This window comes from Scleropages formosus, chromosome 24, assembly GCF_900964775.1.
Source record: "Scleropages formosus chromosome 24, fSclFor1.1, whole genome shotgun sequence".
Classification (NCBI taxonomy): domain Eukaryota; kingdom Metazoa; phylum Chordata; class Actinopteri; order Osteoglossiformes; family Osteoglossidae; genus Scleropages; species Scleropages formosus.
The window spans coordinates 4,891,113-4,946,643 of record NC_041829.1 but is presented as its reverse complement, the minus strand read 5'-3'; the positions used below and the strand labels follow the sequence as shown (position 1 = coordinate 4,946,643).

Sequence of the window (55,531 nt, the reverse complement as noted above, 5' to 3'; positions counted from 1 at the left end):
TAGATAAAGTGATGCAGGGTTCCAGCATTACTTTACACTTACATTTACATACATATGAGTGGCACAGTGAGTAGCTCTGCTGTCTCACAGCATGTGGGTGGTGTGAGAGAACGTGGGTTTGAGCCCCACTCAGTCTGTGTGAAGTTTGCATGTTCTCCCTGTGTCTGTGTGGGATTCCTGTGGGTGCTCTGGTTTCCTCCCACAGTCCAAAGATATGCTGTTCAGGTTCACCCAGAGCGTGTGTGTTCCACTGATGTACGGATGAGTGACCCAGTGTAAGTAGTGTATCCAGCAGTGTAAGTCACCACGGTGAATAAGGTGTGTGGGCTGATAACGCTACATAGAGTTCATTGGAAGTTGCTTTGGAGAAAAGCATCTCCTAAACAAATGTAATGCACATTTATTCATGTAGCTGAATTCTTCACTCATTTGGACATTGTCATACTTTACACAGATCAGAAACTGGATCATTTCAGAACATAGAACATTGATTGCCATTCACTGTGCTTTTGGTTCTCTCCCTATTCAATAGTTTGGAAATTTTTCTATCTTTTAATCACAACATTCAGACAAAAGCCAAGTATTCCATTCAAAGGCTGCCTGTAGGGGACCTTGAAGTGCACATACTTTAGACTGTCGTCGTATGTCACGTTTCCCAACACCTCTCACCTTTTGTGTTACAAATCACTCCGCGCAACTTCTGTGGAAACATTCAGTTAAAATGCAGAACGCCGGTTAGTCCAAGAACTACCTCAATTACACAAAAGAGGAAACACAGTCGATGAATGGGAAAGGCAGTGGGAGGCAATTGATTAAGCGTTTCTTTCAGGCCATGTGAATAGAGGCCTGGCCTTGGTGACTGTGAGCGCCGCGGCTCACATGCCAACACAAGGTCGACCGCATCGTCGAGAGGGTACCGTCTCTTCGACGGTCCTCCTTTGACCATTCCGCAGAGCTTCGAACACAACAAACAACCATTTGGAAAATAAATTCTAATTAGCCCAAGCTTCAACCACCTTCAAGGTTTCATCTCACCGTGTCTCAAAATCTGCACGGCTTAATGAAGTAGGAATGACTGTTTAAAGCACGCTGCTGAACGAGAGTACTTGTGTGATCAACATCGGGAAACAAACTAACCATACTTGAGAATCACATCTGCGGCTACGTCTCTTTCTCCTAATGTACTGGACAAGATGTTTTTTCTACGAGATGTACGTCGCTTTGGAGAAAAGCATCTGCTGGATGAATACATGTGAATGTGATGTAAAATGAGTACATTGTGAACTCCAGTGACAACATCCATTCCATCTCCTCGAATCTGCCTGCCTCTCCACATCAGTTGCCCACTGTGCAATCAAGAAGATCTTTGAAAGGAGAAGTGGGGAAGGTACCCCCCACAGAATCTTGTTCAGAGTTTATGTACTTGCTAAGCACTGATTTTGAATTGCCGAGTTTGTCATTCTTGTCTCATTCTTTGTCATATCTTGTAGTTTCCTTGACTATGTTCACTGCAGGCAACTTCATGTTACAGTGAAAGGTCCATCCATCCATCCCTCCATTCATTTTCTTGCTCACTTCTCCTACAACAAAAGGTGTTCACTGTAAATAAATTTCACAACAGGGCTCTTTGTCATTCAATGCTTCTGTGCTTGTTATAATGTGTACTCTCCGAAATGTCTGGGACTTGTTTACAGACAACCCATAGCTGGGAGTGTTACGGTAAGATTTTGTGCATGAATTTGCCACAGTGGTTGGATAGTCAGCTAAACACTGGCCTGTGTAGAACTTTGTGCTGTTGACCGTTTGGCTGCAGGATATGTGCTTGGAAGTTCATGCACTACCAGCTTGTTTATCTGTGACTCCCACTTCTTGTTATAATGAGCCACATTTAGATATGAGGAGTAATATGAGCCTGCATCAGCATTTCTCACAGCTGATTTAAAAGTATGATTTGCAGGTCATCAGCATCCCTTTTTTTCTAAAAAAACATTTACACTACATACTGGAGAGCTCTGCATGTACAATTAAAGGCCATCGTGGTCTTTCATATCAGTCATGTGTCATCTTTATTGCATTTACATATTTAACAGATGGAGGGTCGCGGTGGCAGTGGGTTGGACCGGGTCCTGCTCTCTGGCGGGTCTGGGGTTCGAGTCCCGCTTGGGGTGCCTCGTGACAGACTGGCATCCTGTCCTGGGTGTGTCCCCTCCCCCTCCAGCCTTACACCCTGCGTTGCTGTGTTAGGCTCCGGCTCCGGCTCCCCACGACCCCGTATGGGACAAGCGGTTCAGACATGTATTTAACAGATGCTTTTCTCCAAAGTTACTTCCAGTGAACTCTATGTAGTGTTATGAGCCCACACACCTTATTCACTGTGGTAACTTACATTGCTAGATACACTACTTATAATGGGTCACTCATCCATACATCAGCGGAACACACTCTCTCTCTCTCTCTCTCACTTACTACGGGTGAACCTCAACAGTGTCTTTGGACTGTGGGAGGAAACCAGAGCACCCAGAGGAAACCCACGCAGACTCCACACAGACCGAAGGGTGCGCAAACCCACATCCTCTCGCACCATCCAGGTGCTGTGAGACAGCAGCGCTACTTGCTGTGCCACCCAGAGGGGCTGCTGGACAGGTAAGCAATCTGCACTTGCTGGCCCTGAATGAACAGCATGCAAGCAGCTGGGGGCTGCAAACACACACATCGAGCCTGCTCTGTCCCAGGGGGGTTAAGTTGCAGGCCAGTGCTGAAGAAAGTATTGATTTGATTTTCAATTTCCCCAAAAACATCTCGAAGCCGAGGCACAATACAACAAATTAGTCCATCTAACAGGCTCATGAAATTATCTGACAATATTGCATTGATTAAAATGAAGAGAACAATTCTCTTAACAAGAATTTTGGGAGTTAATGTCAAAGTTCTTATCAAATCAAATTTTTAAATTAACTGAAGAACAGCTATGCATAATTTTTAAAGAATGGAAACACACACACATTTTCAGAACCGCTTGTCCCATACAGGGTCACGGGGAACCAGAGCCTACCCGGTAACACAGGGCATAAGGCCGGAGGGGGAGGGGACACACCCAGGACAGGACGCCAGTCCATCACAAGGCACCCCAAGCAGGACTTGAACCCCAGACCCACTGGAGAGCAGGACTGTGGTCCAACCCACTGCGCCACCGCACCCCCCGGAATGGAAACAGCGATACTGTAACTATTTAATATAAAATAGTTGTTTAAAGAAGGGGGGGGGCTGGTGGCGCAGTGTGTTGCCTTACGCCCTGTGTTGCGGGGTTAGGCTCCGGCTCCCCGCGACCCCGCATGGGACAAGTGGTTTCAGACAGTGTGTGTGTGTGTGTGTGTGTGTTTAAAGAATAGAGCCAGATGTAGAATGTTATGTTTTTATGTATTTCTTGAGATGTGCTATTTTTCATTAATTAGTATTAGTTTAGATTTAGTGTTATATACATTTTCATGTTGTGTTACTTATGGATAATATATTGTCCATGTGTATGTAAGCAGTTCAATATTCTAAAAGAACTTTGACGCAGCACCTTAACAAGTCGTAGCCTTTTCCGGGGCACAGTGTCATCTTGCCGCACAAAATATTTGAATGCCATCAACTGAAAAAAATAGATCCTTTAACACATACTGTCTGTCAGAGGTCTCTTTCTTGTTCACCTTAGTTTATACATGAGTTTAATTTAGGTTTGGTGATATCAGCAAACCATCAGTCCTACCTGCATTTGTAATGGCACTGACTTTTTTTATTTGGCTTTATGGCGACAGAAGGTGCTATAAACAGTTTAATCTTGATAACGCTTAACACCATAGGCTGACTTGGTTTGCCCTAGTAAATTCCCTTGACCTGCCTGCACAGCTCCACTCCATCCATGCACTCATCTCATCCAAGGATTTTCTGCAGAAAGTATATTATACACTAGAATTCAAGCACTGCATTAAAGTATACCTTGGGTCTCAAAAATTATCTAAAAATGTGAAATAACCTGAAAAATGTAAAGCATCTGTACTATTTGGCCTAAATATAAATACATCTGCAAATGTATCTTCTGTTCTGCCTTAAGATGGTCAGACTATTTTTTGAGCTCTGTGGTGTCGAGGCAAAAAAAGATGAGACAGAGGAAGCTCAACCCAAGTGCAGGACCTTTCATTGAACTTTGGAAGGCTAGGCAGGTTTTCATAGTTGGGGATGGGCGTATGGTCAGACGATGGGCAAAACGGGGCTAAGGCGAAGGTTCGAGGACGAGATCGTCGGCTAGGCAGGCGGTCATATCCAAGAGGCAACGAGAAGCAGGACAAGAGGAAGAAGAGGCGAAGGGTTTAGGAGCAGGGAGTAACAAGGAGAGATTTGCAAGCACAGAAGGAGCAGTTGTCTCAGGGCGAATGCAATTCCACAACTGGAGGTTGGTGGTTCAGTGCCTTAAATGTTGCTGGTCTTGAGTGTCCTCAGGTGACCTCGTTCCCTGTGTTAATCTCTGCAATAAAATGTTTGTCATCCTTTTTGACTTAATGACTTTCTTTAAGGTATTGCAAGAATTAACCCAATTCCACATATAAGGCTTTCAAGAAGAGTTCCTGGCAATGTTACATTAGCATTTTTCGGTGTCCAAACTCATGTCCAAACATTTTTTGTATCAACACGAGTAGCCTAGTATGGCATGTATTTGTATAGTGTAACTGAAAGCATCATAACAGCCCCTGGCCAGAGCAGTAATAATAACCAACCACAAACAGGCATGTCAAACCATACATCCTGTTTGGTTCACTGTAAAAAAAAAAAAACAGTGTTTGCCAAAATAACATGTTTTTTAAAGTCTGACTGCTTTGGATTCACTCTCATTATGAAATCACCCGAGTGAAAAACTCCCAGTGCATGCCTGATACAACGTTTAGTCGAAGGAGGCACACTCCTCTATCACTACATTGGTATTAACTACCAGTTTGTGGAACAAAATCAAAAAAAAAAAACAAAAAATTATGAGAAAACATATAACAAAAATTACTATATGGAAAACAATATTTCTATAGTTATCATTGTTTCTACAAATATAAGGCTGGATTACTTGTGATGTTGAGGAATGCCATAGTTCCTTTAAGTTTAAGTGGAAAAATGAAAAGGGGCAATGAAATAGTTCAATGCTATGTTCCTCTCCTCTACCATTGTACTGTAAGTCTTATGAAATCAAACATAGGTTGGGCTATGAATAGAAAAGAAATGAATTTTTTTATGTCGAGTTCGGAATTATTGACGGCTTTAGTTACCAGTGAACATATTGTGATTTGTCTGGACCCACAGAAATAACATCAGTATTAGTTTTGTTGATCCTGTAATTGTTCTCTGGTGTCTCTAAATTGCCTTCAGTGATTGATTTGGTGAGTGACTGCGTGTGCCGAGGCTGCAATGGACTGGTGCTCCATCCAGGGTATAGCATCCCCCGGCCTTACGCCCAATGTTGCCGGGATAGGCTCTGGATCACCGTGACTCTGTTCAGGACAAAGCGGTTACTGAAACTGGATGGATGTGTGATTTTTTTTTTCTACAAGGAAAGCAGTTGTGTTTTGTATGTATTTTGTCTTACAGCTGGTTTTGCAATACTGATTTCACTTTTTCTGTGCACTTTGCACTACTTCCAAACATTGGCCTGCATTCATCTCCAGCCTGATATGTGCACCACTCCGAAAATGTGATATAATACTGTCAAAGAAACACAACCTATGCAAATGTTACTGTACCAGAATAATCACAAGTCGGAACTAAAGCGGAAAATTAACAATTCTGAGCAAAGAGTGCAATCTAAAAACAATAACACGGGTCTTAGGGCACAGCCCAGCGAAACTGAGTCTATTATTGATCAGACGATCGATTCTATGACACACTTCCTTTAATTGCTAACATATTGCCGCCCCTCCCCTCCCCTCCCCTCCCCTCCCCTCCCCTCACCCGACGACGATGACGTAATTCTGAAGGCCCGGGAAACGCAACACGGCTATCTCGCGATGTTTCGCAGCGCAAACGTACCCGCCAACCGAAACGCACGTTCGCACGTTCGTACACCCCTGCGATAGCCCCGCCTCCCGTTTTGTTTCCCACGCCCGGTGGGTTGTGGGATAGCGGCGGTATAAAGTGTATCCTGCTCACAGAGGGCGATAAGAAGCGGAGGGTGGCGCGGGGATGAAGATGGCGGACGCCAAGCAGAAGCGAAACGAGCAATTGAAGCGCTGGCTGGGCTCGGAGACGGATCGGGAGCCTCCCGTGCTGAAGAAGAAGAAGACGAAGGTGAAATTCGACGACAGCGCCGTGTTCCTGGCCGCCTGCTCGAGCGGAGACACCGAGGAGGTGCTGCGGATGCTGGAGCGGGGAGCCGACATCGACTGCGCCAATGTGGACGGACTGACCGCCTTGCACCAGGTCGGTACAAGTCTGTCTGTCTCTCTCTCTCTCTCTCTCTGTGTGTGTGTGTGTGTGTGTGTGGAGGAGGACCGCGTCTGTCGCCTCAGGTGGGTCTCAGTCTGTGTGGGTCTGTCTCTCTGTCATGGAGGGCTGTGTGTGTCACTCTGTTTTTACTGTGTTTTTGTGTGTAAATACTTTACCAGGCTGTGGAGGGAATGTGTCCCAAGTGGGCTAGTCTAGTAGTTAGCTGACGTCATCATGTGTCAGGTAGCGAGAGCGGCGCTGAGAAGATGCTCATGGGGGGGCAGGGGGGATGAGTGAAACTATTTATTTATGTCAGTGTGTTTGTCCTTTGTGTACATTTACTGTATCAACAGGGTACATACCTTGATTAATGGTAATACAAAATTAGTGGGTTAGGGACTTGTTCTGATAACCTAGTAACAGGCCATATTTATTATCTTTAGCCCCCCCAGTCATGATCTTGTGCACCTACTTTTCCAAACCTGTGTTTTTCTGGAAATGGAGAAAAGTGTGTGATTCATATTACTAATCAAAGCAATAACGTTGTCATGTTGCAGGCCAGCCGGTAGTGTCCCGTTGGCCTGTTGTAATCTGAGGGTTTTGGGTTTGAATCCCCCTCCCATTCGCTGAAGCTCGCTTGGTCAAGGTAGCAGTGAATTGATCTGGTAGGAATACCCTGTTGCTTAAATGGGTAAATCACTGTAAAGGTGATTAACATTTAAAAAAATGTTTTGACCAAAGGGATCAGGTACGTAAAGAATAATTTTAAACGAGCCCCCTAGTTAGAGGTAGATTGTTGGTGATGCATCAGAAATTATGAAGTAATATCAATAAGATGAATATGAAGTAATCGATATGATCACTGGAAAAAGAAGTAACTGCTGGATCCTCCCAAAGCAAGAATAATTCAGTAGGGCAGCACTTATAGCTATATATAGATGTATGTATTGTAAGGGATGTGTTTAGTGCCATTTATGAGCCCCGGTGACCAACTGTGTGTCGTCATGATGTAGTGAAATCTTTTCCAATCACGTGTCTTTATTTGTAAGGTTTTGTCCGGTGCTGTTCTTTGACACATTAGTCATATGATATTGTCTGTTCCTTATTTTTACATTTTCTCTGTGTCTGTACACATGCCGAGGAAGGCTTTTGTCTGAAATGTCTGTTGTTAATTTCATATTGCAGCAAACATCTACAGCGGAGTGCTCTCCTACTTGCACTTCGTTCCACTGGTGATGGATCAGACAATAACTGTGTGTCCAGGTTTTTGTAAACATGTTAGGGGATACCAGAATGGGTCATGCTGCAGTGAGCAGGCTGACTTCCCTTCCCAACATCCACATTTTATACAATCGCGCTGGAGGCCTCGCCAACGTGACAGTCGTGCTTGCGTGTTCTGTATGGAGCAAAGTTGAGCAAGGTTGGTTATATCTGCAGAAGAATGTGTTGTAATGCTGCAGGGCTTCTCTTCGAATGATTGTGTATTCTGGCTGAGCCCATGTGCTGACATGCATAACCCTAACCTCATGCATTTGTGCTTCCAGTGAGTGTTCTGGTTCTCTTTAATCAAAATCCATGTTTGCTGCCGTCGTTATTGTCGTTGATGATATGTTGTTGGTGTCCTTAAGTCTCCTCCAGCACAGCAGTTTTTTTTTATTCAGCTGATTCTCCCCCAAGGCAACTCAGAATGAGTTTTACTGGCCAAGTGTGCTGATGCATTTGCTGTATTAGATATCCAATTGATCTACCAACAATCATTTCCCCATTTGTACAACAGAGCAATGTAATGCACGTATACTGAAGCACTTAAGGACATGCAAATCGGGAAAATCATGATTTCACCTGTACCCCGTGCCTTTGGGCGGACATCGCAACACCTGGAGTAAGCTCATGCAAACGCAGGAAGAACATTCAAATTCCACACGGCGAGGTGTATTTAAACCTGTGTCCAGACTCAGAGCTCAGGCACTGTGAGGCACCGGCATTACCTGTAGTGTCACCATGACGACAGTTTAAAGCAGGTTATGCATTTCCTGTCCTATTTGTCATTAATGCTCTGCTTTTTCAAGTACCAAGTGCTTTATGCTAGTTTATTATGAATAAAAGGTCATGATTCTGACACAGTAATTTTTTCTTGCTCATTCAGAATGTATGAAATTGACCAAAATTATGATAGCCACAGGATGAGCAAAAAGTTAAAATGATCAGTCATAGCAGCTTCCTTTTTTTTGGTTTGTCGGGAGCCTTCGTAGCTGGTTGTATTAGTCATACCATGAAATACCCCTGTTTTTGTGTTCTTACTGTAACCTGTGGTGGGATGCTAATGTTTGGATTTAAATCTTGGTGCAAAGTTTACCTCTTTATGGTGAACAGCAATGCTTAGTATAACTGAGTTTTAGCTATGCCGTTTTAGAATTAGATTATGGCAGAAGTCGTGAAGAGACACCTATGTGGGTTTGTACACATCTACTTTTCATGGGTGCCCTTGGCAGAGGTGTGCATTGCACTTTATGCTCTTTGCACCAAAACAAAGTAGCCAGAAGGTGATTCTGTACATGCATTGTGGTTTTCTTGCTCATCAGGCAGATTTGAGCTTGTGCAGCAGTGGCTTAGCATTGCGCAGTCATGTCTTCGATGCAGTGCCCTCCATGCTTGAACTGAACATTTATTCGTTCAGCTGATGCTTTTTTCCCCAAAGTGATTTAGTGTTAAGGTTACAATTATTTACCCATTTATACAGCTGCATAATTCTACTGGAGCAATTCATGGTGAGTACCTTGCTCAAGGGTACTATAGCCGGAGGTGGGGATCAAACCTGCGACCTTTGGATCCAAAGGCAGTAGCTTTAACCACAATGCTACTGGCTGTCCACTGCGCTGCTGGTGCTCAGTCTGGATGTTCATGATGTCAGTATTTCTGCTAGGTTTGCTGAATGGGACCACTTGGTGTTGTGATGCTCTTTGGAAATGGACTCACGTGGGCATGTGAACCTGCAGCACTGCCTCCAACTCTTTCCTGTTGTGGGGGGACAGTGGGACACAAGGTTTGGCCTGTAAATGTGCCGCTTAAGATGTTATGGGGAGTCCTGCCTTGGGGCTGTCTGCTCAATATGACCTCAGTGGCTGGAAGCACTGATGTGTTTTGGGATCTACCCTGGCGATTGAGCGAGACAGATTGATCACTGCTGTTAGCAGAACTTTTACTAGCATGCCAAATGCAGGATTTGTCCCCATATATGGACTTAACTAGTGACTGGCTCAGATTAGTGCAGCAACTTGCTCATTGTGAACCAGAAGATCACTCGGTATCATGGGTTTAATCTTGTGGATAATTAGGCAGACTTCTTAAAGCTGCATGACATAAACCAGAGCTATTAATAAAGCTGCTCTTTCTACCTCTCCTTTTTGGACCCTCACAGCAGCAGAGTGGTTGTGTCCACGGCGCTGACCTGCATGGTATATAAATAATCTGTCCGGAGGTACTGTAGCCCTAGGCGGTTGCAGGAGGTGAGTCTCTGCCCAGTACAATGTGACACCCTCCCTCATGTGTGCAGCTCTGTGGTGGAGTGCTGGACCGTGACCAAGGCTAGCATCCGCTTGCCGTTTGCTTCAGCTCGCCTCCCTGATGTAGGAGGCACGCTGTCAGCCAAAGAGATCAGTGAGGACACAGTCCTGCTGTGTAATTGCACAGGGTATGAAGCACCTGCTGTTTCCTCCCCCTGTGTTTTTAATGTCTTGCCATGGTCCATTAAAGATATGCCCCAGAATTCACTTGATTAAAAATTTCAATATTTTTTGCATGTCATGGAAATGAAGTAGAGAAAAGCTGAATTGTTTTGGAGAACAATTTCCAGGCCTTTTTGATCTAGGTATACATATCGGCTGTATGGCAGTTGCGAGAAATTCATGTAAAGTTGATAGGGAAAGAGATCCTGTTTTACTCATTTTGTCTTGGTAAGTTGAAGTGTCATCATGGAAGAGAGCTTTTGCATTTTTCACGCTGATATAGTGAACGTGTCGTTAAAAGGAGACATAGATGTCCTTGTGTTTGAAACTGTGCAGAGAGGCCATATGATCTGGCAACAACTGTAAATAGTGAAGCCTGTCACTCATTGTAGAGAAGCTGCTACTTCTGGTCTGATAAAGCTAGATGTTGCTGAGGGAAGGTTAAGGAATTCTGCCTGCAAGAGGGAGTTGGACCTTGATTGACATGATGGCAGGGTTAGATATTTTTTATTTTGAGCATTTCCTGAAAACGTGCCAGCACACAGGAAGTTCAGCAGTTTCGTTTGTCAGGGCAGGGTTCCATTGTGCACCGAACGCTGATCGACCAACCAGACATCGACACCGGAATTATGCGCTTCCTTCTATGATGAGCTCGTGTGAAATGAAATGAATGAAACTTTACTCACGGGGCTGCTTGGGTCCTTTCGGTTAGTGATTCGTTCTCCCAGTGTGGGGTGTGGCGCCTAGGAGAGTATAGATCCAACTGTGATACGAGTTGCCCGGTTGACTGGTTTGGGTTGGGAGAAAAGGTCCATCATATTGTCGTTTACCTTTCTGCTGTGGGGGAAGAAGTAATCATATTTCTTTCACTCAGCTGTGGATAAATGGTTTTGACTTGATGAATTTGGTACTGTTCCCATGTTTCACGTTACAGGAGGCACAGTTGGAGTGGAAACGCGAGCATGTCTTCCACTGCGTAACTAATTGAAATGTATAATGATGATGATTTGCTTGAGACTTTCATGTCTGCAGCTATGTCTCCTTCTCTTAATGTAATGCGTAAATTGTACTTTTGCTGAGATGTACGTCGCTTTGGACAAAAGCGTCTGCTAAATGAATAAATGTATATGATGACAATGACTCGCAATTACGCAGCCTTATGTGTCATTGCTGACAGGCAGTGAAATCTCATACACTTTCTGTAGACATACTTGTGTGAAATGTGATGCTTTCTGGTTGCGTTACCTGCAGCCATATTGCCGTTGATGGAAATGTGCAGAAAGGAAATGCATGGGGGGGGGGGCAGTCTTTGTTACAGGTTGGAACTGGTTCATGTGGGCTTTGCTTGCTCTTTGGTGTCTTGAACACTCAAGGTAAAGTCCACCAAGTTTGGAAACTTGGGGAAAGGCAAATGTGATGGCTCCCCCAAAGTTTCTCCAGTCCGTTTACTGTTCCTGGAGCAGATGTTCTTGTGAGAAGGAGAAGATTGAAAACACTTAAGTCAGTCATGCTTGCTCACTAACTGCTTGTCTAAGTCAGGATCATTGTGGTCTGGAGCTTATCGCAGAAGAACGGGGCACAGGGCAAGTCAGTGTTCATCTAAAGTGAAACAATGTGATTCTGTGGAACTCGCATCATCTACTTGTGTTTATGGGCGGGGGCAGCTGGTAGTTAAACAGTTGTTGCCTTGTAGTAGAAGGTCCCAGGTTCATATCCCTTGTTCCTGCAGCATTTCCGTTGGTCATAGGACTTACAATGTATTGCTCCCGTCAAAATTACCCAAAGGTATAATGGCAAAGTAATTTTAATTAATATATTTTTAAAAAATTGCAATGGGCTGTCCCAACCGTGTTCATGTAACGTGCTTATGAGTAGATGCAGGCTGAATTTTTTTTTTTTTTTCCTTCTCTCTTGTTTGTGTTTTCTAAACTAACCTCAAGAAAGTAGAGTTGCTTCCTGGCCTCTTCACACAGTTGATGCGCAGTCTGTCAGCTCTCCACCCCCCCCCATCACCCAAATTAGGGTTAATGGAATCCCGTTCTGCATGTTTAGATGGTGCTGCCAGAGTTTGTTCAGCATACTTCCTCGCCCCTCAATCCCATGGGAGAGATCTTTATTTGATCAGCTGGACAGTGCAAGCGGAATCAATCCGAATAGAAAACAAATGGGTGGATACTATTTTCTCCATGCTCTGCTAAAACGCTTTCACAGGTGAGGGCATCTGTTACAAATGACAAACTTGTCCTGTAACTGCTCAGTTTCCTCTTAGCCTTTTATGGAAGCAAACGGTATGGACTTCTTGACCTCTGAATTTGTCCGCAGTATCCTAATTAACTTGTTTCTGAACACCATGCTGCTTCTGCTGTAGAAAAAGTACATTAAAGATATCGCTTGAATGGTTACATTGCATTTTTTAATTCATCTGTTTTTCCTCAAAGCGACCCAATGTTGAGCTACTTATTATTTATCCATCTATACACCTGGGTAATTTTTATTGCAGCAGTTCAGGGCAAGTACCTTGCAGGAGATGGGATTTGAACCTGCAACCTTTGGTCCAGCTGCAGCAGTTGTAACCCATTTATTTATCATTTTTTAATAGAGGGGGGTGCGGTGGCACAGTGGGTTGGACCAGGTCCTGCTCTGTGGTGGGTCTGGGGTTCCAATCCCACTTGGGGTGCCTTGCGCTGGACTGGCATCCCCTCCTGGGTGTGTCCCCTCCCCCTCCAGCCTTACGCCCTGTGTTGCCAGGTTAGGCTCCGGTTCCCCACGGCCCCGTATGGGGCAAGCAGTTCAGAAAGTGTGTGTGTGTATTTTTTAATAGTATATGAGTGTGCAGCACTTGAGTGGAAGCACTGATTTCCAGACCCCCTCCACAGTTACTTCCTCAAACCGCTTTGGCTAAAGCAATTAAGCTGTCTGGTTATGGTTGTGGTGTGGAAGCGTGTCTGACCTGTGCCACTGCTCTGTGTGTGTGATGATGAATGAGAGCGCTCAGGATTAGACGGCGATTCCAGCTGGGCGGCTACACGCTGACGCTGTGCCCGGCGGCACACAGCCACTCGCTCCGCTGCCACGGGGGGCCATGTGACAGCGGTGATGTAATGGTTGCGCAGCTGGAGCCTGCAATTATAACGTGCGTGCATGCTTTCCTGCGTCGAAGAATGCCCCGAACAGGTAATACGAGATACACCTGCAAACCAGCTGCACGGCAGATGAATTTGGACACGGTTCAGTCCAGCGTTATGCCTGGGAATAACGCTCATCGTACCACATAGGGACGTACGTAAACACTTTTGTTAGGTCTGTCTTCATGCGGAGACCAAAGAGTCAGACGGAGACCCTTCTGTGTTTCGCAGATTTTGCTTTTATCAGCTTGACTGTTTTTGGTGTGAATTGCAGAGAAACCAGTGGCTTTTGGTTTAACTACTCTGCAGAATGTCTTAACTACAAAGGCTTTTTTTTTTTTTAAAGATCTGTTTTTAAGGTGTTTGCTTTTATTGGAAAATGAGGCGTGTCTCATTGGGTGAATAAAGCTGTTATTTAATATTAGGAGTTGAATTGGGGGACGGAAGGATTTTCAGGCAAAGACAAGCAGGAAGCGTGTGTTTATTTTCCCTCATTTCCTTGCGAAGGCTGCGCCAGCGAGCTGCGCTTCGTCTGTTCCTCGAACTGCCCTTTATCTGCCTGTCCTCTCTGGACCCCACCCAGCGGCCCGTTTCATTTTCAGGCACTACCTTAAAAGCCCACAGTTTAAAAACCTAAAAACGAACAGGCGCGGTGTCTTTCTTCCAAGCGGCCCGGCAGGCAGCTGGAGAAGAATCCATGGTGGCCCAATGCTGATGGCGAAAAAGTTGCCATTGGTTGGGACCTCGACACGGTTGTGCGTGTGCGTGCCCAGTTCACAGTAAGCACATACATGTGGCTAAAATTCTATGTAGTTGGGAGCAGGTTCAACATGCCAGGTTTCCATACCTCCAGATGACTGCAGGGTCTCTGCTCATCACATGTAATATGTTAATTTGTTTCATCATCCACTGTCAAGTAGGAGACGGCGTATCTGCTCTTCAGCCCTTCGGAGGCTGGATGAAAATAACGTTAGGTGTCGTCCCCCTCCCTTCAACTGCTGCATCTTTTTCTGTTGCTGAGCAGGAGGCGTGTCCGTGTGGTCTTCCTGTGTGCAGGGAGGACATGCGACGATGCTGAGTAACTGTTTGACCTCTGTTTGTGTATGTGCTCATAGCACCTGCTTTCCTTCAACCCTAGGGGGTAAGCTTTGCATGTAAACTCTGCCAGCTCTGCACTGCTGGAGGTGTTCTGGCTGTTGAGGGTAATCCAAACAGAAATGTATAGTTGTCCAAGCTGCTCGGTCCCCATCCTTCCGCCCAGTCCTGGTTTTTCCATGGGAATCCTAGCGCCATATATGGACAGAACTTGCAACATGTTGACACTGGGGGCTCCATGTGGGGCCCTTTCTACACAAGGCCACCTAGTGGGAGGATCTCCTGATGATGGTACCCGCTGAACCACCTTAACGCTAACCAACCCAGCAGCACAAATTCGTGCCCTCCGAGCCTGTCGAAAGGAATTCCTTTTCTGGAAACACTTGTGCGGTGCTGCATGGCTGATACTGGGCTGCGACTTGTGGGTTGTTTCTGTGCGTTGACCCAAAACTGTGCCTGAAGGATTACTTATCTGGGAACTTGTCCCCTGGCATGCCGGATGAGGGTCGCGCAGTCTGCCGGCTGAGGCTGGGAGCTAGAGGAGGGGCCACGGGTGGTCTTGGAGTCTTCCCCCCCATCAGCCACGCTTGATCTGGCAGAAATTTGCCTTCCAACTACAGATGTGAAGCTCCTGTTACTGAGCACACGGTGCGCTGGTGTGCTCAGTCATACAGTTACACTTACTGCTGACTCACAACCATTAGCAATATCCTTTTCATATTACTTTTCAATGCCAGGCCTGTGATAAGTTCTGTTTGGGTTTCTCTGCCAGCTGTTAGGATTCTGAAACCATGATTACCCTTCCCTTTTGTGTTGACAGTGCTTTTAGTTTAGTGAGACCAATAGACAGGTGCATTGTGACTTTTAGTGAAATGCTTGGTTTACCCACAGTTCTTAAGTCTTGCAGCAGAACAGATTCCCTGGATCTTGCAGCGGTTGCATCGTGCTGCTGCTGCAAGCGCCTTGTTGGCAAACCAATCTTGTATATATTTGTGAGCATTTCCTTGTTTAACGGTGGGCTGAGTGTGTTCAGCATCTCTCTGTGGTTGTTTTTCTGTTCGGCAAGGAAGATGGTAAAATGGAAAGCGAGACTCTCCCGATTTTTGCATTTCAGAGACGAAGCGGGCTGCCCCTCACCCCGCCCCATCTGTACCATGTTCATGGGCAAAGTTGTTTGCAACTCGGCACATAAATGCAAGTCGTGCTACGCCCAGGCCCCCCCCCGCAACGCCTGCGGAAAAGGAAATGAATGGAACAAGTGCTCTGGTTAGCAGTCTGCTCACAGCGATGGCGTCAGATGAGGAGATGCACGCTGCTCTCTCCGTGCTGTAATGGGATCTGGCTTGTCGTCTTTGCAGTGCGATCTGTGCTGGTTTGAAACGCAGCAAGCGGAGGTTGTCATTTAGAGTGTGTTTCGTCGTGTTTGCGGTCCTCTTTGTCCGCAGCATTGACTGCTCCTTCCTTGATCTTTGAACAGAATAAGGCTTTCTGGTTCCCTTTAGTTCATGATGCCATAGATTATGGTTTTGATTAGATTTTGTTTTGTTTATCGTCTGATGCTTATCAAGTTTTACTTCACATGATTTTAAAAATCACGTGGAGCTGGATAGTTTGTGCTTTGCTGTAAAACTACAGACTTTAATCACTGTTATACCTGCTGCCCTATGGTAATCTTGTCCAATTCTTGTGAATTACCTTCTGACAACACCGCAAAACCTAAACTTAGGCCCTAACTTGGGACTAATTATTTCCTCTGTAGTAAACGGATTACTGTTGGCTTGTTACAAACTGACATAAATTACGTCCTTTCTCTCATACTACTCTTTAGAAATCTTTAATGCTCTCACTGTGCCCTTCATTGGAAAAAAATTCCCCCCCCCTCCATATTTTATGTGGTTAAGGATCTGGGATTTTGACCAGAAGCCTACATGTCTTGAGATGCTTTTAACTACATAAAATTAGTAGTAATACTCAACTGCACCCCCCCCCCCTCCCCCCTTTTTTTTTTTTTTCTCTTTGTTTCTAGTGGGAAGGTTACTAAGTGTTGTATCTCAATGTAGAATCTTCATTAAAAAGCTGTCACTGCACTTTAGGTCTTTGAAGCCTGCTGCTGGCAATAGCTGTCACAGAGGGCAGCTCTGTGTGGGCATCCGTTCCTTTTTAAGGTGTGATTTTTTTTTTTTTTTTTTTGGTAGACTGTACGGGACACGTAGTCATTCGGTAACAGAGGTGTTTCCAGAAAGCTGCAGGTCCTCGGAGATCGCCCATCGTGATGAGTTTTGCTGAACTTGGACAGGAATGTGGCTTGATGCTATGGAGGATAATGCGTTGAGGGCAGAGCTTTTACCAGCTTCCTCGCTCTTCTTTCAAAGATGGTTCGGTGCCTTTTAAAGAATGGAAAAGCGTTCAGCCCCTTTTCTAGCTACATGCTGGGATTTTAAACATGCCAGAGCAACTGCTTCTTTATGCAGTTTGCAGTCTTTTTTTTTTTTTTTTTTTTTTTGATGTGCGCTGTCCGTCACATGAGCGGAGTTGTAATGATCTTTATAATTAATGTAAGCTGTCTCCGTGCCCTTGTTTCCATGTGTGGTGGTGATTCAGAATGCAGCATGGCCTCGCTCATGTGTCATCCCTGTTGACTCATTCCACCGATTAGTGGGAGGGTGGAAGTGAGATGCTTCAGGTTGCTCTGTTGTGGCCAGACCTCCTTCGTACAGTTGTTTCTGACACTTCTTCATATACCCAAGCTTGTGTATGGTGTTGAGCTGTACTGCTGAAGGTACCGTAGCAGCATTAAAGTGTGCAGTCAGACCACAATGCAGGCTCTCCTCAGAGGTGCAACCCCTCTTTGCTCACACCATCGAGGTGTATCAAGAGTAGCTCGTAGTTATTGTACGTACTCTCTGAGTAGAGCACTAAGCTGTATAAATGTAGATTTATTTTTGACTGTGCATGTGTATTCGTCCCCCCATGGCTCATTTGACAGCTGATCCTCTTCTGTATGCTCAGGGGAACATCGGAATGGCACCGCTGTGATGACAGATGTGTTGTCCAAGCAGTGCCCCTTTTCTCTTGTCACTCACTCGTTCTCTTGTTGAATGTGTTCAGCCTTTCATATCGCATTTTGGGGCTGGTTTCGTGTTCCTGTTGGGAGTAATCCCAGAGACCTCCCCTCTCCTAGGTGTTGAGCGAAGACTCCCTGCCCCAACCCCACTGGGGATCTGTTCTGCTCATGGATGTTCGTCGTTCGATGATTCTCCTCTCGCAGACATTTGGATGACCTCACTCCTTACTAGAAAGTCTCCTTTTATTAGGTTGGGTTCCTCACAAAGCCCTCACCAGCCTGCACAATGGTCCAGTTTTTTTTTTTTTTTTTTTTTAAAGCTGTTTTTAACAGGGATGCTCTGGTCGTAACTTCTTTTTTTGGGTGTGCTCTGAGCAAAGATTTAGACGCTGGCTTAAATGTTTCTTCCCCCCTTCTGTCCTCACTTCTCTTTGGTAGACACTTCATGGCTGTGACTAAAGGAGGGAGACGTTGAATGGAATAAAATGATTTTGTCGTTCTGAGTCTGTTCGGTATTTCTCGATTCCAGTGGAGCCCTCATTTGAATGCGTTTGCATGGCCCAGAACTTTTCTTTTAAAATGTGGTCTCAGTTTTACTCGTTGGATCCTCTTTGTTGTACTGTCCAAGATAGCGTTTTACGCATGGCTAGTAAGATGTTTTGGTGATGGCATACAGGACAGGAACTGTTGGAATGAATCTGTTTTGCGTGGGTGGTGTTCCTGCTGATGTTCAGGAATGTGGCTTTCATTCCCATTCCTTCCTATGACCTGAATGCGAGCTCCTCTGCGGCACGCATCCGTGCTTTACCAACCAAGCCGAATGCATGGCTTGAGTCAGTGCTCAAGTCATCGGAGGTTGGCGGTTTGCTGTGGATACAGGTCATCTGCGCTGTTGGCCCCATGGGCTGTCGGGGCACATTTTGCTTCCTGTGGTGCTCACGGTGACTTTGGAAGGCTTTCGGGGCAGTTCCTGCTATGTTCATTCCAGCATCATGCTGACCAGTTGGCCCCCAGTCTCCTGCTACACTTGTTTTGTTGACTGCATGTCCTTTTTATTGACTTGTGCACATACTTTGACTGCGCTGCTGCTTTCCAGATGGTGGGATGATATACAGCTGGGTAACTTAGAGCAATTTAGAGTAAGTACCCTGATCAAGTGGATGACAGAGTAGCAGGAGGTGAGATTCAAACCTGGGTCTGTCAAATGGAAGGTGGCATCTTGAAAAAGTAGTCTCCATGCTGCCCATAATATTAACATTGTACAAATCAAAAACAATGCGAGTAAAGTCTTACTGGTAACATCTTAGCCATCACTGGGAGGTACTAGGGTAAGGCTGATGCCAGCAGATGCATTTGGCACTTTGCAAAATGAATGGGCTCCAGTGCAGTTGTCTGTAAGAGTCAAGATCTCTGCACAGCTGAGCTGGAGGTGTTCGCCAAAGTGGAGAGAAGAGTTTCTGCATGCTAAAGCTGTGATAGTTCTCGTAGTTTGCAGTGGGAGGTTTTGGGAACTGAGCTGCTGTGAAGCGTATGAGCGCACAAATATCGTTTAATGTTCGTTAAATTGATTTTCAATGGTTAGCATTAATCAGTTATGATTCAGGACCCATTACTAAACACCTACGGTGAATGATGAAGAAAGCAGGTTATCCGTTTTGTGCCGAGCTTGTTTTCCTAGCACGCTTCCACAAAAGGCTCCTTCCTCTCACCTCTGTGCATTGGGCCCCCCAGGGTGTGCTTGAGGGCTGCTTGCAGACCCATGTTTAGTTGGCCTCACTGCATCCCCCCCCCCCTCCATGTGGTGGCTGTCTAGGATGTAGGTCCTGCTGTCAGCACTGTTCTCTGCACTCATTAAGGTTGCACCAGGCCATATAGGAATTCCTCACCTACCTCTGGGACTCGTCATAACTAGCTGGCGTGGAATTTTACAGGGCAAATTGCACGTGTGAGTTTACGTCACATGTTATGTCTGCCTTTCAATCGAGGCTTGAGGTCAGTCATTTTAAAGGATACACTTGTACTCTGAGATGTATGTTGCTTTGGAGGAAAGCATCTGCTGAATGAATAAATGCTATGTAAATGTTATGGTGGCAGAAGTGCAACTGTGTAGACTGAGTGCTAGTGTTTTAAATGTTCAAGTTCCGAGTTTTTTTTTTTTTTTTTTTTTTGAAGATCCAAGCATTTTCCCCTTCATTTTTGATTGTATTTTCTTGTCTGTTTTCACAAATTAGTTTGTTGCCAAGCAAACGTGACCTGTGTTTGAGACCAGCTAATAGCTGGCAGTAAAAAGCACCCAAATAGTCTGGCATTAAACTGCTTTCCAAAGTGTTTACAGATAACATAAGGTGGTCCTTACTGTTGGTAACATTGCATGTGTTTCATGCATGAATCGGCAATGCAGATGTTCCCCACTGTGTCGAATCATTTTAAATTGGTTTTAAGGTTTTTTTTTTTTTTTTTTTTTTTTTTTTTTTTTTTTAATTCAATTCTATGTTTTCATGTTTCCAGGTATGCTAACTAGGTTTAGAAGACAATAGAAAGTCAGAACACAGTAAACACTATGGAGTAATATAGTACTGCATCCAGGGGGAATGTTCTTTTCAGTTGTGCAGCTGAAATAATCTTTCAGTTTATTGTTTCTCTCTTAAGAATTCTTTTAATGTTCTCTACATTTACCGCAGTTTCGTGTAGAGTATTGCGACCTGACCGTTTACGATGAAAAGACGGTGACGTAGTATTCCACAAGAGTTGTGTTTCAGAGTTGATCACAGTTGTTCCTGGAAAGCTCTGAGGGAAAACCTGCTTTTACCCTGTAAGGGTTTTTTATTTTACATGGAATACTTAGTGGACTTAATTGTTTATGTCTAGTCTCCAACCCATATCCTGGAGATGGACAGGGTATACAGCCTTTTGTTCACTGGTTGGTCATATATGAATGGTGCTTTTTAGCAGTTACAGTATTATGCTCATGAAAAAATAAGGATTGTTATTTACTTTCTGCTGAATAAGTTCAGAGGGGGTGCGGTGGCGCAGCGGGTTTGGCCGGGTCCTGCTCTCCGACAGGTCTGGGGTTTGAGTCCTGCTTGGGGTGCCTTGCGACGGACTGACGTCCCGTCCCGGGTGTGTCCCCTCCCCCTTCAGCCTTGCGCCCTGTGTTGCCGGGTTAGGCTCCAGCTCTCCGTGACCCCGCTCGGGACAGGTGGCTTCAGCAAGTGTGAGTCCGAATAAGTTCGTGTTCAGATGTCTAACAAATTTATAAAAAAAAAAAAAAAACTTGGACAAAAGCCTGATTCCTGTCTATTCAGCGTAGGGTAGATGACCATTAATCTAAATGAGAGAGAGAGAGAGAGAGAGAGAGAGAGGCACATTTCTTTGACGGCTCCTCAGGACTGGACAAACAGGTTTACACGAAATGCGTCATTGGCCTCTGAGGTATCGCTACCCCTCCCCCCAATACATTCATACTGTTCTTTTTAATCAGAGGCATGTCTGTAAAATTGCGGGAGTCCAACACATTCCCGTGTGTCCCCGTGTCAGGGCTGGGATATGTCCCCTGTTCTTCACGTGCTGCTGGTCTTATGTTTCAGCGGCATCACCAAAGCCTGCAAGATGCAAGTGTGGCAAGATCACCCGACTCGCTGCCTTGTGTGCGGTTCCTCTCTGCCCCATCGCTACATTACCAGCTAAGGCCCTTGATGTGGCCAGCAGCTCTTATACTTGTCAGTCATCAGCGATGAAGGCTGTGAACAGATGACTGTAGTTAGGTGCTTTTAAAATGGAGCTGCGGCCCTTGATTTCACACCAAAGATGTCACGGTGTTTCTGCTCTGTTCCCTTGCTTCTGCACACTAATAATGTTATATTGACTTTCTTTCGTTTAGCAGACGCCTTTCTCCAAAGTTACCTACAGCATAGGAAGAGTAAAGTGCATTTCACCACAGAGCTTCAGATGCTGATGTGTGATTATTGAAGGGCAGTCAACTTGTCTGATACCACTTTTAGGTGTAGGATTAATAGGAAATTCATAGCTGTTTGTGGTAGATGGTGTGATGGAAGTCAATGGAGCAGAAGGGAGCTCGTGAGAGAAGTGGGTGTTAAAGACGTTTTGAGACTTCTCGAATGTAGAAGGGATTTAGCAACTCTGAGGGACACTGGGGGCGGGTCATTCCACCATGTTTTAGCCCAAAAAAATGAGAATTGAATTTCAGTTTTGGACCTTGTGTATGTGACCAGCAAGCAGCCAGAGTTGGAGGCGAGCTTTTACCCATTTGCAAGTGGCTTGGTAAGACCTTGCATCCTGCAGCTGTGTGAGATCTTGAGGTCCAGATGCACCTTTAGTATCTGGCAAGCTTCTGCATATAGAATTATAGCTGCACTTTATCACAGCATTTCTCTGAATCACATCTGCTACTCTTGTGGTTGTTGCCTCCAAGAACTTGGTGCAGCTTTCATCCACCTTGTGAAAAGGTGTGCCTTCCTGAAGTTCTGTAGGTACTAGAATCTCTGACTATAGCCTCTGGCAGAAGATCTGCAAGTGTTGATCCAAATCGCTTTCTGTCACGTTTGTGTGCCTGGATTACTTCTCCCAGTCTGATCTATGGTGGGGTGCCTCTAGTCAGCCTATTCCTCGAGCTGTCACAGCATTCATTTGTTCTTCTCTCTTGCTTGTGGATGCTGGTCTCTCATTTGTTATTAAAATGAAGACTGTTAGCGTTACTTGGGTTTAGTTCATTTGCAGCTATGTAGTTTCAGGTTTAGTTTTTTTTGCCAATTTTAAACATTCATAATGACTTATGAATTGCATCATTAAATATTTAATCAACAATGATATCAAAATATTTTTCTTTGGAATTCCAGAGCTGTAATACACACTGAACTCATTTTCTTGAAGGAACTTTTTTTTTTTCTTTTAACAGCTCCAAAATTACATAGATCTTCTTAGACTGCTGACTGCTCAAGTTATATAAGTAATGAATGACATTAGCAAGTGTTAATTAAATTGGGCTGAGATACTTGACCCATCTGTGTTTTCCAAGCTGAAAGGTATCTACTTGCGCGATTATCGGATGATCCTTTTCGAGGTGAGCTGCGGTGAAAATGCAGTGACCTCTAGGATAACAGCTGAATGCACTGCATTGTCTGACTACTGTACTTTGCTCACGGTGAAAAGTGTTCTTTCAGGAATCCTCTTCCCGCTAAGGGAGCGGGAGCAATCAGTCAGGTCGTAGCTCGCCCTTCGTGTGCTGGCCGCCGCTCAGAGCACATCTGCTTGCTTGCATAGCCATGACTCGAAGAGGGGGGAGCGGGGTTCAATGAGTTCACTTGTATGTAAGACTAGACCTGAAAAACAGACCACTGAGAATGTCATCACATCATAGTGTCTGACCAGCTTTTCTCCTTTCCGTTCTTGCAGGCATGCATAGATGATAACCTGGACATGGTGATCTTCCTGGTGGAGCACGGGGCCTGCGTCAACCAGCCTGACAATGAGGGCTGGATCCCCCTTCATGCTGCTGCCTCTTGTGGCTACTTAGACATTGCTGAGTAAGTGTGTGGGGGTTTCTCTGTGTCTTTAGATCTTGTTGAGTTGCCTACAAGCTTTTTGCTGCCATTTCTTATACACATCTTACAGTACACCTGTATACGCCATCTGTGATGTAACCTGAGCTCACCGGGTGTTTCGGGTATTTCAACATCACGCTTTCCCAGGTGACATAATGAGGTTTCGTCAGACCCCGGAGTGCACCCAGGTTGCACTGCTTTGAACCTACAGCTCAGCTCTTCTGATTTACACGTTACCGAGGCTGTGGAGAGCAGTCTTTATGGACTTCCTGCAATGACTCCCAGTGATATCCAGCACACGACTTGCATGTTTTCATTTCTTAAAAGCCACCTAGTGTTAAGTTACCTTGAACTATTTTATCTAATTATACAGCTGGGTAATTTGGGGTGAGTTCCTTTCTCAAGGGTATTTCAACTAGATGTGGTTATTTAAACCCCTGCTCTCTGGGTCCAAAGACAGCAGGCCTAACTGATGGATACACATCTTTCCTTCCAACCTTTCGAGTGGAACAGCTTCACATGTTCCTCATACTTCATCTTCCTCTCATTGGCCTCTTCTATATGTTTTTCCTCATGGGACTGTAAGCGCAAACAACATGACTTCTCTAGAAACTTCAGTCTACAGAATGCTATCTAGGTTTTGTTACGGCTCTATGATGGGGAGCGGAAATCATCTAGTTTTTCTCTCCAAATTGACTGTTGACCATCACCTGCCAGTCAGGAACCCTGAACTGTTTTTGGGTGCTGATTCTATTCTTTTGTCCTCCCTAAGTTCTTGGCCTTTCTTGCCACAGATAGCTAGTTTTTCATGGAGGGTGTGGCTGTTAATCCTCATAGGACACATGGCATTTCCTTGATGTTCCTCTCAGAAGAAACCCAGACTGAGCTCTTTAAGGCTAACTATTTTCCTGAAGCTGTTTCCACTTATTCTTCTTCTTTGTACAAGCGCTTTAAAGACAAATGCATACAAAGTCAAGTCATCCTCTGGATCTTGGGTCAAAGAGCCACAATGTCACATTCCGGACAGTGTCAGGTGCTAGTTAGGAGCGCTTCTGCTTTGGTTCTGGACCACAGAGTTGCTGGTGAGAATTTAAGATCTGTGTTCCAGCTGGGATTGTTTGGCACTTTTTGTAACATGTGAATTTGAGGTATATATCTGCACCAGGAGGGATTCCTGAAGAATAAGCAGTGTGTTTAACTTTTGTCAGATGCTGGTCCAGAATTGAAATCTGATTTGTTCAGATTGTGACTACCCAAAATCTTAGTGACACAGTCCTTTGAGTTTCAGGTTGTGACTGATGATATAGGTATTGCATTAAGTCTTGTAGGTATTTTGTACTGGTAAGTATTCCTCCAACCTTGCATTTTTATATTTTTTGAGCATAATTGTGACATCACAGTGGTGTAAGATAGGTGGTGCTGGTGCTTCACAGCTCCTGGGCTGTGGGTTTGAATCCAGCTCAGTCTTTGTGAACTTTACATGTGCTCCTTGTGTTCATGTAGGTTTCTTCCATATATGTTAGTGTAAATAAATCATCTGCATTTCAGTGTGAAATGAGAAGAATGTACACACAAGCATCTTGAGCTAAATGGCTTGTGTGTTGTTGCCAGGAATAGCAGAACCAAGTGCATGTTGAGGCTTGGGGAACCACATCTTGTACTGAGGAAGGAGAGGCCTGACCGCCCTTTACCCCCCCCCCCCGCCATAGCAGTTCAATGTAGAAAATGCCATCAAGGCACAGAAATGTCACTTCCTGTCTGTTTCCTTTTCCTTGTTTTCATTGTGATAAAGTATACATAAAAGTATGGTATATGAATAGAACAAGGGAAGAAATGTGTGAATATGTAGTTCAAAGGAGAAAAAGAATAGATTGTTTGTTTGGTCCTCCAGCCTTATGAGAGCTTTGTTTGGCCCTCACTACTATGTTGGTCCTTGGTGACTTCAGTAGTTGCTCACTTGTCTGGGGGTCAGTGGGACCCCTGGTCCTCGCTGGCGAGTGAGGTTTGAGTGTGTTGCTCTGGAGTCTGGGCTGCATGATGTACACCTAACTTGTGGGCCATTCTGAAATCTCTACATCTTTTGTAGACAGCCAGGGTGGCATGCTGGGAAGAACCCTTGACGCTGCAGCCACGGGCTCAATTCCCATGTCGGTGCCTTGTGTTTTTAAATGTACTTTTGCTTAATCCAGTTTAAGTACAGCTAGGCTCGGTTACACGGCTACCTGGTTTGGCTTCATAACCCCGTATGCGCCCTATCTGAGATTTTGCTCTGTCAGGCCTCCTGTGCTTTTCGCCTCCTGTGCTTTTCACCTCCTCAAGTTCCTTCTGCATGGTTGGACAGTGGCCTCCTGGTTGGGTTCCAGGAACCTATGGCAGTCAGTGTTTTTGCAGCTGAAATTGGCACGTTGATATGAAGTTATGTCCTTTTGGTGTTCTTTGTTTAACCTTATGAGGCACAATGGAAAGAGTATTTATAGAAAAGGGCATACAGACATCAGAGACCCTCGCTGCTGACGTTTATATCGAGACAGCTTTGAGCAGCTCCCCGCTCTCATTGTTCCACTTACCAAAGTGGGCTGTGCCCTTGTTTCCAGCATCACGTTGTTTTTTTGAGCTGATAATCTCAACTTCGAATCTTTGTCTGCTGGGGCCATTGCAACGCTGTCAAAAGTCATGTATTCATTTATTACACGCAGTTGTGTCATTGGTATCTGACTACACAGTGTGAAATTATGCAATCCTGAATGACTTGCTTTGTCCCTATTACCAGTCAGTGTTTGTGTCCAAGAAGCAACACCTTCAAGGCGCATTCGGTGGTTTGCCATGCGTTGAACAGGGGGTGGTGGACGGGCTGATCTCGTATTTCTCTAGGCGGCACAGTCCTAGGGTCACAGGCCTGGCATTAGAAAGTAATATGAAAAGGATATTGCTAATGGTTTTGTGAGTCAGCAGTCAGTGCAGCTGTATGACGGAGCACACCATCGCACCGTGCGCTCGGTAACAGGAGCTTCACATCTGCAGTAAGAAGGAGAGATTTTGCCAGATCAAGTGTGGGCAGCACGGTGGCACAGCGAGTAGCGCTGCTGTCTGACAACGCCTAGGTGGTGCAAGAGGATGTGGGTTCGATCCCCGCTCGGTCTGTGCGGAGTTTGCATGTTCTCCCCGTTTCTCCATGGGTTTCCTCCCACAGTCCAAAGATGTGCTGTTAAGGTTCCCCCATAATATGAGTAACGCAGCGAGAGTGTGTTCCGCTGATGTATGGATGAGTGACCCAGTGTAAATAGTGTATCCAGCAGTGTAAGTTACCTTGGTGAATAAGGTGTGTGTGCGTGTGTGTGGGGCTAATAACGCTACAGAGTTCATTTACATACATTTAGCAGATGCTCTTCTCCAGGAAGAGCATCTGCTAAATGTATGTAAATGTAATGTATATTTGTTTTTTGGTTTATTTAGCTGACACTTTTCTCTAAAGTGACTTACCCAATTATACAGCTGGATGTTGACTGTATCAATTCAGTGCGAGTACTTCGATTAAGCTGGAGGTGGGATCCAAACCCGGGTTCTTTGTGTGTAAGGCGGTGGCTCTAACCATTGCACCCCCTGTTGCCTCAATATTAAAGTAACAAAAGGCTTATTTTATTATGTTTATTTCTCTTGGATTTTTAGCACAGTTCATGGTTTTATAAGTATCACATTTAAACATCTGGACTTTCACTTGGGTAATTGTGTGAATCTGGAAGATGTGACTTCAGACACTTAAGCTGGCTTGTTTGGGGGGGGGGGGGTGTCCCCCCCCCCCCTTTTTTTTTTTTTTTTTTTTTTTTTTTTTTTTAAAGGTCAGTTAAATGGAAAGGTTGGTTGCTCTTGTATGCAAACAGATTACACTTGACAGTTTATGCGGGGCAATGTGGTTGACAGTATTTTATTTGTGGGACATCTTTCCACCCTTCCATTTTTCAGTTTGACTGATAAAGCAATAAAATTGTGTACAAAATATTTTTACTACCGGCTTCCTCCAAAAAAAAAAAAAAAAAAAAAGTTGTAGCTATGTGTGTAAGCCTTATTGATTTAAATAGGCCTGTGTAAGAATGAGTCAAATGTGACAGCAACCTCCCTTACCTCTAACAGTTAATTACGAAATAAGTTGGGCCAGCACAGTGGTGCAGTGGGTAGCACTGGTACCCTTACAGTACCTTGACTGTGATTGGACCTGAGTTTGGTCACATCTCAGTTTTGTGTGGGTTTTCTTCAGGTGCTCCTGTTTTTCCCCCCCCCCCCCCACAGTCCAACTTGTGTTTCAGGAGAATTGGTGACTCTAAATTCCTGCGTGTGTGTATGAGAGTGACTATTACGTTGTTCTTCTGTATTATTGGGTTAATGATTTAGTGTAATGAAGTGTATCTAATATTATAAGCTATTTCGGACAGAGGTGTCGGCTAAGTACAATTTTTAATGTAATCTACTAAGCCGAGCGCACAGCCATGGTCCTTCCCTTGGATAGTCCGTGTGGTGTGTGTCATGGAACAGTCCTCCTTGTTCTGTGAGAATGGCTGTTGGCAGTTTGCTCTTGGAGGGATGTGGCACTCAGGAAACTGGCAAGTGATGGAGGTAACGTAATGGAGAAAGAGCTCAGTGAAGCAGCCAGCTAGTTAATTGCAAGCTGGTTAGTTCTTGATCGTCTGCTTCTAGCCAGATGTCATCCGAGAACATGGCTCTGAGTTTGTTTTTTATATCCCTTTCGGTAGTTTGAGATGCTGTACTCCTTTAATGAGCCGATTAGACTTAATAGGCACTTCATAGTGTTAGGGTTGTTAAGTGTGAAGAAAATCATTTAGTTTCTCTACCTCGACATATAGGGCCAGAAACAATGTACTGATTTGGGCCATCACTATTTAACAGGAAGATCCTGGGTTCAAATCCCACTTCTTGCTATACTGTCCTTGATCAAGGTACCCTGAATTACTTTGCTAGGCATTCCCTGCTGTGGAAGTGGGTAACTTATGTGAACAGAATGGTGGCACAGCAAGTAGCGCTGCTGTCTCACAGCACCTGGGTGGTGTGAGAGGATGTGGGTTCAATCCCCACTTGGTTTGTGTGGAGTTCGCACGTTCTCACCGTGTCCGTACGGGTTTCCTCCCACAGTTCAGACGTGCTGAGTGACACAGTGCGTTTCACAGATATACGGATGAGTGACCCATTGTAAGTAGTGTATCTAGCAGTGCGAGTCCCCTTGGTGAATAATGTGTGTGGGCTGATCCACTGAACACTATGCAGAGTTATCAGTTAAGTCACTTTGGAGAAATGCATCTGCTAAATGAAGTAATGTAAACTTAAATGTAAATCACTCTAAAGCTGCTTGTTACACAAACCTAGAATTTTATGTTGGACTAGGCAAAGGTGTTAACTACGTAACTGTTAATGTTTTGTCCCTTGGTTACATTGTGGTAATGGCTTCCGAAATAAGTGCCCCAGGGATAAGTGGTATTTGACACAGCAGACGGGGATGGTTTTAACTTGTGAATTGTGCCATCAATGTCGGCCTTTTTCCAAGCGTGCTGCTAAGTATGTTGTGTACTCCTGCAGGTACTTGATCAGCCAAGGTGCCAACGTGGGGGTGGTTAACAGTGAGGGGGAGACACCTTTGGACATCGCAGAGGAAGAGGCGATGGAAGAACTCCTGCAGAACGAGATCAATCGCCAAGGTGCAGAGAAACGGCTCCTGGTCCCAACTGCGCAACCAGTACTAAAGTCTGTCAAGCGCTTTGTCCGAAATCAGTGATGCCACTGTTATGTAATGATTAACTGCTTGCATATTTATGAATTTCTGCTCCTGAAGGATTTATTATATTTTAATGGAAAATACAAGAACAGAATATCCACGATTTTTGATGAAGAAACAAGTGTGGAGTCTTTGCGATGAAGGCTCATAGACGGAACAAAGGGTTCTGCATTTGACAATACGTGCACCTCTCCCATTGCTGTGGAGAAGACCTGCTTTGACATATCTTGCTTCATCTGTAGTGTTCTCTGGCATAAGATCTCTTTACACACACACACACACACACACACACACACACTCCTTAGCAGCATATACTTCGGAGCTCTGCTCCAGCACAGGGATGATGCTTACTTGGTGTCTCCCTGCGAATCTGTTATCATGGACAGAACCAGGTTCATAGTGAGACCGCTGTCTTTGTGCTTCCTCCGTACCCTGCAAAACGGCTGCGGGCACTGGACCTGGTAGGGGCGACCCACACCTGATCTCATACAGTACCTCAGTCCCAAAGGGCCTCATTCACAAAATGAATTTAGCTGTCATAATCTGTAGGCTGGTGTTAACAGCTTATACTTCTTTAATGCTCTTTAGAGAACTCCAACGCTTAGCTTGTCCTCAGAGATGCCAGACCTCATCTGTAAGTTTTCTAACTCCGCACTGTCACTGTTATAAAGTTACCTTTGTCTTGTGCCGTATGATACATCAGTGGGGAGTACCATGGCCAGATAGAGCTACATTTACCTGATGGATGAAAATATACATTAAAAAATGAAGGCTGTGGTATGACGGCTGTTAAGTCAAGTACAAGTTCTGGGTTGTACTACTTCTAGATTTGTTTATATTTGTACAGTGGTGCAGCAGGTAACCCTGCTCCCATATAGATTCTTGCTGTGTGTTTGGGCACCAGTTTGAATCCATCTCAGGCTGTCTGGAGTTTGCCTGAGTTCCTTTCAGGTTCTCTGGTTTCCTATCATTGTTGAACAACGTGTTCCAAGTATATTGGTGATCCTGAGTTTCCTGTAGCGTATGAGTGAATGTATGTGTGATAGCTTTTCAGTGGAATTGCGTTTCATTCAGTGCGTACCCCAGAGTAGTCCCCTTTTACCCTGTGTTTCAAGGATTGTCTCTGGAGCACCATGGCCAAGCAATAACAGTGAGCAAATTGTTAGGAAAAGCAGAATCAGGATGTGAAATGTATGATTTCTGTAACACTGTGTCGTAATTTCTCAGTTACCGATCCTTCATATTGTACCTCGAACTGATTGGCCGAAAGGAGGACACGCGGTGGATTCGGAAGGTCTGCTTTCCATGCTCTCTCTCCCCACTGCAGCTTTGTGTCCTGCGAAGACCCTGTGAGCGTGAAGGTTTGCCTTGTCACGCTAATGTCATGGGTCACTTGAGTGTTTGTCAGCCAGTGGTTTCTGGCAGCTGCGATAAGACGCGTCCCTCCTGTCTCTCATTAAAAGCCTCTGATGTATTCCAGTTGAGGTTTGGACCATGCTGTAGGTCCGCTTGTGTACTTGATCAGACTGTTATGTAATGCCATACATATAATTGGTTAAGAATGTCTTTATTGTACTGATGTATTTTGAAAACGAGGAGTCTTTCACTTTGTAAAGATGTAAAGTGTTTTGTTTTTTTTCCTCCTCCTCCCCTTCCCCCTTTGAAATCCTGCCACACTTTCTTCCAGGCTGCTGTTATGGACTCTTAGAGAGGTCTTGAGCAATTTGTCTTTCTGCTTTTTATTGCTTGAACACACTGTCCAAACCTTGGTAGGGCACTTCTGTTAAGCTTGTTTACTTTGCTCACCTTACTTTGAGGCTTTTCTTTGCACAGGCAAAGTTACGGGAATCTTTAATGTGTGGGAATTAAAGAACCCATTTTTATGCCGCTTTTCCTTCTTTTGCAGGTTGGGTTTTTGTTAATTGATCTTGGTGCATATGGAAACATATTAAATTCTTTTTACCATTTACACCGGTGGCTGCAGAAACTAGCAAAGCAGAGTAAGGGCTTAACTAGGATGTCGGGGACTTTCGAACTGCAAGAACCAAGGGCTGGGCTTACTTCAGCACCCTGCTGCATAGTTCTTCTCTGCTGTTCTTCTTGCCCCCCTTCACTCCCTGTGGGTCCTCTGAGCGAACCCTGTGAGTCAACTCACCCATACGTTGCTTGTCAAAACTATTTTGTTTTAATTTCTTAGAGGGAAAATAGGCAGAAGTGGAAAAAGCAGCACGAAATGTCATTGGAATGGCTGCCAAATTCATTTGATAGCCATTAAATTATGGACCATAAGGCTAAATCTGCAAAGTACCGATGGTAGAGGGAACTTAAATTGCATGTATTCCGTAATAGAGGCGTGTTTCTCCAAGCGTTTTCTCCCTAGTTCTTGGCTTTTTTGATAAATGGTTGCTCTTCCATTTGGCTGAACCTGCAGCCATGACTGGCTCTTTTTCAACCATGGCATAGCTCCCTCTGCTCTGTCACAACCTGAGTTCCACAGTGCAGTGCTTTACCTTCGTATATACTTCGAGGTCAGCTCAGGCTTTCAGTGAGGTGTTGTCATCTGCTTCTTTCAGGAGGAATTCGACTTACCGTGTCTGGTCCGTGTTCTCGGAGGCTATTGTCTGCAGAGCAGCGTATTTCCACTGCTTGATGTGACCGTCTTGAAACCACAGTTTCTCCAGACTCCATTGTACACGCTGTACTTGAACTATTATGTGTAGTATGTGCTTTGACATTTTGAATGCAAGTCAAAAAAAAAAAAAAAATTTTACTCTGTTCTTGATATTTTCTCCACCTTCTTTCCCTGGTGTAGTTTTCTCTTACCTTGATTTACAGATAACTTTGGGTGTTTCTAGGGAAAATTGTTTCCAACCAGCAAAAATAATTTAAGCTGTATTGTTGATCCCATATTACTGATTAAATTATTCTCTTGGAACACCTTGGTAGTTTCATTGCTGTGAGTGCTTGTATTTATCCTGTATCTTAAACTCGGCTTTTAGTAGAACGATATAGAACACATAGAAATGGATTATAACTTTGTACATCAAATGATGTATAAATATTATGGGTGTTCAAATATTTTCTTGCACGTTTGTCATTGTGTGTCATCGCCATTAGTTCTTTATCAAATCCCATTATAAGTCATTCTTTGACTGCCCAAGAGCTATATAATAATAATAATAATAATAATAATAATAATAATATACATACAAGTTTTATTACATGGTTACCAAAAACATACCATTTACTGTGCTTTTCAGTAAAGTCAAGGCTAAAGTTTGTTTGTCTGCCAGCCAGCAAAAAGAATACATGGATGCTTCAGTTTTGTTTTCATCTTCATCTCTAGTGTGCCATTTATGCGTGTCATAAATGAAGTGTATGGGGTAAACTGAGAAGCCAGGCATCTTCCACAAGCAGCACACCTATCCTACATGTGACCATGTGGTGAGGCAGCAAGTATTGGGAGGAAGTGTGAGACTGATTATATTCCACATAGCAGCAGACAGCAAATTTCAGATGTCTGAAAGCAGTGAAGTACTTGTGGTGTGGCTGTGTGCAGTTATACAGTCTTTGTGTAACTGTATCTCGACAGGAAATGGTATGGCTTCTTGCCTATAATGAGAGGTTATACTGATCTTTCCTCAGTTTGTCATCCAGTTCTTTGCGTGTGGTCCGGTTAATCTGGTTTTGCCGTGTGTAAGGGGTGGGTTGGCTGCGTGCGCTCACACCTGCGCTCTCCCCCAGGGGTGGACATTGAGACGGCACGGAAAGAGGAGGAGCGGATCATGCTGAGGGATGCGCGCCAGTGGCTCAACAGTGGCCACATTGCCGACACGCGGCACGCCAAGTCCGGGGGCACTGCGCTGCACGTGGCTGCTGCCAAGGGCTACACTGAGGTTTTGAAGTGAGTTCTCCCTCCCTTGCTGCCAACTGGCCGCCTTTTGCTAACCTGCAGATTCCCCCCCAATACTATAGTGATCATTTTGGTGTGAGGTGTAGAAGAACTGCAAAAACATTATTGCAAGTCGTCCTTTTTTTTTTTTTTTTTTTTTTAAAATACTCTCCTCTTTACATTTGTTTTACACTCTTCTCCAATGTGACTTGCAGTGTTAAGGTACCTTAATACAGCTGACTAATTTTTACTGCAGGAATTCTGGGTAAGTACCTTATTCAAGGGTACTACAGTAGGAAGTAGGATTCAAACCTAGGTCCTTTGAGTGCAAGACAAGAACTCTGCCACGTTGGTTGGGCTGTTCAGTGGTTCTCTGGTGCAGACTGACTCCATGTATGTTTCCACTGGACTCCCTAGCCCATCTGTTCCTGGGAGAGCAGCCAAAGAGCCATCGATACTCATTCCCTGCTTTACAGGGAGTAAGCAGCATCGATGGATGACGGCAGTGAGGCTGCTGCGTGATAGGACTTGAGGCATTATGGAACAGACTAATGCACATTACTCCTTCTTCCATAAACAAATGGGCAGTGTAATGTCTTCATGTACCGTATTTCTACAAGACTTATTACCCTGCTTGTGCTTTTATGCATGGATCTCTGGGTTCATGCATGTGTCTGCTTGGTTTTGTGTGTTGGTTTTTATGTTACGGAGTGTGTAGGGTACATCCACGGAACGCTGACAGCTGCCAAGTTGAGCACACATGCTACAGATGACCCATGCCAATAAAGGTTACAGGCCTTGGCAAACACTGGAGATGTGGACTGTGGCCAGAAATGTGACACAACCAGATTTGCTAAATCGCCTCACGCTGTTCTGCTCCGGCTTCCCCTTTCCACCTAGGCTTTTAATCCAGGCAGGATATGATGTCAATGTCAAAGATTACGACGGCTGGACGCCACTCCATGCTGCTGCACACTGGGGGAAGGAGGAGGCCTGTCGCATGCTGGTCGAGAGTCTGTGCGACATGGACGCGGTTAATAAAGTGGTACGCCTGTGTTGCCTTTTACTGTCCCTCTTTGCATAAACCGTACCGTTAATTGCTTCTCAATTTCTTGTAATGTTTTTATGGCATGGTATGTTACTTTTCATTTCAGGGCCAGACAGCCTTTGATGTAGCAGACGAAGATGTCCTTGGGTATCTAGAAGAATTGCAAAAGAAGCAGACTCTGGTGAGATTATCTGCCTGGAGTCATTTTAGTAGCTATACAAATAAAGACATCCTTCGTTTTGACTACAGGTGCCCTGATGTCCAAAGAGGAATTTTCCATTGTTATTAGATGCTGGATCTGAAAGCATTAAAGCAACCCCAAAATGTTCACTCAGGTGATCTTTGGTTTGAATACCGTGGTGAATGCTTGTATTTTTCAGCTCCTTAGTGAAAAGCGGGAGAAGAAGTCACCTTTGATCGAGACCACAACTAAAGTGGACAACAATCAGCCACTGAAGCCACTCAAGTAAGCATCTTGGTCCTGAGGCGCATGTTGATCTTTTCAGAAGAGATGATTCATAGGAGAGAGAATTGCCTGTGAAAGCCCTTAAGGTTAAGTGCAAAAGCAGTATGCCAGTGCTCTTTGTTGCTTTTTGTCGTGCTGTGACTATAGTGCTTTTGTTGTACCTTAACACCCTTAACCTAGATGGGTCTGAAACGGCCTCCATGCCTCTGTGTTCCTCCCCACAGCAAAGAGACATTGTTGCTGGAGCCGGAGAAAACCGTGCCCCGAATTGAGTCCCTGGAGCCAGAAAAGGCAGACGATGGTGAACAGGAGGGAAAGAAGGATGAGTCTAGCTGCTCGAGCGAGGAGGAAGAGGAGGAAGACTCAGAATCTGAAGCAGAAGCAGGTTTGTGCTGCTGATTATGTTTGTCCCAAAACAAACCAAACCTAGTCAATTTTTTGACAGAATCTGTATGGAAACATCCTGTGTGGGCAGGCTGAACAGAAATGCTGTAAATATAACTGTGTAAATGGCCTTTAAATGGTCTTTGGTCATTTCTTAAATTCTAGAAAGCATGACACCCAATTAGAATACATTGTAACATTTGCTTTAGGTAATGTACCAGTTTATCTGTAAAGGTCACTAAATTTACACAATCTGCAGTTTAATACTTAAAATGAAACTGCTGCTTATTTTGATTCCTGTTTGTTCCCAGACAAAAGTAAACCCCCCACTACTGTGCACAACACAAACAGCAATGCCCCAGTTGCACCCCCAAGTGTGACAGTGTCGTCCCCAACAAGCCCCACCAACCAGGTGGTGCCCACCTCGCCAGTCAAAAAGGTACGGCCATGAGTCCCCCCCTTCCCATTTATCTGCATATCAGCTGCCGTGCTGGAGACCCCAATAAGTCTTTGCAAGTTCTAGTTCCACAAATTCTCTTGGATTGGGGAAAACAATATGTGCCTGGGCAAAAATACCAGTCTTAAATCAACAAGGTTACGTTTAAGGCTCTGATGCGCATCTAAATAAACGGAAAAGCGAAGGTACACAATGATCAGGCAACAGTTGCTGGGCTGCGGTCATGCTGAGTGCGAGACCTTGTTTGGTTGGCACCTGGGTGGAAGGGGGGTGGAAATGGGGCCCCCTTTGCCCCATTTTCTGCGCCGCTGCTGCTCCCTGCAGGATGGAGAGGGCTGTGCATGCAGTGGGAGCCCATATTCCTTTGACTGCAGTAACACTCTTCTGTAGTTGGTACTATTGCTATCTCTGGTGTTGGCACATCAGTCTGCAGTGTAGGATGGCAGAACATCTGATCACATGCAAAAAAAAAAAAAGCCTTATTCATAGCCAAAAAGGATCCCTAAAAATTTGCTGCTGTGAATGTTTGCGAGTTCTGTTTCATGTGACCTGTTTTACAATAGTTCCTGTTTTGGCAACTTTATTTTTAAATCTCTTTTCACCATGGACTGTAGTGTGATGTGAAGAGGTTAGCTAGTAGCATAATAGTTAGAGCTGCTTTCTTCGGACCCAAGGATTACAGGTTCAAATCTCACTTCCAGCCGTAGTACCCTTGAGCAACGTATTTACCCTAAATTGCTCTAATAAAAATTGCCGAGTTGTAAGTATCTTAACATTGTAAGTTGCTTTGGAGAAAAGCATGAGTTAAATGGGTTTTTCAGGAGACCTTTCATTTATTATCAGGTCTCAGGTGCCAAAGTTTCTCCTTGAATAATTTCAGCGTGCAGCCTGGTTAATCTGATTTCATACATGTACATGAATACAGATGCAGGTTCTTTTTAAACTCTTCCTCAAATTTCAAAGTAGTCTCAAGACTGGTTTCTGATGCTCTACTGTACACTGCTATACTGCTGTTACTTGTTCTCTTCCTTCCCGTCTGCCCGTGTGTGTGTGTAAATAACTGCTGTATCAGGGCAAACCTTCAGCCCCCTTTCTTCACTGGTCTTGTCTTGGTTGGCTGTAGTCTGAATTTATGACTGCTTTCACGCCTGGGTCGGAGCCAAGTGATCCCACATTATGGCGTCGGGGCTTGCGCAAAACTGGCATTTCTCTAGTGCCCAAAAAGATGACGGTGAGACGCTGGTGTGCTCCTAAATTGTACCCCCACACATACAATCCATCCCTCAACCATCCTTGACTGCTTTCCACTCAGTCCAGTTTTCAGGAGTGTACTAACATTAGTGTGTTTCCACCTGCTGGTGTTTGGGCATGCTTTTCTTAAAATACTGACGACTGCAGCGGTGTCTGGGATGGAAACTTCAGGTCCTACTGCATTTGTTTTGTCTTCTGTAGAAAAAGAGCAAAGGGGTGTTCTCAGCATGCTTTTTGACTTCTGGTGGTTTAGTCTCAACCTAACAGCCTTCTGGTGGATACATATCTCTGTACTAACTTGCAGGTGTTGCCTCTAATGGTGTTGTGTCTGGTGAAACATTTACTTTGGCTTCCAGATGTATTGGGCTTTATTAGCAGGAGTTGAGCATCATTTCAAATGAAATGTACTGGAACAGAGTTCTGCTGGGGTAGGTGAAGACTGATACAGATTGAATGTTGGAAGTTAAATTGGGTGTGTGCCCTATGTCACAGCAGGAACTTGTTTCTTTGGCCCACACTGATAATTTTTAGCAGAATTAACGCTGGCATGAAAGTTCTTTTTTGCATTTAACTTCTGCATTTGAGAAGTAAAGTGTCAGTTATTGATTGTTAGAAAGGTTGAACAAGAAGTGCAAACATACTAGATGAGTACAGTACACATCTCCTGTTCCACTTCTGTGTCAACCAAAGTGCCCTGTGGTGTGTGTGTGTGTGTGTGTGTGTGTGTGTGTGTGTGTGTGTGTGTGTTAAACCCATTCTTTTCCCATTGTTTTCTGCTGGCACAAACAGTTCCCTTCAACTACTGGTAAGGTTTCCCCCAAGGAAGAGGAGCGAAAGGACGAGTCGCCTGCCTCCTGGCGGCTGGGCCTGCGGAAGACGGGCAGCTACGGCGCACTGGCGGAGATCACAGGTAGCAAGGAAGCGCAGAAGAAGGACACGGTGGGCGTGATGCGCTCTGCCTCCAGTCCACGTCTCTCTTCTTCCCTGGACAACAAGGACAAGGAGAAGGTCAGAGGCCCCTTGACTCAAAGCTTGGTTCTGCTGTAACAGAATATCCAGACAGGGTAATTCTGCAGTATGTTCAGGCTAGAGTAATTCCATAAATCCAAATGAAAGTAATCTTTTACTGTAGCTAGCTGAAGTTTTTGAAATGGAATCATTCCAGGTGATTAAGAAATCATTTTGGAACTGGACAGCTATAAGAGTTGAGGCTAATGGAAAAATATCAGTTTTGTAGGGTATCCTTAAACCCCGAAATCTCACACGGTTTGTAACTGATGTGCTGTAATTTGGGTTTAATGTGTGTCCTTCGGAGGCAGTTGATGTGACCATTTTACATTTGCTCACTCCGCCGCCACAGAGCAATAAACTTTAGATTTTGGATTCCTTGTGAGTGGGGCCACCAAGAGGTGAGAAGTGGAAGAGTGTAGAGTTCTTTCTGGGGTTTAAGGAATGATCATGCCCTGTAGTTAGCAGGGTGCAGATCCTTTGACTGTCTTTTGTAGGCCATAACCAGAGTGCTAAACTTGGTCTGGGCAGTTACTGGAAGTGGTTGGAGAGAGAGAGACACAGGAAATGTCTTCAGCCTTTAAGATAACCATACTTTTACTCTGCTGTGGTGAGATTTTAATTTACATTACATGTATTCATTTAGCTGATGCGTTTCTCCAAAGCAGCTTACTCTTTTAAGGTACTTACAATTATTTACCCATTTATACAGCTGGGTTTTTTTTTTTTTCTCTTCTTTCCCCTGGAGTTATTTGGGATGTAAGTACCTTGCTCAAGGGTACTACAGTTGGAGGAGGGAATTGAACCTGTGACCTTTTGGGTCTAAAGGTAGCTGCTCTAACCACTATGATACCAGCTGTCCTGTTGGGTTTTTGTTTTGAATTAATGCACTTAAAAATATTCCATTTGTCCCTTAGGAAAAGGACAAAGGAACACGCCTTGCCTATGTCACACCCACCATCCCCTCACGCAGAATCAACAGTATGACTGACATTGATGAAAAGGAGAACAGGTAAATATGGAGCTGTTCTTTTTCAGAGCAGGGGCAGTTTAATACTGCTTCAGCGTGCGCTGAGATCACCCCCGCCATTTGCTTTAGCTCGTACAGAATGCAGTGCTTGGGTTTTATGCCCTTGTGCTTGTTGTGCGGCTTCATTTATCCTCTTGCTTGCATCCTTAAATAGATAACATATACCAAAGCTAGAAATACGTAGCTTCGGTGTCACTTAGAACAAAGTGGGGGGGGGGGGGAATACATTAGCTTTTTGAACCACACATCGTTCAGAGAGGTAAACACAGAACACTGTTTCATGCATTGAGTTTTTTTTTTTTTTTTTTTTTTTTTTTGGTGGCCCTAGTTAAATGAGAGGGAAAGAGTTGTCGCATACACTAGACACCAGTGTGAGGAGCCCGGGGGTGCTATTGTGGGCTCTGGTTCTCAGGGACACCGCGGGCAGCTTGGCGCGCAGTGGCTCGTACACCAGGAGACGCTGGGAGGAGGAAACCAAGAATAACGAAGGGAGCTCCTTGCAGAACCGAATGCCCAGCTACCAGCGCAGGTTTGAAGCTCTCTGGACTTCCAGCCTTTATGACACACTATGCTAACTCCTGGATCAAAGACCACTGTGTGTTAATGCTTCATGTTAGTGAATATTAATTTTTATAAGGCACAAAGAAAATACCATATCTGCAATGACCAATTTCTGCATTATTATAATTGTTGACAAAAATGTCTAATTAAGGAAGGATTAAGGACTGCTTGCACACTGGGTCTTCAATTTCACACCGGGTCCTCAATTTACACACACACATTTGGGACCGGTTGTCTGTTCAGAACTTTTGTTCACAAATACAAAGACTGTCGCAATCAAAAGCTTAGCAATACACACTTTCCTGGATTTGTTGACGTGTAAGGTTTTGTAAAAGCCTTAAGATAAAGCTGTAGAGGATTAAAAACTTGCTGAAAGACTTTTCATCCACTTCTCATCCAGTGTAGGGTCTCTGCATTCCAGAGCCTTTCCTTAAAACACTGAGTGCGAGGCAGGAAAAATATGTAATTTCTTTTTAAAAGCTGACTTTAAAATAATATAACATCAATCAGCATCTGTTCACTTTCAGTTAGCTTTGTATATAGAATCAATAAAATTGTACAAAATGACTTATTCTCAGAGTAGGCTCTGTAATTGTCTTGAATATAGCTCTAAAGAATTAAAAATGGCATTGCAAAAATTAGTTTTGATTAGCATGTGGCTACATAGTAATTGAGGAATTCCTGAGAATAGATGTCGTCATTATGAATTCATATTTCATGCATATTGACTGACTTATCCCATAAACATGTACAGTGCTCGTCATCTTGTGATTGATCACCAGCACTGAGGAACACCAGACATGAGCTATAAACACTGGAAGTGAGTTGACTTGATCTGGTTCCACATGCTTCCTTTGAGGGCATTTTTCCTGCCAATTGATGGCAGAATGCAGAAATGCAGGTTGCTTTCAGCAAATTTTTGAAAATGGAGAAGTTAATAAATTAATATGCAAAATGCTTGCATCTTTAAAAATGACTCGTGTTCGTAACAGGAGGACCCAGTGTACTTTTGTGCCCACCCATTGGCTGCTATCATTCCCACCTGTGTGTGACGCATATAGGTTATGTCAGCAAGCAACACACCCTGTTACTTTGCGCTTTGTCCAGTCCTGGCTAATTTCTGCTGAGCTGTGTGTCCTGCTGATTGGCTGTACAGGACAGTGGAGCCTTGTCCCTCTGGTGGCTGCGTGGCAACGAGGGCTGGCCCGATGTTCCTGCGCAGTAGTGGGGTGCGCACGTTCGTGCGTTGATGTGACTTTTTGTGCTGTCTGTTGCTGCACGCCAGCTTGTCCCATTCACTAGCTGTGGGGCGGACTAGCAGCACGCGTGACCTTCCTGCAAAGTCTTCATCCACCACCAGTCTGGACCCTAACAGCTGTAACACTAAGCCCTGGCAATGGCCTTCGGCCCAGTATTCCTCATACAGTGTTCACAGAAGGTATCGTGTCATCCTGCCTTACTTTGCTGCTTTTCTTCTCCGATGTTCTTCTGCAATGCTCTTCTTTTTCCATGGGGAGGTTTATCCAGGTGCTTTACTTCCATATGTCTGCTGTTCCAATCTATCAAAAGTTTTTAATTTCGTATGTAAATATCCTTTCCTTCCTATCCATGTTATACTCACTGTTGTATGCTGTCAGAATAATGTATTAGTGATTATATATGCAGTATGATATTAAGTTTGATTTAATTATTCCTTGTCCTGTTCTGCCTTTCCCTTCACAAATTACTCTCCTGTCTCTCTACAGTAGTTCCTTTGGCAGGAGGCAGGACGATGCACTCAACTCCAGCATCACGTCTTCTCCCACTTCCACAACAACCACCTTTACCACCCCCTCCTCTTCCTCAACTCTTACGTCCCCTACCGGACACCGCAGTCTGCTTTCCGGCTCCAGCTTCCGAACCAGCTCCTCCAGCAGGTGAGCACAGGTCCCGCCCTTGAGCTACACTCGCCTGTCGCACCCCAGCAGGGAGGTCTCACAGGCAAGCAGTTGCTCATGACTTGCGAATTTCATGAATATCACTTAATATCCAACTAGCTAAGTTTTAGCATATTGACAGAAGGAGTGGTATGGTCAGAGGTTCTGTTTGCTTTCAGATTTGCTCTCAGCTCACTACTAAAGTGTACAAAAAAGAATTGTCAGAAGGTGATCAGGAATTATCTATTCTGAGTTTTATGCAGCTACCCATGTGATGAATATCGGTGCATATGGTGCAAAGTAACTTAAGAAGCAAATGCCTGCAACTGTGTCTGTCTTTCTGTTAATGTAATGCACAGATTGTATTGCTCTGAGATGTATGTTGCTTTGGAGAAAAGCATCTGCTAAATGAGGAAACGTACTATAGATGTCAAATCCATTGTGAGGGCTCGCCCCCCCTCCCAAATGTGCAAGAAGGCAGCAATGTTTAATATGAAAATTCTTCCTTTTTGAGAGCCTGGTGTGCATGTGTATCATGCAGGTATTGGCCAGAGGAGAACACAGACAAGGAGAAGGAGCGAGAGAAGGAGTCTGCAGCAGTCATCCCCACTATTGTAAATACAGCGTCCACCACCACCGGCACATTCAGCTCCTCAGATGGCAGGGAGAGACGCAGGTGGGTTTGCGTTACACACAGTCCCCTTAATCTCTCACAACCTCCTTCACATCTAAATAAGCTGAATATTGATACATGTTCGAGATGAAGCCGGGCAGCAGCTGACACCGTGGTTAGAGCCAACACCTTTAGTTTTGAGAGTCAGGTTTGAATCACGCCTCCTGCTGTAGTACCCTTGAACAAGATATTTGCTCTGAATTGCTCCAGTAAAAAATTTCCCAGCTCTATAAATGGGTGAATCATGGTAGGTAGCTCAAGTCTATTTGGAGAAAAAGGTCCAATAAATGAATTAAATACAAATTTGTGCATGAAGAATACTGGATTTGTGGTTCATGTTAGGGTGCTGCAAGATTAACAACCTACCTAGAGGACTGAGCAAAACTGCAAAAAAGGATCAATCGTGCTCTTTTGATCTTTAATGGGTAAACAAATGGCTCTGCCTTTTCACATGTTAGTGATGGCTGAGATAGTGTTCAGTAACCCATATGTAGAAGATCTGCACCGTTATGGGCAAAAATTTCCTGTGACAAGGGATCTATGGCAGGTGGGGAGGTCTCATCTGTACCAGTTTCTGTGGCTGTGGAGTCAGCAGCCATGGGAGAGACTGAAAGTGACATCGTCACAGTCTGAGTCATGAGGCAGCCTGATAAGCAAGGCACCTGCTGATGAGGGTGTGCACATTTGGTTGTTCCTGGTTCTTTGGGCACTTGGAGCTTACCGCACTGCGTGTCTCCTCCTGGCAGGTCGTATCTCACCCCTGTCCGGGATGAAGAGTCCGAGTCCCAGAGGAAGGCCCGGTCCCGACAGGCACGCCAGACAAGGAGGTCCACTCAGGTAAGTGTCCCCCCCCCCCTTTAGGATGCAGGATTTGCCCCCCATACATTTTGCTGTAATGCATACTGGAAACGGGGTTAAAGTAGTTCCACTTCGGGTGGCCTTTGTTTGCATACAGTAGGAGCCGGTGTGGTTCCTGTCTCATTCCTAGGAAAAGTTTGCCTGCGGCAAAAAACATGTAAGCACTTAAGGCCAAAGCTCTAACTCAGTCTGAGTTGAACTAATGCATGATTATATTCATTAAATATACAAAATAGTGTAGTATTTTGTTTTTCAAGTGTTTTCTGTTTTCTCATACGTGGTGCATTTAATGTTTGGAGAACTGTGGGCTTCCTTAAGATGGTGCTGTTCACCCTGTAATGATCTTAATGATTTCCCTGACACTCAAAAGCAGGATGTTAAAATTGCAATGAGCTCAGTCTCTGAGGACCTGTAGAACTGCTCCTGCCCATCTGCAGGATGTGCTCTGGCTCCCACTGACTCTGACCTTTGACCCTGGCAGGGCGTTACGCTGACTGACCTGCAAGAGGCTGAGAAGACCATCGGCCGGAGCCGTAGCTCTCGAGCCCGAGAGGAGGAGAAGGAGGAGAAGCAAGACAAGGAGAAGAAGGAGACGGAGAGCAAGGAAAACGACTATCGGTCAAAGTACCGCAGCTTCGAAGAAGTCAGTGCCCATTACTATTTTTTTTTAATCACTGTACAGACAAACACTGTGGATACACTCTCTTCCCTCACCCTTCAGTGCGTTTGTTCTGCTCTGTGCAGTAGCTACAGTTGGAGCATCTCTCTCTCTCTCTCTCTCCCTGCAGACGTACTCGCGCTACAAGCCATGCAGCACCACTTCTGCCACCACTACATCCCTGTCCTCAAGCACCTCCATGCTGTCCACATCCTCCGCAAGCCAGCCTAGCTCCCTGACAGGCATCGCCTCCGCCTATAGCCGCTCTTCCCAGGAGGGTGAGAAAGGTCAGCTTCCTTCGGTGGGGCACAGGCTCTGAGCTTCTCCTTTGACCTTCCCTTAGCCTTCATCGGGCTTTCTGAGACTTAACATTTCGTACCTAGTGTCCTTTTTCAGGTTTTGTTTAACCATTAGGTTATTACTGGCTGCTTTGGAAGCAAAACTTTGCAAAACTTCTGTATTTATTTGCCTTATGCCTGTGTTCAAGTGCTCTGTCACTGCGTGAGAAGAGCACTCTATAAAAATAAACAGAATTAAATTGAACTTTTAATCAGTAGCTACTATAAATAAACTTTTAATCTAATTATCGGACATGGATGACTCGGAATGGAAATACCAAAACGCACTGAACCAGAGTGCGATCATACGATGCTGATACGGAATAGCTTTTATGTACATTTAGTTGAGAGCATGTGGAAAGACACGACTCGGTTTCTTCTGTATTGGGTCCTCAGGCCGGACTCCCGTGTGTTACCGACACTCTCCCCTTCTCTTATTGCGTGTTGAGCAGAGAGTGACCAAAAGGATGAGGGTGAGAAGGAGGGCGAGGACAAGTCCCAGACCCGGACCATTCGGGAGCGGCGGCGGCCTAGAGAGAAGAGGCGTTCCACAGGTGTCCCAGTCTGGAACCGAGATGTAAGTGCTCTCTGGTGGGTTGTGCGGTGCCTGGGCATGAAACTCCACTGCTGGCCCTCAACATGAAGGAAATGGCCTTAGATGAGAGAGAGCATGTAGTGTTTTAGCACATGGACTTGAAACCGGGACGTTGTTCATCTGAATTGTCAAGAGGGGCACCAATATCACATTCTTGAGAAAGGTGAGAATAGCTGCAGTAAATGTTACTCAAATTAATAAAATTGTAAGTTTTCGATGACATCAGCTAAGAAGCGTCTCTGAAAATGACGAGCAGTCGACCATTTTGTGAAGTTTGTTGGTTGCATCTTTGCTGAGCTTCCACCAGGGAGCAGAAAACGCTCGGTGTAAAAAAAAAAAAAAAAATAAAAAAAAATCCCCCCCCCCGGTCCCTTGTGCTGCAGAGTGACGAGAACGATCCGGAACAGCAGTCCGATTCAGAGGACAGCAGCACTCGCAGTGAGCCCCAGGTAACTCCACAGCGCCCTTCCGGATGTGGTCTTCACGGTCCATGTGTTGATGGTCTTTTTCAGCTCGTGGTCTTTGGGTTCAAATCAGCCTCATCTGCTTTACTAACACCTCCTTCCACTGCTGGTGTAGTGGAGCTGTGGGTTTGTGCTCATGTGTTACTCAGTGCAGCAAGTATTTGGATCATGTGGTTGTTACACTGCATTCTTCCTCCTTTTATCCATTTTCCTGTTATTGTTCGATAACTGTAGTGAAATATCCGCTACAACAGTGATCCAAAATGTTCATTGTGGCCAAATAAGATCTTTTTTCCCCCCCTTTTTCCCCTGCTCACTTGAAAAGCCTAAAGGGTGAAACTGGAAAATCAATACATTTGTGGTATTTGGGACAGTAAATCAATTCAGCTTTTTTCCCCCTTTTTGACCCTGAACACCTGCATCCTTCACGGTTTCATGCTTTTGGTTTGATGGCAAAAGTTGGACAAACAACATGCAAAGCTTATTCAAGCTCGTGTGTGTGTGTGTGTGTGTGTGTGTGTGTGTTCTGCCCCTGCCCACTTCCCGTTTAAAGAAGGAAACATTCTTGGGTTGTGCAGTGGAATAAGTGGTCTCGGAGTGCCACGAGGCCTTAGATGAGAGAGAGCATGACTAACGGGCCAATTCGGCCCCCATGGGGCCCCCCGCGTGGATGCGAGGGCATAACGCAAACAGGAAAGATGCTCATTATCACTGCATGCTTAGGAGAGCGTGGACACTTCCCGTGTGGGGTGCAGGATGTTCAGATGATATCATGAAGAATGAAGAAGCTCCTGTCCTGAAACTGACTGGAGGCTCTCTCATTCTCTGATAGCAGTAATAAAGTGCTTGACTAAAGGTGACCCAGGCTTTGGTTTGAATAGGATGTGTCTGAAGTGGGAAAGGGAGTGTGAGAAAAGCAGGTCAGAAGTAAGCTTTGTATCCTTTGTCAGACCCTAGATCCCTTTTTATGAAGGGCTGAAAGAGATGGAATTAAATGAGTCGAATAGGTAGAAGTCTTTCATTGCCATGACCTATTCAGTACCGTGAAATATGCTAGGATGAGAGCAGAGGGCTGTCCCAGCATCCCTGACTCTCTGCCTGATTATACGGCGCAGGGCCTCCTGTTTGCATCGGGATATGGGCCCTGTCCCCAATTCTCGAATAGCGCTGAGTCTGAGAGATTGGGCAAGGAAGAGCACATGGGGGCATTGTTAGCTGAGCGAGGCAGGACACTGTAACCCTAAGGCTACAGTGTAGGAAAGAGGACAAACCTTTAATGTACCCACAGGGACATTTGGGACAGCTGTTGATGTAGTGGTTAGAGCTTCTGTCTTTGGACTCAAAGGTTGCAGGTTCAAATCCCACATCTGGCTGTAGTACCCTTTGAGCAGAGTACTTACCAGAAATTGCTCCAGTAAAATTACTCAGCTGTATCAATAGATAAATGTAAGTTGCTTTGGAGGAGAGTATCAGCTAAATGAATAAATGTAAATAATTCAGTGACATGATCAGCCGTGTGGCCAAGACTTTAGGCCACACCCCAGGCTATACTCATAAATGAGTAGCAGATGTGGTCAGTTAAGCCAGTTCGACTCCTTTAAAGGACACACAAGATGGAAAGGTGTTAGGCTTTGACTTATTAGCAGCAGAGAACTGGTCTCTTCTGGATTTGTGACTTATGTGCCGTTTCATTTCTTAGTTTAGTGACTATTTTGTGGTTCTGAAGCTGAAAGACCATTTGGGTTAGTTTGGCTAGTTTGTTTTGCTATTATGGGAAGGAAAGGTAATTCCACCAGCTGCTGCCTCATGCTTCGTCACTAAGCTGATCAGATGCTTCATGGAAGTTCACAAATAATTTTCAACTTTTCAACAAAGCATTACTTAATCGGATCACTGCGTTTCGCAAGAATTTTCTTAGAATACACACATACCGAAAGCGAGATTTGGGTCTTACAGCATGGGTAAGATGCAACCTGTTGAAGGAGCTGGTTCTTTGAAGGCATCATGTGAAATCTTCCATTTTGCTGCTCCTAATTAAGTCTGTCTCTGACTAAATGAGGATTTTAACTAATTGTTTTGGCAACACATTATTGTGACAGTGCATTGTTATGTGAAGTTATTTTCCTCTCGAGCATTCCTTTTTCTATGTCATTTGACTTGCTCAGAATCTCTCCAACCTACTGCCTTGTTCCAAGGTTTTTCTGAATATTTATAATATTTAATCATCACTCCTGCTGTGGTGGATGTCTGGAATGTAGAAACCTGTACTTTAAATCTGGTAAATATTATTTTTTTTTTCTTTTACAGAGTGACCGACTTCCAAGGTATGTAGCTGCTGGGCCTTTCACCCTAGCATACCTCCATTAAAAATAAGAGTTGGGTGTTTCTGTGAATTAGACAAAACCTTATGGGAAGAAAAAAATAACTGACTTGTTAGGTGATGCTGCAGCAACATCTGAGAAATTATCGTTCTGCAGGAATGACTTGGGCCTGACCAGCACAACCTCCACCGAGCGTTATGATTACCTTGGACGCAGCAGCCGTGAGAGCAGGAGTTTGTACTCAAGTAGACTGGATAAGGACGACACCACAGACTACAAAAAGGTAGACAGTGATCTCTTATCTCGTCAACACATCATGCTACCTTTTCTTCAAGTTGTCAGTTTTAAGAGTTCAAGCAATTCAAAATTATGATGTGCATTCTTTCATCAGTGTTTTATGATCTGCCTTGAGCAGAAGTAATAGCCTTTGGTTGTCAATCTGCTGTAACTCTGCCTTCTGATGGCTGGAAAATAAGAGTAATATTGGAATTTGATCTTTTCACCCCTCTTAGCTTTACGAACAGATCCTGGCAGAAAACGAGAAGCTGAAGGCACAATTGCGCGACATGGAGCTGGAGCTCACTGACTTGAAGCTGCAATTGGAGAAAGCAACACAGGTGGACAGGAGTACAGTTTTAAGTGCTTACTTTAATACAAATAAACTCGGCAAATGGTCAAAGGCCACTGGCGCATTTGCCCCCACCGCTGACTTTGGGCGCTCTTGTGTTGCAGAGACAGGAGCGCTTCGCTGAACGCTCACAGCTGGAGATGGAGAAAAGGGTAGGGATTTCTCTGGATTAATGTTCCCCTGTTGTATTGATGTCGCTCCATTATGACAGCGCAGTTCTTAAGTCATTTAATTACTGGGGGGGAGTCTTGGCTAAGAAACCACCTCAGCACTATACATAAAGGCTAAATTGCTTCAATTAAGGAAATATTTACTTGCTTAGGAGGTTGGCAGGAGAGCTGTGTCAGTACAAGGATTAAGGATCCTTGTGTTTTTTAGAAGCTTTGCACAGCTGCCTTCTTTTTTACAGAATATATGATGAAGATGAGGGCGGGGATGGCAAAACTGTGCAGTGTCAACTTAATTTTCTGTCTAACAAGACTGTAACAAACTGGTTTGTGTCTGAAGGTTACAAGCAAGAGCCAGTACCCACTGGGTGGTATGGTCCAGTCTGAATTCCTACAATGCATTGTCATGTGCCATTGGCTGTTCGATTCACTAGCAAAGTAGCGGTCATGGGCAGTGCGCACCACCCGGGTCACAAGCTCCTCCTGTCACCGGTTTCAACAGACCTTGTAGACATGGATTGTCACAGAGTAGTTGGCACTACAGGGCTCTTTGCATCGGGGGTGTGTGTGTGTGTGCGTGTGCGTAGTGTGAATGTGCTGCACATTTGGCATTTATGTGCATTTTACTACGAAACCACATCTACCTTATGGTAATGTAGCATTGCTGAAAGCTGCATGTTTAACTTTTTGCAAGTAGGAGATTGTAACAGTTTTAATTAATAACCTCTAATTATCCATTTTAGTCTATTTCTGCAGAAAGGCTGCCTAGGCAAACTTTCATCAGACTAACTTGCTGGTGGCCAGGGCTCTCTGGCCTTGTCTTCTACTCCCTGTTCTATCTTCATACGGCTCATGAGTTCAGAGTACCATCTTCAACAGTACACTGGTTCCTCAACTTGCAAACGCAAGTGAAGGCACAAAGTGAACAAATGTGATGAGTAGACTTCTCCAGAAGTTTAGTCATCACATTTGTTCATAAACCTAAACTCTCCCTCATAATAAAAGCTTAACACAGACATCCTTTAATTTATTCACATGCTGCGAAGTATAAAACCTGAGATAAAGCTGTAATTAAAAATTCTCTGTATACTCATTCCATTTTCCTTTTTCATTGACGGCTTGTCTTGTGCAGGCTTACTGTGTTCGAGATTACCCTGGAAAAATAAAGCATGAAGGAGGAAACCCCATGAAGGGCATGCAAATCCATTGCACGTGTTTTATCTTTAACTTGAAACATGTGCACCATTTGTCAGCATCTGGCCACTTGTCATTTTTAATCTATACAGTTAAAACTAATAAGTTGTACATCGTTTATTTGCTGGGGAAGTTGAAAGTCTTGGATATTAGTATACTGAGAAATGTACTTTAAGACGGTTATCTTTGAGTTGTATTAAAATGAATATAGAAATGTTTTTTTTGTCCTGTTTAATGCTGGTTTTTTTTTTTTTCTTTAAATTAATAAATATGTGCAGCGTTCCACATCTTGTTGATCACTGGCAACACCAGTCATGAGCTGTAAACACTGTGGGAGCAAGCTGAATTAGTCGTACCGTTTACAGCCATTAATGGCTGAACACAAACGTAGGTGACGTTCACTTTGTGACCAAAGTAGACAAGTGAAGAATGTACAGTTTAAAAATAAATGGAAGAGTGAGTGAGTGTGTGTTGTGTGTAGGAGGGGGGTATGGGGATTGATGTGCACCACAGCCTTGCTTTTGTTTCATACCACTGCTGCTCACTGCTGTTTTTTCCACCCTGCTCTATCTATCTAAAAGCAATGCTGTTCCAACCTGCCATGCAACAGTGAAGCACGTTTACGTGGTGTGACACCAGCTCTGCAAAGTATTCTTGAGGTTAACTGTGGTACCCGTTTAGGTGGTGTGAGAGCATAAAGGTTTCTCTGTGTTCTCCCCTCAGGAAAAAAGAGCACTGGAAAGGAAGATTGCCGACATGGAGGAAGAGCTAAAGGTACCTGCCTCTCTGAAATCACAGGGCTCTGTGTTTACGGCGGGAGTGAGAAAAATTGATTCAGGTGCTCTGGTTGTGGGAACTACTGAAACACAACAGGCTGTTCACATTCAGGAATCCCATTAAAGACCCCATTTCAAATGTGACACTTTGTGCTTCTGTTAAATTTGGACCATGATGGTGTTTAAACGAGTAATTCTTTTAAGTCCAAATGAATGGTTATCTTTCTACCCTTATGGGTACAAGAGCAAGGCAGAGAAAGGGTTAAACTCACAAAGCATTTATTATACAGGACAAGAATCCAGTTCCAGTAGTGAAAAAAGGCAGTTTGAATGGTTCGTGTGGATCAGCAATGGTAATAGCTTCAGAAGAACGCTTCCACAACAGGTGTTAGTCTTCAGTTTCCTTTCCCATTGTGAGCGATTTGTTAAATGCCTGCAACACACACAGCCAGGATCTCCGGGCCCTCAGATGTACAGTCTGCACATATAAAGGTGAAGTACCGTGAGCTATACACATTCCACTTTAGACCCTTACATAATCAGAATCCTTTCAGCACAAACGCCTTACTTAGATTCCTCCACGCTCACCCTGAACTTTTCCTCTTATTGCACTGATTCTTAGGTTACTGAGTATTTACCCTTGTTTAGTGCCCACTATTCATTTGGCATATTCTTTTCTCCAAAGTGACTTAGGGTGTTTGGTTTCTGTACTAAGCTGCTTAAATGATTTATCCATTTATACCACTGGGTAACTTTTTTTTTACTGGAGCAATGTGAGGTTGTGTTCCTTGACTAAGAATTCTACTGCAGAAAAGGGATTTAAATACTGGTCCCTGAATTCCTAGGGGTGCAACCGTTACCCTATGGGCTGCCCCACAATGAACCTAAAGATGTAAATTTTTCCAAAAAATCTGAGGCATCACTCAAGCAACTGTGATTTAAATTTCTTGCTTGACTTAAAATATCATGACTGCTTCCACATTGCTGGATCTTCCAGCTTTCAGGCTGTAAGGCCTGGTCCTTAAACTCTGAACCCTGATGAGCGATGAACTCAAAACACATCATGCATAACCTACTGTTGTACTTCAACCTTCCTGTGTTGGATCAGTAGCTGTACTAGAGGAGTGAAATGCTGGATTTGTCTCATTTGCCTTGATGTAAGGTGAGAGTTCAAGAAGCCAAATTCAGACAGGATGGTTCTGTTCAGGCTAGGAGGATTTGGAAAACCAATCTTCTGCATGAGTGAGCAGGCGCGTTGCACGGCAGTACCATCGTGATCCTGTGTGTGGGCTCTCAAGAACTGCTCCATTTTGGTGTTTATGTCCTGTTTTCCTCCACCTGTTAGATCTTCTGACCATCGCAAAAATGCTTGCAGTTCAGCTTCAAGTCCTCCATCTCCTAACGGTTTCCTTCCCCCCCCCATTTCTGTTTCTGACCTCCTCCGTACGCTTATTTGTTTTTAAATTATTCTCCTCCAACTTTCTTTGTGGTCTGCTGCAGAACCTCCACCAAGTAAAGCAGGTTCAGGCTCTGCGCCAGTTAAACGAGCGGTTGCAGGCCGAGAACCGCGCCCTGGGCCGCGTGGTGGCCAAGCTATCAGAGTCCTGTAGCCACGCCCCTCCCATTCTTCATTGCCCCTCTGCCCAACCATAGACAGGCAGGTGCTTGTCTTTGCACCAGCATTTATTTGAAGTTATTTGAAGGATGTCCATTGTGTGCGTGTGCGTGTGTGTGTACTCTTGTGCATCTTTGAGGAAACAATTTTTGTTTCTAGTTTGTCATGTGCTTGATGTGGTTACTTGTCTTCCTGGCATGACTAAGAAACAACCCCCTCCCCCGTTCTATTACTGGTGGCATCATTGATCTACCTGACTTCATTGCGCTCCACATTACAGTAATCGGCTGGTAGCAGGTAGTGCTGGAGGCTCATAGCTCCCAGCCAACAGAGTCTGTGTGGAGTCTGCATGTTCTCCTCACGTTCAAAGTCCGAAAGACACGAACAGGAGGCAGCGCCGTGTAAACCACTTCTGGGTTTTCTTCTGGAAACTGCTCAAGTGTTTGCTGCAAATCAGATTTGACTCGACGCCTGACGCTGGCCTACCCTGGACCCTTCTTGGCTTTAACTGGCTGGTTTGGCTTCTCATTCGTCCGCAAGGAAGATCACCTTTCCAGCAAGTTAAGAACCACTGCTGACGTTGTTCAAAGTCTGGATACCTTGGATGTGGCGCAATAATGAAGTCAGGAGCGTGTAACGCCCACTTGGATTAATAAAACCCTCAGTGTAATTGGCCCAGGTGTGTGTGGGAGTAGTGTGACACCGGATCTCAAGGGGACTTAGTGTAGCTGCCTGGTTCACAGGGAGGACATTCGTCATGTCCTGTTTCACTCCGTACACCACCTTGTGTCTTTCATTGCATGGCTTCAGATTGCGGTCAACATTACAGCTCATCCTTCTGATCTGGACACGACCAGAATATGTTGGTGAATGTAGCTGTTGATATGGGAAATGTATTTTAATCTCTTGAGATCCTTCCTTCCTCTGCTCCTTCAGTCCAGTGGAACATTCTCATTCTTCTAGAATCTGCAAGTGGGCTACATGTTTGTTTTTTCAGGCTTTACCTCTGGCTAGTCTAGTCATACTAGAGGGGTATAGTGTTACTAGAGTACCTTGGTTTCTCTCCGACTCCTTGCTCAGTGCTTGCATCTATCATGGTGTACATTAGTAGCTGAAGTAATAAAATCTGTTCTGAATTGGTCTCATTAAGTAATTGGTAAAAGTTACAACTGGAGAAGGATAGATATATTGATATTGTCACTTTAATGTTGCTCTTAAATGATTTAAAACACTCCAAGAAATCATTTCCATAAATGTGAAGCCAAGTCAACCCATTTTGTTGTCATATCCAGCTAAGGTGCTCTATTTGTGAGGCTGGGCACTCATCATCCTTTAGGAAAGGTGTAAAACATCATCAGTGAGAAGTAGAGTCCACCCCCCTCCCCCACAATGCTGGTCTCCTCATATATTTTGATGCTGACTTCCAAACATCAAAGTTTTTGTATTTGCAGAAAACTGCTGCATGAATTCAAAAGCGTGTAGAAGCTTTTGTAGTGAAGAATCGTAGAGGAAAGGTGAAATACTTGAAATGCGTAAAGTAGAGATACTGCTGTTTTGGAAGTGTGTGTGTGAATTTGAGGAGTGTGTGTGTCCCCTTTCCAAAACAGCAGCCACACTGGCATTTGCATGACTGTGTATGGTTTACCCATTATAACATCAACTCCTGCGAGCCGGAGGGGTGATGCGGCCCGCAGGAGGTGCTGCCACTACAAGCAGCGGTCAGGAACCACATGGTCACTTATCTGGACGTGCCTAATGGGTGTTCTCCGACTGTCTGTCTTCCAGATGCTTCCAGACCTGAAAGCGGACAACCAGAGGCTAAAAGATGAGAATGGAGCTCTGATCAGAGTCATCAGCAAACTCTCTAAGTAGATCCCAGGTCCTCCTTTCCATGCAGAGGCGCCATTGCACACGTAAAGTATTGCCTGCGAGGAAGGTCTCCGCGTCTGCAGCCCCCTCCACCTCTCTGCTGCTGGCTGGGCTCTGTTACTGCACCCCAAAGCTGCTCTTCATCCAGCGACCACATCGGCAAGCCTCAATCGAAACATCACGGATGATGGAACAAGCAGCAACAATGTTGCTTGCTGGGAAACCTGAGAAATATTTAACCAATAAGCCTTAGTTGTACATAAAACACTTGTGTTGAGCTCTGTCATCACAGAGCAGTTACTCAGCACCCGGTGTTGTTTGCGCACCTGTCTTTCCTCCTCTTGTCACGTTTGCCTCTATACCTGCTCAGTAGCGTGTGCTGTATCCTAACAACGTTTTGCTCTTTATCCCTTGGAGGCTCTGTCACTCAACAGATGTCATCCATGCTTCCCATCAGCACCTGTTTTTAGGTGCAGACACACCAACAGGCCCAGGTTTTACACCCACGTGTTCACCTGTAGTGCTCAGAACAGGTGGATTTGCCTGGAATTCAAGCTTTTACTGTATGTGCAATACAATTTATTTTTTTTTCTGCCCCCTACCCCTCCCTTATTAAAAAAAAAAAAAAAAAAAAATGCTTTAACAAGTCCACTTTGTTCTTGGCCTGCATCACTGACCCCCTTTTCTTATTTTATTTTTAATTTTAAAGTACGTAGAGTAGTTTTTGGTTAATATCTTGTGTGTTCACTTCATTTTAGCAGGTACTGGGTGATGCTGTACATACGATAGGGATTGCTGGCAAACACGTGGCATGCGTCCAGGTTCCCTATGACAAACCCGTCTGTTACTGTTAAACTATACATAATAGAGAAGGACAAAGTGTTTTCAGCTCTTGTTCCTTTCTAGTCTAAAGACATTGAATTACAGTAGCTCCTCATGGGATGGCTAGCAATATTCAGTGCGGTTTTTTTCATGTGCGTGTTCACGGTTATTGTGAAATAATTGCTTCACTACATTTCACACATTGTATAAAGTATCTTTGGAAGAGTGGCTTTTTTTTTTCTTTTTTTTTTTTCTTTTTTTAAAGCTGTAGTATTAGCCAAATTGTCACTAAATACTAGGAGTCTCTAACAGAGTCCTTATACAATGTCTACATGCACTGTCGATGCCATGTGAGGAGTTGTTCGGACGAAACCACTATGTCAGACCACGCATTGGAACGTAAAGAACATAAAGGGTATTTTATGCATTTCAGTGGCCTTTTTGGAACTTTCTGTTATGAGCAAAAATGTCGCTGTAGTTTTGATTGTCTGCAGGTTCTTTTGGTTTGTTTTTTAAACCTCTTGTAATGTTAAAAAAAAAAAAAAGTGACTTGGTATTGGTGCACTGTACTGTGACTGCCGCCCACTGAAGAGTTCATTAAAAAGACAATTGTACATTGTACACCTTGCCTTTCAGCTATCAAATCATTGGTTTCTTTTGGTCAGAGTTTTTAAACGGCTGTGTAGAGAGAAAATACATGTATAGATCTATATGTAATGTCTATATAAAATATAGACAAGGAACCAAAGTGCTTGGTGGAATATTGTAGTGATAGGTCTGGTATGTTTCAAACAGTTGTGATGTCATCCCTTTTGTCCATCAAGCTCAGAACATTTTTTTTTTTTTTTTTCCCCTCTTTTCTTTCCCTGGCCCCCCTCCTCCCACCGTCGTCTTGGTTCCCCTGATTTGCCCAAATTTTGTGAGACTGCACCTGTAGCAGTTTTTCTTCATTCCTGGTAATGGCTTCATTAACTTGACTGCACATTTCACTGAACAAATCCACGTCCAACAAAGAGGAAGTCATGTCTTGGTCTGTGCCTGTTACAGATTCTTCAGTTTTCAGCTGTGAGTACCTCAGTTTGGCTGTTTACCTGTTATGTTTGTATTAAAGTCATTTAATAAAGGAATACTGCACAGTCTGAAAGGAGTTTAGTGGTAGGATGTAGAACTCGTATCAATGTGAAAGTGTTTTCTGATTTTAGAAAACATATTTTGACATGTTAAAGCATGGATGTCATTTTCCACATAACTTGTTTTACCTCGAATCGATTTGAAATATACATTTCACGTGGGCTGCAGTTGAGTCACACATTTCAGATCTTGTTGGGCCTTTGGATTTCAATGTTAATACTGTTCTCTGCCACTAGATGGCACACAACCTGAGCACAGGGTTCGAAAGGACTTTTTCCAGCTCGGCATCAGCTTTGTGCCAATGTATATACTGTAGGATGGGCTCCAGACCACCTGAACTGTGTATGAGTATGTACAAGTGTACAGAAACATTTATGTATACCTCTGTGCAGTTCCGCAACTCTGATCTCAGTGTAATTTCAACTATTGGTTGAGATGGTCTCTAAACACAGTGACTAAGATGAACCTGCCTGCTGTGTGTCAAGTAGTAGCATTATCAAGTGGTTGTATGGTCGTTGGGGGAAGCCCAGGGTGTTACGTTCCCGAAACGGTGTTCGCTGCAGCAGTCGGCTGGTTTTCACTGGGCTGTATGTTCTTCAAAGATGTGGCACCA

General features: G+C 44.4%; 1 protein-coding gene across 5 annotated transcripts; it reads left to right on the top strand.

Annotated features, from left to right (window-relative positions):
- The first annotated feature begins 6,164 nt into the window (after positions 1 to 6,164).
- Positions 6,165 to 54,408, top strand: ppp1r12a (protein phosphatase 1, regulatory subunit 12A). Of its 5 annotated transcripts, none has more exons than XM_018755986.2 (27): positions 6,165 to 6,441; positions 22,869 to 22,999; positions 28,601 to 28,719; positions 32,541 to 32,700; positions 33,589 to 33,733; positions 33,843 to 33,917; positions 34,117 to 34,202; positions 34,427 to 34,587; positions 34,898 to 35,025; positions 37,084 to 37,302; positions 38,220 to 38,314; positions 38,745 to 38,861; positions 40,179 to 40,331; positions 40,639 to 40,809; positions 41,351 to 41,485; positions 42,229 to 42,319; positions 42,822 to 42,983; positions 43,129 to 43,285; positions 43,789 to 43,913; positions 44,315 to 44,380; positions 46,703 to 46,719; positions 46,873 to 46,999; positions 47,229 to 47,333; positions 47,449 to 47,496; positions 49,429 to 49,479; positions 49,772 to 49,834; positions 52,882 to 54,408. In XM_018755986.2, exons 1-27 carry the CDS (start codon positions 6,205 to 6,207, stop codon positions 52,966 to 52,968), a joined length of 3,231 nt encoding a protein of 1,076 aa, XP_018611502.1. In that variant the 5' UTR covers positions 6,165 to 6,204; the 3' UTR covers positions 52,969 to 54,408. The 5 variants fall into 5 exon arrangements, with proteins under 5 accessions (XP_018611502.1, XP_018611503.1, XP_018611505.1 ...); XM_018755990.2 differs by lacking the exon at positions 49,772 to 49,834 and adding an exon at positions 36,167 to 36,274 and having other exon boundaries at positions 6,174 to 6,441; XM_018755987.2 differs by lacking the exon at positions 49,772 to 49,834.
- The last annotated feature ends 1,123 nt before the right edge of the window (positions 54,409 to 55,531 follow it).

Coding starts and splice junctions, on each gene's coding strand:
- ppp1r12a (XM_018755990.2), top strand. CDS start 6,205: ATGAAGATGGCGGACGCCAAGCAGAAGCGAAACGAGCAATTGAAGCGC. Junction 41,486..42,228: donor GATGGCAGGGAGAGACGCAG/GTGGGTTTGCGT, acceptor TCCTCCTGGCAG/GTCGTATCTCACCCCTGTCC. Junction 47,334..47,448: donor AATTGGAGAAAGCAACACAG/GTGGACAGGAGT, acceptor CTTGTGTTGCAG/AGACAGGAGCGCTTCGCTGA.